This window comes from Mixophyes fleayi, chromosome 1, assembly GCF_038048845.1.
Source record: "Mixophyes fleayi isolate aMixFle1 chromosome 1, aMixFle1.hap1, whole genome shotgun sequence".
In the NCBI taxonomy this organism is placed as follows: domain Eukaryota; kingdom Metazoa; phylum Chordata; class Amphibia; order Anura; family Limnodynastidae; genus Mixophyes; species Mixophyes fleayi.
The window spans coordinates 174,112,212-174,173,159 of NC_134402.1; the positions used below are offsets into that span (position 1 = coordinate 174,112,212).

Below are 60,948 nucleotides of genomic sequence, written 5' to 3' on the forward strand. Positions count from 1 at the left end.
TTAGTAACCAAGCTGCATGTAAGTAATTGTTTCTGCACTGATTTTAGAAAACGAAATGAAGTATCCCATTTTGACACAATCTGATGCCCAGAATTGATGATCTAATGGAAACCTTGGCCAAAAGTCAGTACCCTACCATATTAGATCTGACCAAAAGGTTACTGGCAGATCCTTCCAACGCCATCTGCTAAGGCTAAGACAGCCTTTTCAAACTCGGATGGGTTATTTTAGTATAACGTACTGCCTTTCGGGCTAAACAGGACTTCGACAACTTTCAGAGGGCCATGAATTAGCTCTTGAAGCCGTACCCGGAGTATACAGGTTACTCAGGTTAGAGGGATCCTGAGAGGTGCGCATTGGTCATGCGAGAAGTCAAATACTTTGGGTACATGGTAGGACAAGGTGAAGTCAAACGCCAAGTGGACAAAGTGGAGGCTGTCAGAGACCAACTCACATGATGTGAAAACATTCCTCTGTCTAGAAGGTTACTTTAACTGGTTTATGGTGAATTTTGCCACTAGAGCTGCTCCTCTTAATGAGCTTCTTAAAAAGGTTTGTACAGGGGGCGTGGCTTGGAAGCCGAGCGAGACGGCCGCATCTGCACGGAGCTCCGCACAGAAAGAGTGGAAAACTCACTTTAGTGGCGGATTGAGTGAACCCCAATCACACAGGTAAGCCCCAAATCCTGTGTGGGGAAAAGCGCTCACCTGACAAGCGCTTCAGCGGCTGAGGCGGGACAGCGGAGATTGCCCTGGAGAGCTGAGAGGAGACGCGGCTGAGAGGGACTGACGGCTGAGGGGAGATCTCAGAGGAGAGAGCCTGGTCCCCCATGTGAGGTGCACAGACGCCGGGATTTCTGCCTGGGAGCCATTCATGTGATCTGGGAGCTGCGTGGTGTCGGTGGAGTAGAACCGGAAGTGGCAGAACGCCATTACTGTCTTCTCTTCCGGTGAATCAGACCTCGTGGTGCCTGCTGGGAGCCATCCTGGGACGTTGTGGAGAATAAAGAGGTATGCAGTGGGGGTAGAGGGGAACCTGCCTTTTCCTCTATACCTGAAAAGCCCCAATACATTATCTACACTGCATTAACACCAAACCTGGCTACATGACAGGAGAGAGTGAACATCAATACTGCTAAGTGGCTTATCCAGCAATTCTGGGGAGGATGCACCAACACTGATTCAGCACAGATGATTCACATTGTGGATACTGATAATTCCCATGCGTTTAGCTGCATTGTAACGAAGATTCTATCTTACAGCAGTGCAGAATAGCTGTGGAAATACTAACCAATAACCTGCTGGTGATAATAGCATTGCAGTTCCAATCATTTACCAAAGGGGCCACATGATACATGACAACACCTCAATCCTAATAATTACAGCAGATTTGTCATATCTCTCTGCACGAAAGCTCTATAAAGCAGTTACCTCCTGTAGCAGTCTACAATCAACGAACTCTGCCACCTAGTGGTCATTTATTGTACTGCTTCAAGGATCATCTTTTATTTCATAACAAATCTGTCTCAGTACAAGCTACATCACTACCACTGAAAAGAGTATATACAACAGAGCGGTTCGTTGTGCTTCATCATCTTTCCATGGCTGATGACTACTAAAAGCCTCGAAACTCACCCTGCTTAAATGACTGACTAAATATCTAATAACAGGAACTTCCGGTGGGCGGTACACCTAGCTGACCGCGTTTTAACAAGTCTCTTCATTCTCTCCCCGGAGTTTGGCCACACAAGCGGGCCTGTAGAACACAGATAATCATTGCAGCATTCCTGAAGTTAGATACGTATAATTATATGTGTTTGGTTGCTTAATACTAAATATTGCTTATTAGATCTGAAATACTGAAATAAGTGTCAAAATCGATAATTCATACAAATATCCTTACGCGATGGTATAGTCTTGACACTACAGAGAAAAAAGAAAAAAAAAGTAATTTGAATACTTTTGTTTTTTAACACTTCTTATATTTTTTATTTTTTCCACTAATATGCGATTAGTTTAAAAATAAGAAGAGAGAGTTTACAATATAACCTTAGTCACGTGTTATTGAATTTCTGATATAATAATCTCTGACAGACTCTTAGATTAGTGCCTTATAATTGTACTTGGTTTGTTTAGAAATGGAAAAATATTGTAGCAAAAATTCATCCAAGCGTGCAAACAGCAAGCTGGATCAGAGTAAGACGGGCAGAAACAAATCTGGAGCGAGCAAAGATGCTTCTTCTCCTTCCTCGCCCCTCTCAATGGGGGACGTGGAGGAGGGGAATCAAACTCCTCTTACTCAATGCACAAATACTGCAAGTACAGATATGGCTCAAACTATTCTAAATATCCTCCTTCCTATTATAGACAAAAAATTCGGAGCTATTCAAGATACCTTCGATGCGGCTATTGCCAAAATAACAGAAAACACGGCTAGAATTAACACGCTGGAACAACGTACCAGCGATGTGGAGGATAATGTTCTAGCCTTGCAAAACGGATCTGAACAAGATTCGCGCAGATGGTCACAAATGCAAGAAAAAATTGATGATCTGGAAAACCGTAGTCGAAGAAATAACCTTAGGTTTATTGGTATTCCAGAATCGGTAAAAGGGCCTGACTTATCCTCTTACCTTAGTCAAGACCTAATAGTTGCTCTCAATTTACATGACGAAATAGACAACTTACAAATAGAACGAGCCCACCGTCTGGGTTCAATTAGGGAGGGTAATTCAGCTAGATCTCGACCTGTTTTGGCTAGATTTTTAGACTTCAAAGATAAGGAGAAAATATTGTTAGCATTTAGGAGAAAGAAACAATTGGAGCTCGAGGGTCACAGAATACTAATATTCCAGGACTATTCAGCTAAGTTGTCACAGAAGAGAAAAGAGTTTGCACCAATTTGCAAATTCTTGGCTGGTAATAATAAAAGTTTTGCTCTTCTGTACCCAGCTAAGCTCAGAGTGGTGGAGAATGGTCGTACATTACTTTTTGAAACTCCGGAGATGGCAAAGAGTCATTTTCAAGTGCCTACTCCGCATTCAAGGTCACCAGCTGGAAATCGCTCACCTTCTAATGCACCGACTTGAATGGTATAGCAGTCTAGATTTAGATAACAAGACGTTAAAAGGCTGATAAATCACATAGTGACTGTGATTCTTGCTTATGTTGTTAATGTAAACTCTCTCTATATGTATACACATGTATATGCGTATATATTTAGTTATGTTACAAATGTTTATTGTTGAATATTCTGTGATCTCTGGTAACACTCCCAGGGATCACACGCAAAATTTGGTTAGGAAAATGTTAAGAAAAAGTTTGAGGTATAGAAAATGTAATGCATTATATGTTTTGTTCTCATATTTCACAAAATGGTTAAATATCCAATGTCTCAGTTTACAAATGTGGGGTGGTGAATCCCATGGTCTGGGTCAAGTTTACTTATTGATGGTTTTGGGGGGGTTGGTCTGCAATCTCACCCTGCACACCTTTGGTTTGACTAATTGCCCCACCGTGGGTATTGGTTAGGAATGCAGCCTACACAGCTGGATTCCCATGGGCCTAATATTCAGCAGACCCTCAATTTATCATCTTGGAATGTGGGTGGGCTTAATTCTCCTATTAAGCGTAAAAAAGTCCTTACTCACCTTAAAAGAGCTCATATCGATATAGCGTTTCTTCAAGAAACACACTGGAGAAAGGATGATGGTTATATCCTGCGGGGAAGCTGGATTGGAGATTGCATTTCGGCCTCATATAAAACAAAAACCAGAGGCGTGGCTATAATAATAGCTAGACACCTCCAATACACAGTTCTAGATACAGTCATAGACCCCGAGGGTCGGTATCTACTACTTTCTCTACAAATCAATGATGAAAAATATACCTTCTTGAATATTTATGCCCCCAATGGATCACAGCGTGATTTCTACCAGTCTCTAATTCAATTAGTCCTACAACGTACCACCCCTAACCTTGTGATAGCAGGCGACTTTAACTCCGTTATTGATCCAAAGTACTATAGGTCAAATGCATCTTCTACAACTAGTCCAAGGGACCCTGAGTGTTTTTTTGGCCTGATGTCCAGGTGTGGCATGGTTGATCCGTGGCGCCTCCTAAATCCAACAGATAGATCCTATTCCTTCTACTCTAGTGTACATAGATCTTTTTCAAGAATAGACTACTTGTTAGTCACGGACACCCTAATGCCGTGGGTTCGTAGGGCAGACATTGCTGACATAATTATTTCGGACCATGCAATGATCTCTCTTACGATCCAGAATCCGAGCTTGAGACAGAGACCTAGACATTGGAGATTTCCTACTTACCTATACAATTCAGACCACTTTCAACAATTTCTAAGACACAGATGGGCTGAATACCTAGATGATAACATTGACCAATGGGATGACAAAATTCTTTTCTGGGACGCTTCAAAGGCAGTTATGAGGGGACACATAATTGCGTATGTGTCTAGGCATCGTAAGAAGGCTAGGGAAATTTATGATAATTTGAGCAAATTATCGGCTGAGGCATATGCTAAATTTGCTTCTGATCAGTCGGATGTGTCATGGACGACTTATCGTGAGGCGAGACAACTCTTAGAGAGTTTCTTGACTTCCCAAGCAAAACAACAAATTGATTTTTCAAAAAATAAATTCTTTAGATGGGGAAATAAAGCTGGCAAATTACTTGCAAACATAACCAAACCTCAGAAACGTAAAAGTCATATAGTTGCCCTTAAAGCCCATAATTCTTCTAAGATTCTTACCAAGTCGGAAGAGATATTAGAAACCTTCCAAACCTATTACTCAACCTTATATAAGGGCTCTACACCACATCCCCAACTAATGTCCAAACTTTTGACTGAGGCCAAATTGCCTTCACTAACGCCAGAACAGAGAGAAGCTATGGCAAAAGATATTACTTCCCGAGATGTAGAGATTGTAATCAAACATTTGAAACTTAATAAAACACCAGGCCCAGATGGCTTTACAGCAGAGTATTATAAGGTCCTTGAAGGAGATCTGGCTCATATTTTAGCAGATTTGTTTTCAAAAATACATAGGGAACGTCCTGTATATCCATCGTTCAATGTGGCCCATACAGTCCTTATCCCTAAACCAGGTAAGGATCCTATGATGGAGGGGTCTTATCGCCCTATCACTCTTTTAAACACAGATTACAAACTTTTAGCAAAAATCATGGCAGACCGCTTACAAGGTATCCTTCCTGGGTTGTTAACATCTCATCAGTTGGGATTTGTAGCAGGACGCCACTCGGTCAAAGGTATTAGGACAGCCATTTCAGCGATTGTGGCCTCAGATGTGGGATCCACCTCAAACATGATCCTTAGTCTAGATGCCCAAAAGGCCTTTGATTCTGTTGCATGGCCTTTTTTGAAGGAAATTCTTTCATGCAGGCGTTTTGACACTGATTTTAGAGCACTTGTAGCCTTTCTTTACACCTCTCCTAAAACATCTCTATTGGTCAATGGTATCACAGGTTCCCCACTGGAAATGTATAGAGGCACTCGCCAGGGGTGTCCACTTTCTCCATTACTCTTTAATTTGGTATTGGACCCTATGCTCAGAGTCTTGCAAAATTGGACGCAGTTGGAGGGAATAAGGATTGGAGATCAGGAAGTCAAAATTACAGCTTTTGCTGATGATGTAATGATATATATATATATATCTAATCCTGAAGTCTCTCTTAGATCTCTAATGGACCGAATAGTGGAGTTTGGTTCTGTCTCGGGGTTCTCTGTCAATTTTGAAAAATCTACCGCTATGTATCTGGGAAAGGGTGTCATAGTCCCAACATGTGCACGGGATATCCCCATTACATGGGCAGGGTCAGCCATGCCATACCTGGGCATCCAACTACCAAGAGATATTCACTCTCTATATAACCTTAATATCTCTAAGGTGATAAATGTAGTGGAACGCGAGATGAAAGGTTGGAAACATCTCTGCCTCTCCTATGGAGGTAGAATAAACATAATTAAAATGATCATATTTCCTAAACTATTGTATCCATTACAAGTTTTACCCTTATTATTGACTAGATCAGATGCAATGAAATTGGATACAGAATTTAGACGTTTTATCTGGAATTCCAAAAAACCGCGTATTGGGTTGATCAAATTACAACAGTCAAAAAATAGAGGAGGGCTGAATTTACCAAATGCTACCAAATATAACCAAGCGGCCCAATTGCGACACCTTAAAGACTGGTTGCATAACACGGATACTTATACTAATACTACATTAGATCAGAATTTCATTCCTAACCTTAGCTTATTAGCCTTTATTCATCTACATGAAAAAGATCTTCCAATTCAAACTATAAATAATCCAATCTTGTATACTGTGCGTAAACTTTGGCATAGGCTTTGCCACATATACCATTTAAGCCCTTATATTTCAATGAACCTCCCATTATTAAACAACCCTAACTTTCAGGACGGATCAGCTTCCTTCCCATTTACTAACTGGGCGAAATTAGGAATAACTAAGATAAGATCATTAATTGATGCAAATACGCGAAAACCTATGACCTATACTCAAATAAGCTCTACTTATCCACAACTAGCTCCTTATCATCTAGCAATATTTCAATGCCAACATTACATTAATACAGTACTGAGTAAAATCTCTCCGGAGAATTGGGATAATCCCTTGGAGGCTATGCTTTCGAGACCTCCCCTGACCCGTCAAGCCATCTCACAGCACTATTCCCTATTACGTACCCAATTTGACTATAACCATTCTAAAACTGGCCTTTCATTGTGGCAGGAACAATTTCCTCACCTGACACCAGAGGTTCTTTTAAAGGCACTGACCAATTCCATTAAAATATTACCGGCTATGACCTACACAGAAATGTTCCTAAATATCTATCATAGGGCATATCTGTCTCCATCTCGTCGATTTCAGATAGGTCTATCAGAATCACACTGTTGTCCGAAATGTGGGTCTCCAAGAGCGGATTTGACACACTGTTTTTGGGAGTGTCCCCCAATTAAACGATTCTGGACCCAGATTTGGAGATTCTCTAACACACACCTGGTAAATTATGCACCTCTGTCTCCGGAGTGGGCGATATTTGGAATACTTCCAAGTACTTGTAAAGTTAGTAAAGGATGCAAAAAACTACTATTAGCAGTTTCTGCTGCGGCCAGGAAGAGCATACTCCAGGTCTGGGCCCAGGATTCGCCTCCCATGTTTTCCCTTTTTAAAGAAAAGCTCTATCACATATTCCGAATGGACTGGATAGAAACGTCTTTGCAGAAGGAAGTTAGAGTAAAGCAATTCTTTGACACATGGGAGAGCTTTATAACTCTCTTACCTCATACTATACGAACACAACTTTGGAATAGTTTCCACAATACTGAGTGGTACGGGTTAAGAATGGTTTCAGCAGACCCTCCGATTATTTTATCTCCACCTTCTAATAGTTAGGTCCTGGATAGGATGGGTTATTGGGGAAGAGGAAACAAGGCATGTTGGGGACTTATTTAATTGTATGAGAATTGTGAAAATATGTATTTATTCATAATGCATTCAATTGTATATGTGATATTTTATACCTCAATACAAAATTGAACAAAAAAAAAAAAAAAAGGTTTGTCCAGACAAGTTGGTCTTGTCGGAAGCAGTGGAGGATGCCTGGCAGGATATTTGAGTAGCTCTGTGTTCCGCACCAATACTTCAAGCACCGGACTTCAGCAGGAGATTGTATCTCCAAACGGATGCATCTGAAACGGGTTTGGGTGCTGTGCTCTTGCAGAGGTTTAATGGGCTACAAAAACCCATCTTCTATCTGAGCCACAAACTTCTGCCAAGGGAGAATAAATACTGCAAGGTGGAACAGGAGTGCTTAGCAATCAAATGGGCCACTGAGACTCTTGGATACTAACTCCTGGGTAGAGAATTTAAATTTTTCACTGATCATGCACTATTGAAGTGGATGCATAGGAAAAAGGAAGTGATTGCCCAGGTAACTTGGTGGTTTCTAGTGCACCAGCCCTACCATTTCACAGTGGAGGTTAATCCAGGGAGTCTACATAAAAATGTAGATGTCCTTTCTTGCTGAGATGCACTCTCAGTGCCACCAATGTTGGCCATGATAAAGAGAGGTATGTGACAAAGAGTAATTGCCACAATTCTCCTATATAGGGATAGGTGAAAACCCACAGAGTCTGCAGGAAAAGGCTGCAGATAGGGGTTAAATTCCCTCTGAGTTTGTTTTGTATCACACAAACACCAGTGCACCACATGGGTGTAATTAATAGGGGTTAAATTCAGATAGGGGTTAAATTCCCTCTGAGTTTGTTTTGTATCACACAAACACCAGTGCACCACATGGGTGTAATTAATTTGTTGTTTTCTATGATTGATTTGTAGTGCTTGGGTGGAAAATAAAACACTGTCTGTTGTTGTGGGTGGGGCGACCAATGTCAACTACTGGCCAATGTCTAGGCAGATCAACTGTCTGGCTAGCCCAGTGATGGCTAACCTGTGACACTCCAGGTGATGTGAAACTACAAGTCCCAGCATGCTCTGCAAGCCATCAGCTAGTTATCTACTGGCAAAGAATGCTGCAAGTCATCCTGCCAAAAGTTTGCTGTGTTATTTGCGAAATTAATAATAAAAAGCACGGTTCCTCCAGCAAGTCGTTGTTTGTGTCTGTCATCTGCCAGGTGTTAGTATCACAAATCTGAAAAAATAAATATATATATATATATATATATATATATATATATATATATATATATATATATATATATATATATATATATATAATATATATATATATATATATATATATATATATAACACATACACCCCCCCCCAAACATTTCATATTTATAATGGTTCAATTCCACAGTCATTTATGAGCAGATGATATTTGGTTTATAGTTAAATATATATTATAAGGTTATATGTACACTTCAGTGATATTTAAGGTTCAGGTTACAGGAAATAGGTCATGTTTAGTATCATTTTAATCCCCTATTTATTCGCAGTTGTCCAGTTCATTCGCCGAAGGAATCGCACATTGCATGCTTTAGTTAGCGATGTTAGGGAATAAATGTTTGAAATGATACTGCCTGTATAATCTGAAAAGACTAGTTTAAACTGGATTCTTGGCGGGAAAATCGGAGTGTATCCCCTGGAGAGCTGACCCCCACCTTTGGATATTTTGGTTTGAACTGGCCTATGACCTGTAGTACACTGGACTCTCTTCAAGCCTGCACCAATAGAAACAAGCCACATCATCTGTATTGTTTTCTCTGTAACACGGAGTGCATATAATACAGCTTTGCTGGGACCAGCTGCAGTCATTCTCTGACCACAGTCTTCTGGACTGAAGTACTGTAGCTAGTACCAGTGGAGCGCAGAGGTATGTATGTATTTGGGATCGGCTGTACTGTATTATAATTATGTATTGAACTGCTAAAACTTTTGCTTCTGCTAAATAAATTGTTTGTGCTTTGGACATGAAATCGCTTACACAATGCTTATTGGAAAACGATAAAATTACTTTAATAGGACTTAAGGATCTGCACCCAACAACTTGGTACTAGTTACCACAGGACACCTTCAGCAGTCTTGTGGAGTCCATGTCTTGAGCCATTTTAGCAGCACGAGGGGGACCTACACATTATTAGGCAAGTGGTTTTAATATAGTGGAAGTAGAGAAAACAGTGCTGCTCTGAAATGTGTGAATATGTATAGATGCCAGTATGGGAATGTGGGGGGAAAAGTTCCAGAAACTTCCCTAAAAACATAAAACAATCTTGCTCCCACGGCGCAGTGTCAATCAAAAGAAGTATAAATAGGTATAATGTAAAACAAATAGGAATAAGAGAATTAATAAAGAGGTGGTCATGTGGATATACAAGCTAAAAACATTGGCGCCAAAAGGTATGCATATAGATCTGGAAATTAAATCTTTACTGTAGACAGTAGTGTTTCAAGACAATATTATTTTGAGTCTACATAATTTCAAATATAACAGAGTGCACACAGCAACAAAAATAAAAATGCCCTCAATAATTTAAAGAGAGTGTTTCAGGAATTATATTTCCATAAGACTGTGAAATTTAGGTGCAATTAACATCCAATATCTGAAGGAAACATTGTAAAAAGTATAAAAGGCAGTAAAGATACAAATAAGTGGAAGATGCCATGAAACAGTGTGTTAGATGTAAAGGTTATATGGGTGAGGTGTTTCATTATCAGGTGTTATCAGTTGAACCAGAAATAGGTTGGGACTATGTATATTTACAGTTTATGATGCATATAGTATATTAAATCAGTGTATACATCCCTATAATCGAGTATAGAACAGTTGTCACGGGCACTAGGAGTCTTTACCCAGGGATTACCAGATGATGGACTTACCAGAGCAGTATAGTTGGTAATATGGTACTCTGGTAGCGGGGTGATCACGGAACAGGAGACAGCAGGTGATAAGAGAATGCTCGAGGAAAGTCTATGACTAGCAGCACTGGTAATAGGTAGATAACTGTACACGAGGAACTGGATGGACAAGGAAACGTGAGGGTAGTCAGTGGTCTGCGTATAGCAAGTTGTACCACTGCTATAGTGAGAAGGAATGTCCAGGAGGAACGAGGAGGTGATGAGAGTCAGCGGTCTGCATATAGCAAGTTGTACCGCTGTCTGGGTGAAGGAATGGAATCCAGGTGAAGGTATCCGGGGAGTCAGTGGTCTGCGTTAGCAAGTTGTACCACTGCTATGTGAAAGGATACTGGAAACTGGTGACTCAGAAAACAGGGAATAGTGGTCTGCCTCTAGCAAGTTGTACCACTGAAATATATAAGTGAGGAGGAGCACGGGGAGATAAATGCAATGCAGAGTATACACGGGCACACTGAACTTGATCCCACGATGATATGCACACAATAATAATAACTGAACAGCACTGCACAAATATACAAAGTCACTAGAACTATCCAGGCTAAAAGGTAACACAGTCAAATGATAGCAATAGTCCCAGAGGATAGGAAACTCCGGAGGAGAACAACTCAGTCCAGCTAGATATGCAATACACCAGCACAGTCAATGAGAAGTATGCATACCGTGGTTCAGGAGAGCAGGCTGTCAGAGAGAGATGCAGGGATACCTGAACGGCTGGAGGCCAGCAGGATGCGAAGTCCCAGGAGGGTGGTAGTGGTAACCAAGTAGGTGCAGCGCACGGTAGGTACACCAGCAAGGATGTAAACAATACTCAGGAAGCAGTAGTATATAGAACTGGACACCTGGAGAACACGGGAGAGTTGAGGCGGTCTAGCTGAGATGAAAGCAGCGGAGCGTTGATCCGATGCAGACAGGCGAGTTGACACAAGCAGGAACACTGTAGAAGCACGGAGACAGCGGATCGGCTGGCTGCAGACACGATGAGTACTGGAGGGTTGCGATGAGCAGGACACTGCAGATACACAGAGGCAGCGGATAGGAATCAGCTGGTGCAGTCACGATAAAACACGGGAGAGTTGAAGTGGTTAGGAAACTGTAGAAGCACGGAGGCAGCGGATAGGAATCAGCTGGTGCAGTCACGATGAAACACAGGAGAGTTGAAGTGGTTTAGAAACTGTAGAAGCACAGAGGCAGCGGATAGGAATCAGCTGGTGCAGTCACGATGAAACACAGGAGAGTTGAAGTGGTATGGAAACCACAAACGAACAACAGGAAACAGCAGGAGCTGAATACACGAGGAAACACAGGAACACCTTCAGAGGCTCATGGGGAATGAGACTCCAAGATCAGGCAACGAGGTATTGACCACAGGTGCCTTAAATAGGGAGTGTTGCCTGATCAGCCAATTAACTAAAAGGAACATGTACTGAAGGGTTGAAAGGGCTGCACATGCGCAGACCCTCAGGATGGTGGACGGCCACGGTTCCTAAACACACGAGAAGTAGCACTCACAGTCCGGTGAGTGACAACAGTGATAAGATTCATGGTAAATGTAATTAGTCTGATCATATGAACCATGTTTGAATTATTATGCAGCTCTAACAAAGATGAACACACAGATGTGCAAGAAAACAACCTATTACAGAGGCTTCCGTCATTATGACTGCTCTGCTCTTGAGAAAGTTCTGCGATTAGAACGAAATGCGTTGAGCCAGTTATATTCATTTTTATTGCATGGTAGGCGGTTGTCAGTTCCGTGATAGTACACTGTGCCTCACAAAACCTGATGAGTGACTGTAATTTGTCCTTTCCATCTTTTTTTTAATCATACTCCTAGTCCGCCTACTATATCTCAATGTTTCACAGTGTCCCCAATGGCAAGAAAAAGAAAAAATAATTTATGTTGTTAAGGGGTGTTTTGGCAAACTCCTGTCAGGCTTTCTTAAGTCTCACAGCAATGTGACCCTCTTAACATATAACCCATTTTCCTTGAGTTGGCAACTGATGGTATGAGTTGAAGCTGTTGTACCTCGTATGTTTGGCAGTTGATAGAGGTGCTTTCTCCACATTAATCCACATCTGGGGAGGTTGGTTACAGTGCAATAGGCCTTAATATTTCTAACAACATTACATGCAGTAGAAGCACTATCTCTAGAGATTGGTATATAACCTTAAGTTTGCCCATACTTGGCTACAATATTTTGTCTGACCTATTCAGACAATTCTCTAGCTTTCTTTCTTTTTTCCATGCTCATTGCAAGACAATATTAATATATAATATAATAAATATAACAATATATAATATCCGTGACACAAACCAGTAGAATATGTACTTATCTCTATATAAACTAATTTATAAAGTGATTTTTAAATTGCAGGCACCTGCACCTCACCACAGGTGAGTTCAGCTCCAAACTGAAGGAGAAGTATCAGCACTACTTCTAAAATCACCCATAACTTTGTCCAGCCCATTTATGTGGAATATTTTTTGGCTTTTTGTGTTTTACCCCCACTGCAAACCAAAGAAATGCATATGTGGATACCATAATATTTCTTTAATGAAAGCAATCTTCTGTAAGAAATTGTGCATTATTTGAAAGAAAAAATAACTCCAAGGTTGCCAAAGTTTTTGCTCACATGTTCAGTGGTGTCTCTCTATTTAATAAAGGTTTGGAAAGAGATTTACAAGTTTCATTATCATCTGAACTGCTGTCAGATAATGTGTTTGACTCATGTACAAAGGGAAAGTCATTACTTTTTTGGGGGTACTTTTCTTCATGTAAGTTGTCACTGTTTATAATGTAACGGATAATCAAACATAACTATTGTCTTCCCAATACAAAAGGGGCTTCAGAAGAGGGGTGGAACAGACTGACTAGTGATAGTGACAAGTGCAAAAATAAAAATGCACTGCAGATTAGACAACAAGCACTTAGTTATTTGAATACATATATAGGCAATCAGTTTTGGATTGATTACATTGCTGAATTAAATAAAGGGGGTGGAATACGTTGGAATACGTTAAGATATGAACAATTTGTAGGAAAACAAAAAAGCCCTACAGCAGTCTATTGGATTCTAAAATATTGTCAGTCACTATAAGACTAACGTTACAAAATAAAATACAAAATACATAGTAGCATTGCCTAGTTTGCCTAAGTGTGCACAGAACAAAAGTGAAAATAAAGATTAGAAGTGGAGCCCAGGCCACTGATAAATCACAGCTCTTGTAACGGTCAAAGAAAAGAGTAGCATCCACAGAGGGTTTTTCCCTAGAACAATGCAGGAAGAGCAAGCGCCATAAGCTTCTTTTATAAGGCTATATAAACATGACATGACAGTTATTAACCCTTGCTGGATATGTGCTCCATGCACAGCGATTAATCTGAATATCCTCAAAACAACAAAATAAGCTAACACGAAGAAGCCATGAAAAAGTGAAAACACACCCTCACTATTTCCATATCAATAAGGAAGATAATTAAGCCAGGTGCTGCCAATCAAGCGCACTTCATTAGTTGATCATTAATACGTTTTACCATCCCTATCTATAAGCAGAGCCTTTGCCAATTCAGTCTAAAGCATTCTGATTTGTGTTAACACCATGCCAAAGACCAAAATGCTAATTATCTCACCATTAAATCCTTTTCCTCAAAGTGCTTCATGGCAGCTTTTACTATGGGTTTGCTTCCATTTTGTTTAGGTAGTGAGCAGTCAAACAAAAATGCCCATGAGAACGTATTTAAGCTAGTTCCTCCTAGTTTTTTTTTTTGCGAGTACTTCCTAAGCAATCTTCTGAAATATATAAAAAACAAACCGGTTGGGAATATACTGGGCTGCCATGGAGATAATTTGCAATTTTCCCCTTCACTCCTCTATGGTAAGCCTGTACTATGGGATGTACCCAAGCAATACACACCGAGCGCAACTTAGAATCAGTCAATATATGAACATGTCTGTTAAATTGAAAATTTCCTGATCATATAACATCAAGGTGAAGCCGTAGCCTTCCTTGCCCAATAAGTAGCTGTCGCTCATATTGAATAGGCTGTCAGTACTTCATATAGTTGCTGCCCACTCTTCTTGTATGCCTGTACGATCACTCTCTTATTCATCTGGACGTAGCTTGTTTAGGAGGTATATCCTTTCCAATGTGTACTCTAAAATGTGTGGAATGGTCACTGAAGTTGAAGTAACTTTAGAATGTGGAAACCATTTCTGTTTTGGTGTGAATCTATAGTAAATAATGGAAGAATTATATTCCCTAGCCTGTAGGAGTGTACAGATCAAATTCTGAAACTTCTTTATCTTTGGGAAAATTCTGTTCAATCTCCAAGCCTTCAAAGCTAGGGGCTTTAAATGTGGATGTAAAACTAGATCTTGATTTAGTAAATCCACCCAAAGAGTTAGAGGCCATCGCCTTTCTCTTAACATTTTCCATGCTATTGGGAACCAAGGATGTCTTGGTCAAAATAAAATAGCTATTACTTCTGTTTTCTCCTTGGTTTTCCTCAGATGAGGAAATGGAGGGAAGATGTACCCCAACTGGAACATCCATGGAAGTGCCAAAGCATCTTTTCCTTTTGTTCCTGGAAATCTGTGCAGAAAAAGAAATTTGGGTACTATGACATTCTGGTTTGAAGCCATTATGTCTACATGTGGAAGACTGAACTTGTTTATAAGAAGCTGGAATACTTTCCGATTTAGACTCCACTTCCCTGGATGGATTTATGTGCGAGGTAGCAGCCTTGTATGTTCCGCTTGTCTGCTACATGCAATGCGGATATTGCCTTTACATTATTTTCTTCCCAAAGCATAATAATGGCAGAAATAGCAATTACTTGGCTCCTGGTTCCTCCGTGATAATTTATGAAGATCACCAGAGTTTTGACTCTTCGATGTTTTCCCTGTAATTGATGTTAAATTGCTTTGCAAACTAATCTTGTTTCCAAGAGGTCTATGTGCAATTTCTTTTCGTTTTATATTTACTTGTGATTGCTTTTAAACATGCTACGTTTACCATGTGTGTTACATGATCAGGCTTATTTCAGTTTATATTAAGATCCTATACAGGATCTTTATTAATAAATATTTTATATATACCTTATATTATCTGTCAATTTCTCCTTATGCAACTGAATATGACCCTCTTTTTTGCTTTTTATATGGTACAGATTGTGGAATAGCGCAGACACTTTTTTTCTTGTATTATTGCTTAAGGTATATCCACTACCTTGTGACTGCAGCTTTTTATTATTTATTATATATATTTACAACCTACTAGTGCCATCAGGAAAGTGCATCTCTGTAGAGGTCTGTCCAGATTGTGAGCCTGACTGTTTTGATGCAGAATTAGAAGTGAAAGATTGACCTACCTCACAGTGTGATATTACCCTTTTGAGGTCTGCTAAGGTCGATGTCAATGGACGCAGCCAAGCAGGTTCCTCCGCGGGTGTAGACACAGACTGAATCTGGCTGTGTTCCCAGATCTCCACCTCACAAGCCGTACACAGGGCCTCCGGGCCAGACTGTCCACAAGATAATTTTGATTTACATTTTGTACAATTATAATGCGTCACAGACCTTGCAGCAGTTGCCTTAGAGGTAAGTTTACTTAGAGGTCCCTTTGTCAATCATGGTGACTGACAAAGGGACCTTTAAGAAGGCAACTGGGAAAAATTACACCAAAGTCACACAACCACTAATTATAAATTACTGTTCATCAGAATATATAATAGTAGAATATATGCAGGAATAAATATATTATGGGTTCAAATAGGACTTGATAAAGTATATGTGATACCCCCTCAGCTGTAAACATCCTGTATTATATATCAGCACTGCATATAATTTGACCGACAGTCTCACAAGTACCAACACACACTCTAAAAGACAATCAATTATTGAGAAAGTGTTTAAAAAAGGAAAAGGAAAAAACTGACCCGTTAGGAGGAGCACAGCAGGGTCCGATGACAAAGTGAGGTAAAATGGCGCTGAAAAGTCCGTTGGCTCCAGGAACCAGGGGGAAGGGGGTCTAGAATCTCTACCTTCCCGGGAGTCAGGCACTTAAACTGTTAAATCTGTAAATTTTTTCCTTGATGTCTGTATTGAGGTTTTCACCACATCACCTTAAGGCCCTGGCTACTGAAACTATAGCCACTCCTGACTTTCTTGTGGGTCCAGGTGAAACATGGATCTTTTTGAAATAAATTTTTGCTTTCCTGTCCATATAATCTCTTAAAGGACCACCATTTTCTAGTGGAATGGTTCTTCTAGGCATACTTATTATAGCTGTGTCTAATCTTGGAATCAAGCTCCATTTCTGAGTAAAGTACACCGATTACTTCTGCGAATCTGAACAGGAGAGAGGCCTCCAACAAAATCACTTAAAGATGAGACCATACGATGCTCTGAGAAATTACAAAGAATCCAAAAGCCACATCTAGGTCTGTTAGTTCATGACTATCATGATAAAAAAAACAAACCAAAAAAACAAGTAGTGCTTTCATGGAAGCTTAGCCAGGAGAAAGCCCTTTCTCTCCTTAACCCCCTTTCCTAAGGACAAACAAACCTAACATTGCTAGATTTGCAGGACAAAAATCAATACTTCTAGAACAATGTCCTATGGACAGAAAAGATCAAGGTACATTGTTTAGTCTTAATGCACAATGCCATGTTTGGTAAAAAACCAAAGACAGTATTACCACAAAAGCCTCATACCAGCCAACAAGCTCATTGGTGATGATTTGGGGGTAGTTTGCATCCACAAAACCTGTTTTGTCACATGAGATTCGATGTATCAAATTTGAGGATTTGGTGAGAATTCGATGATTGTTAATTAGATCTTGATTTGTAGATCACAGATTAGAAAGTGGGTGTACTCTCACCTGATGTATACATAATGAAACAAACATACTTATTATTGGGCCATATTCCCAAATTGTCTAATATCAACCCTGCATTAGTATATATAATGCATCAGTGACTTAATACAAGTTCAATATCATGTATTTTAAGCAGTAACATTAGCATTCAATAACATATAAAAGTATTCTTCCCGTAGCCTTGGGAATATCCCTTAAAATACCATTCATATAGCCCAAGTACAGATAGTGTAAAACAAGCAAATATATTTTAACAGCATCACTCGTGTATGTAAAAACAAAAGAGAAACACATAATTAGAGAATAGTATAAATGTTTATTTTTTCTTTGTGATTTTCCTTTGTACAATATAGAAAGTATTATCTTTGTATAGTCCTAGTAAATATAAATTGTCTGTTATTCTACTTTCAGATGTACACAGAATTAGAAAAAGACAAAAGAATCTTCAAATAGAATAAAGGTGAATGCACATGGCCATACATTTTACTCAGCAGTTTTATGCAACAAGATTAAAAAAAAGAAAGGAGAAAAAAAAAGTTCAAAACCAGAAAAGGTCAAACAATTTAAAGTCAAAATCAACCAAGCTGCAGGGCCTAATATCACATAAATCCGTAAAGTTATAGGTAGATCAGTGTGATAAACAGCAATTACAACTTAGTGCACTATTTTTCAAACCATTCTTTAAGACCCCCATTGCATTGTTTGAGAGTCTCCTGAAACTAGAGATTCAATCTGGAACATGTTGCTCCATCTGTGACTCAAACAAGCTACATGTGTCACTGCTTGATCCACTTGTGCTCCCCTATGATCATAAAATACACTGATGGGAGTAGAGAAAGTCCTGAGCACAGACCTAAAGTCAAACTAAACCTGAACAAATATCTTCATACTGTAGAGGAGGATGAACTAAGATCTTGGGGTATATTTACTAAACTACAGGTTTCAAAAAGTGGAGATATTGCCTATAGCAACCAATCAGATTCTAGCTGCCAATTATTTAACACATTCTGCAAAATGACAGCTAGAATCTGATTGGTTGCTATAGGCAACATCTCCACGTTTACAAACTGGCAGTTTAGTAAATAAACCCCCTTGATTTTACTCAAATGTCATAAAAGCTTTTTACTTGGAAGATCATTGCAATGTATAAATGCCACTTATACAGTGTTTAATAAGCGGTTTTCATTTCTAGGTTTAGTTTCACTTTAAGAATACTGGCATACTGAAACTCAGAATCAGATTATGGTTTAAAAAACTAGAAGTATTTGCACCTTAATTTCACAAGCCCATAAAATGTTATTATACATAATCTACAACTGCATTTTAAAATTCACATTTTCCTGCACAAAGTATAAATATACATCACAAAAAAAAGGTGCAATAGGGGGGATCAAGCACAGACTATGTACAACACTAACAGTTCTTGCACTACAAAACACATACACAAAGTGAAATCGGTCTCATAATCTACACACGCTAATATACATTTATACATTGTTGACAATCACAGAATTAATGCTATGCACAAGTAAAGTTATCGCACAAAAAGATGGGAAAGATTTATTGATTTTAACTGCTAAATTCCCTTTTTTTCCCCAGGAGGGTGGTCTTGACTTTAGATCTGCAGATACCTTCTGTAAGTGCTCATATTCCTAAACTACATTCTAAACAAAACAAAACAAAAAAAAACAACAACCATAACCCCCCACCCCCTTTTTATTATCCAAATGACTATACTTCCAAATATATGACTATTTAACTATTTATTATTTCCACACTATTATTGGTAAAAATGTACGACATCTTGTCTTCTTGATTCGGTAGCCAGTTACAAGTTATGCTTCAAAAAGTGGAAAACAGGGTTACATGATAACATTTTGCAGGTCTTTTGTAATATAGTATTAGGAACATTTTCTAATTGAATTGATTTGCTTTTGAATCTTGGAAGTAACAGCATTGATCCTGGCAATGTTGCTTTCCTGCATGGCTCACTGAACTTGTCAAAAACTTATTTGTCAATGTCCAGTTCTCTTTTATAATGGTTTGTTCCCAATTGTAAAATACTACGGAATATTCTGGGACTATATAAAGAAATGTTAATAATAATAATGCTAAATTGCCCTCCCTAGGAGAAAGTAGTGAAAGAGAACAGAATAAATATTACTTCTAACTAACCCTGCCTCACTATATTACAACAACCTATTAAAACTTACGGGTATATCTGTCTGCTTTTCACTCTGGAATACAGTAAATCCTTACAGGTCTACAGACCAAATCTATCTTCACATCTAAAATGCTAAAACAAAGGGTCACATTTGCTAATGAACTGCCTTTAAAATTATACACAATATGAGAGGGCCTCTAACATATCTGCATGATCATGATTTAAACAGACCATCAGAAAAAAAAAAACATTTAAAATATGAAATTGGCAAATGGATAAACCTCACAGACACCCCATTCAGCCTGGCAACACAGGTTTCAATTCCCCAGCATGAATGGTGATGTCAGGGCTAATGGCATGGTGATCATGATAGGGAAACCATTTCAAACTGACGATAGCGGTATATGGACCGACAACCAGAAGGAGAAGCAAACCTTTATACACACTCTCACAGAGAATATGCACAATACCCTACAGGTGGACTTTTCATTTAACGCTGCAGAAAAACTGCTGAGCTTAAAATATTTTCTATCAAGCAGCAAGAAAATAATAAATCTAATTACCAATTTAAAGATAAAAATAATAATGGAGATCCACTTTAAAAGCAAACATGTTTAAAAGGAATACATTTAAAAAAAGGTATTGTTGCCAATCAAACTTTGTGTTTACTAAGAAAACACTAAATTTTAATTTCCAACCTTGGACTACTCAACATGGTAGTCTATGTTCATGCATACAGTAATAACCATAACTTCTGTAAAAACTTGTAAAACATAACCCTCTCCCCAAAGACTAAAATGGTTGATGGTCTTAATTGAAGTTGCGATTAATATATTAGACCAGTCACCTAGTAAGCATTTTTATTTAACTATGCTTAGCATGTGTACTCTTTATTTTTCTTCTGTGTAGGCATAAAACACAGGTGATAAGAGAATATACATATCCTATTTGTGAGAAGCTTTTTGCTTTTGTGGGTGTAGGGAGAAAAGCTAAACTTAATTCCTTTACTATTTAAATTATTATTGCATAGATTGCTCTAAGTGGTGGATAACATTAGACGATACCGGGAAAGTGAAGCAAATTGAACATTATTATGTCCTCATTCTTTATCGGACTTCAAATATATATAATAAGGTTTTTCTTTCCTAATGGCTATTCATAAGAAGACATAACACAGTTATTGTTAGCTTGAAAACAGTTGTGAATACAAAATACATTGGAGCAAAGATCTAACATCAGTTTCTCTGCAATGTGGATAATGTTAGCAACCTATAATATAATATATTATCTACTTCAATTTGCATTTCTCTACCTGCTGTAAGATAACTTTTACATCCTTTCTTCAATGTCTTCTTGTAGATGCAAAGGCCTCATATTTATTACTAAACACGTCTATTAACATGTAGTTACTGTCAGTGTTTACAGGAGCACAACAATCCACACTGCATTTAGAACTTACCATACTAGACCAAACAAAAAAACTTCGGTAATTTTGTCTATTATAGGACACAGTAATTGGAAGAAACGCAACCATGACATGAAACAAAACAAGAATAAAGAATTCACCATTAGGGTGTCGTCATCGTTTTAGAACTTAAGAGTGAGAGATGAGCATGAGTCAACTGCAATATTTAAAAAGTATAATTGTTTTTCATAAAATCTGATTTTTGTTGCAATGTACATTGAAGAATGTCACTTTCAAAACCAGCACATTGGTATTCATGGATGGAGAGCAAAGGCTTAAAGTATTTAGTTGTGGCAGTGATTTCTCTATACATTATATAAAAGCCATCTCCCCCTCGTAGCCACAATAACAGATCACTTGTGCTGATCAGTCTGCCTTATTTAGCAACTCATAGGGTACGGGTCGCTTTTTGCTTTCCCTGCAGAGTTAATCACCCTCATTAAGCAACGCCCAAACTCCTCTAGGATCATACGCTCCGTGGCAGCTTTGGATTTTGAGAGTTTCTCGCCATGCTCCGCCTGAGCCAGGAGACATTCACATGTAGCCTCAGCAACTTCTTTTGTAACAAAAGTAAATGGAAGCCTAAAATGGATGCAGGAAACAGAGTAAGTAATACATGTGAAGATCACAGATAAACTAGAAACCTGTCCCAGGCAACGACTGCGTTTAAACTAATTTATAACATTGATTTTAAACATCTTATTAACTGCTGTGTAACAGGAACACTTCTAGCAGAGATTGGTTAAGAGAATCATCCCCTCAGGTTAGAACGTATGTACAACATTTTGTACAAAATATGTAAACCAAAAAAACTATTTTAAAGCAGCAGGCATATCTGGGTAAGGATAAAGAGGCTAAGCAGCGAAAAATAATAATAATAAAAAAAAAGGCAAAGGGGAATAAAAAAAATAAATAGGAATCTATGAAGAATTTTGTCCTTAAATGTGGTCGCAATAAGTTACAAACAAAACACAGACTCCATCCATGTTTAGGACATAGCAGATGAACAAAAGATGATCAGGCCAATAAAAAACTACAAAAAACGCATTTTGTACAACTTGATTCTGCAAGGTATCAAGAATGAAAAACTACTTACTTTCCTCCTCCACTACTTAGCGATGGCGCTGGTCTTGTGAGCAAGTCAGAGATCTGAGAGGACAGCTTCGTTTTGGCTGCAGTTTGCTGTTGTACTCTCACTTCTGCCGCATCTGCCAGGTGCATTAGTGTCTTACGCTCTGGGCTTTCCTCAAAGTTTTTGCAACCTATGCACTTACATATCGAGGAGCACATGATTTTAGCCTGTAGAACAAACACATAACAAAAATGGATTAAAAGTCCCAAACAATACACAATCATGCTGCACCCTAAAGAGGAGATATATATATATATATATTTTCCTTCACTAAATAACTATTGTCTCTCCTCCTCCACTGTGTCAAGGTGCATGGCTCTTGTCTGAGGGGAAGTGTGAGGCTAGGTACATTTACATATCAAAACAATTGGCCTCCAATCAAATACATCATCCCATCCCACAGAAGTATTGTAATTAACCTTTGTGAAGACTAAAGGCTCTTGAAAACTGGACTTGGAAATAGTGTCCAAATTGGGAGACAGAACTTGTATAGTTGTCTGACAGACACAAGGATTTTGCTACATGTGCCCCTCAGGGCGCCGGTAATGTTTTGAACATGAGAAAATAAACTACTAATATACAGTGTACATTTTACTCATATTTAAGTCTAAGGTTAAAATATATGAAATACTGTAGATGTCTTTACATTATTGTATTATTGTTAAGTGATATTATTGGGAGTTAGTATAGAGGTTATTGTGGCAGAAAATCTGTGTTAGCTTTGTTATGAAGTCACAGACCATGTGATATAGCTTTTATGAAGTGTACATTTGTAAGTGAATATTAAGAGATATTGTTATTTAGGAAGATTATAAGTTTGGGAATACTTACTTGGGAATTATAGTTGCATTGCATTTGACTACATTGTGTGACACTGTATAATATAGCTTGTGAATATCTGCTAGATAAAGATTCATACTGTATTGTGTATCACTGTAAATATATATTGAAGTTCTGGTTGTTGATTTTAATACTGACTGTATTTGGTAGCTTGTCTGGCTGGTGTGTGCACTCATCCCCTCCCCCCTATGTGTGTAATGGCTACTAGTTAAACGGATGTGTGATAACATGGAAATCTTTCTTTGGATATTGCTGGGAAGTCTGTAGATATCTCCTCCCATTAGACAAGAAATATTTGTGGACGTTGTGTGATAACTGCTGAATAGAGAGCTATTTGTGGTGGACTAGCCGATACTGATTGTAATGAGCTAAGGGCCTGTTGCTGACTTTACATTGTTAGTAAGTGAGGCCTTTGAGCCAACATGTGCTTGTAACAAAGCATTGTAAGCAAGCCATTTTGGATGGTGACTTTGTATGCATCTCAGACCATAATGAAACTTCTTACAATGCACACAGTCACATGCACACACAAGATTCTATTTCATACATATATATCTGCGTTGTGGTTATAAATTTATAATGTTTTGATACAGGAGATATTATAAATATAAATCTGTGTGATACAGTAAATTAGGTTTAAAGGTCTGAAGTAGATGTGTCATAAGAGGGAAAGTGTAAAAGCATATGATAATGTAACAAGCGTATCCAGAAATAGAATAAGAAGATAGCGTGTGCAATTATGGCGTAAATACAGGTTCTTTAACACACCCTTACACAAATATGTCATTAATTACTGCACGTGTGAAAAAAAAAAAAAAAGATTGCAATATATGGGGATTTTTTTTTTTTTAAATATACAGAAACCCTTTCCTCCCTTTTGCTTACAGAGAGCCACATTATTTTGTAGCGCCCTTCAAACATTGCATGCTCCAGATATAAATACCTGAATACTTTTAGACTGGTGGGGTGTCCCCCTGTGACTGTGGCACCTGATTAGACATATATACGAAGGTGGACATCCTTCTTTAGGTTTGGCACTTGGTGCCTAGCTCCACTGTCACACATTCAACTCAACAATGACATGACAAACATGTTTGACGTGTGATCTGTAAACTGCACATGTGGAGGGGAAACTCACTTGCAGTATGCAACCGAGTAGAGTGGGAAGCATCCAGAAGACGAACATGAATTCCTGACTGCTGGCACAAGATGAACTTAACAAACAATAAAAAAGCATGACTTGCTAAAAAAACACCTTGCTTCAATTTTTTTTCCATTACCCTGAGCAACTACCCACTTATCCATATCCAGCTAAAAAAAAAAAAAAAAGAAAAAAAGAAAAAGAAAAAAGGAATATGAGATGGGTGGGCTGCATGTATGCTGTAGTACTTAAAACAGATTATACATTAACAGAAGCTAATTTGCACAAGATTGTGTCTAAATTGGCTCACCTCTTTGAACCAGTTCCTTTGTGTTCACCCACAAACTCCAGACAAATAGCTCCACCAGTTAATGAAAAAACAGACTTACCTCATAGCACTCACAGTAGTTTTTTAGGCACCCTGATCGTTTGCAGTTGCAGCCTTTGCTGTGCCGTCTGTCAGATTCTCCTTCCTTCCCTTTTCCAATTTTTGGTTTAAAAGCTTCTGGGTTTCTATCAAGGCATGCCTGAAAAATTGGATCAACATAAAAGTACATGATGGGAACAACAAAAGCAAAACAAACAAATAAAAACCCCACACATTCAAACACACCCCAAAAATGAGCATGGGACGTATTATTTGCGGGGTTGTCAGAGGCAAGTGTAAATAGCTGCAGCTGCTGATTACGTTAATTAAGTCTCCGGGCACTAGCGAACCGCTAGTAACTGGCTGCTTGCTGGAGCACATATTAAACTTTTGTACAAGTGAGCAATATTACATGTTTTTTCCATGAGAATGGGAGTTGTTGCTGCTGTATTAGAGAAGTTTTTGATAATGAATATGTTTGTTGCACAGAACACAAATGAATAAAAACATGGGCACAAGCAGGATGTAATTGTCAGTGACTTGTATCCAGAATAAATCTGGTGCATATGCCACAGCAGAATTGCAACAAATGGGGATAAACATGCTATTTTTATGTCCAGATTTTTTAAATTTAAAAAACCCCCCTTTTGCAGCCAAATCTGCATCAGCCCCTATATATCTAACACTACACTACAATATCTTGAGTGTCTGTGCCATATCTCCCATCTAAAATCTATTGTGCCAGCAGTACTTTTCCCGCAGCTTTTCCATGTTTACATTCACACGTTGAAGATATTGCCATTTCCTCTTCTTTGCATTCAATTTATTTATTCAGTATTTATCATGTGTTAAAACTAGAGGCTTTACTGCAAATACATTATCATAAAAGGCACTAATATAGGTATTGTGCATGATTCAGTCTTGGGAAAAGCTATGAATACCTTTTATACTTTTTGATTACTATAAAAAAAGACAATTAAAGTAAAATAACAGTATTGTACCCACAGTGTCACTTTTAGAGAGTAAAACCAAACATGAAGTAACTGACCAATAATATAATTATGAAATTTAGCACAATGACTTAAATCTGACATTTTGCTATGATCACCAGAGATTTGCATGTGTGGCTTTCCCATTATTGAGAAGCCCAAACATGCTTGCCTGGATTTATAGGTTAAATTGCACTACCACCTAAAGTGGTGAACACTTTCATTTACCACATTGAATTGGCTGCACAAGAGGGGTTTGAACAGAATCATTCAGAAGCCACAATGTCTGACTCTCCCCCACACAGCCCAAATTTATAGCTGGACCTCTGAGACGAACCATGGAGCCCCAAGAAAAAAGCTGCAACAAGAAGGATCTGGGGAGTGGGCAGAGCTACAATTGCTCCAGGTCCTAGTGCTGCGTTAACATAGTAAAACCAAAGGCTGCCTAAGCTAAATCTACAAAAGGAGAATAAAGACTCATTTTCTTAAAGTATAAAATTATGTGCTGAAAAAAAAATAAAAAAAAATGTATGGATTCTCTTCTGCTCACCTTAATTGCTTTCTGTCGTTCATTCTCATGCTCCAGGTTGTTGTAACAGTTTGTACAATTGCAGTTGTTGCAAAATTCTCCATTAGCAAAACAGTCACAATACCTGAAACATTAGAAAAACAAATGAAACAATCAATGTTTCCATGAGAATATACATGCTCATTCACATTCACAAGCAACATTACATAAAACATCTACTTACAATTTTAAGCACAGTGACTTTGTGCAGTTGCACGGCTTTCTTGGACGACTTGTTGATTCTGAAGAAATTATGCTGAAAGCACAGAGATCAAAGTAAATTATATTTATACACAACTAAAAACAAATTAACTTAAAATTGCTGCCCAACTACTAAATCAAAGAGTATTTTACTACACAGATCTAAATTAATAACGGAGGAGCTATTGTTAGAAGGGTATAGAGGGGGAGGATCTAGAGGTCAAACAAGTTTAGTTTTAGTGCCTATCCAGCACAGAACCCTCTATACACCAAGGTTAAGCAGTATCATCCAAATAGGATGAATAATGAAGTATATATTTTTAAATGTAAATGTACACAATACCAAATACCTTTTTTTGCAGAGAACAAGTCAAGTAATGGTTTAACAACTTAAAGCTGATCTGCAGCAATGGAAGTACATGAAGCCTTGAAAGTTGATGCTAACACAATTCCTACAGGTGCCCCAATTTTTGTCGATTACAAATCCAGTCTCTGCATAACAGCAGACCATTATAACACTTAAAAGTGTAGGTTTTTGCTTTACAGAAATTACAAATAAAGCCTAAAAGTGTTAGTTAGTAGTTTACTAAACCATCAAAGGGCACTTGGAAACTGGAGAAAACTGACAGGAAGAGGTCTGGCAGACCGAAAGCCACAACAGAATCAGAAGACAGCTTTCCGAGAGTCAAAAGCTTGGACTATGGTCAGGAGTTCATCGTACAGCAAGATTATGACCCAAAACATACGTTCAGGCTATGTCGAATCTACCTTCAAGGAATAGAACAAGACGGAAGGATTCAAATCATGGAATAGCACAGTCTCCAGACTTAAACCCCATCGAGCTGGTTTGGTATGAACTGGACAGAAAAGCGAAAGCAAAGCAACTTTCAACTGCAAAACATTTGTGGGAACTTCTGCAACAGTGTTGTAAATAACTTCCTGAATAATATTTGACGTCCATTGAAGAAAGAATGCCAAACACATTAAACTGTAAATTTCAATAAAAACTTTTGAGTGTAGTGTATACATGTTCAATGTTTAATCTTTCACCTCCAAAACAACATACTAATGTCAATTAAGCACTTTACAGTCAACCAATTGCATGTGATACATCCAATATATTATAGATCATTCAATTACATTCATTAGTAGCATTTAGGATTTTTTCTGGATTCATATTTGCCTTAAGGGAAGCCTGTGGGTTTAATTTATTAGCGTGCAACACAATTCTGAAGTGTGTGTACTTCCACAAACATCACCTTGTAATACAAGTTTTAATGTTAAGTGTATGATTTGCAAGCTCTTTTGCACATTAATTCTAATTAATTGTGCATTAATTCTAAGCCCCCAAGCTGAAAAGGGTTGACAAAAAGTTACTTTAAGATGAGAGAATGAGAATTTGCACCAATGTCCTGGAACAGGGGTATATTTTTAACTTCGATAGACTAGCCTTGGCATCTATCAATTCACTGCTCTGTTGGAGAATGAAGTTCAAGAATAACGGCTTGCCCCAAATTGCGAAAAATAATGTAGTCACATTTCTAGACATATGAGCAAGCATTGTCATAGAACTATACATTTTACTTACCCATTCAGTGGCACCCTGGGCTGGTTCTGTGAACCCTGATTACTTGATATTCCTGCATTGCTTGCTATGGACACATATGAAGACTGTTGTAGCTGTAAAGAGACAAAAGTAAAACAAAGTATAAGAATTGACATGACAATGCTCTTTTCTTATATGGCAGGTAAAAAGTGTTACAATATAGATTTGTGGATCTGTTACAGACATTGGGCCCAATTCATTAAGGAAAGCAAGGCAAAAAAAAAAAAAAAAGTACATTTTCTCCTGGGCAAACCATGTTACAATGCAAGGGGTGCAAATTAGTTTATTCTTTTGCACATAAGTTAAATACTGGATGTTTTTTTCATATAGCACACAAATACTTGATTGCTTTATTTTTGCAATGAAATTTAAAGTTGATCTAGGACATGCCCCACCCATAGGTGCAAAGCTACTTTTTGTTTTGCTTTACCTTCCTGGATGAATCAGGCCCAATGTGTGCCAAACATTCTGAGAGGAAGACACTTAAATTTAAATAGACTATAATGTCTGCTCACTAAGCCCTCTTCATATAGTTTTGCTGCATGGATTACCCTTATCCACATTGTTTTAATCAGAAACAAAGAAATGTATCACCTGCTGCAACATTAGGATACAAATGGAATACAACATTTCAATGTACCACTGCTCTTTAACAATATAAAAAGACATTTAACCTTTTTTGTCAATAGTAAATCATAAAGTAATACAAATAAAAAACAAACAGATTTTTAAAAGTTTTAACCCCCTTAGACCACAATGCAGCCAGTAATGTTGTTGGAAAGGTCTCTTTAAACTTTGAACACTGACGTAGCAATATTGTTCAAAGCTCATTCGTCCTTGAAACAATGGAGGGTTCAAAAGATGCAAATAATTTATAGTTGGAAGAGGAGAGAACTGTCAAAATACTTCTTTGCCCTCGACCGTTCATCATCTATTACAATACACTTTTATTGTCAATAAAATCTTTCTACTGACATTGTGCTCGTTTCTTTGAGATTGCATCAATATTTGTATTTACAGATGTCAATTAACAAATTGTGTGACTATTCATGTAATGTATCATCATCATACCTATGCAAATTTAAGCTTGGAGCATGAATATTTTTAAGATTCAATCATTTCTGCTTTTCATTTAGTAATTTGTGGAAAGGTTTGAAATATTTGTTTTGATTTGACAATATACAAGGTATGTCTATTAAATAAGGAGACCGATTCCACCTAGTAAACAAAGCAGTCAGAACCGGTTATAATTGCATACGTAGTAACCTTGAACCGGTCTGAACCTGCATGACAAGCTGCAACGCTCTACAACATTCAGTTGATTGTGAGTCATCATTAGTTTGGTTGTGTTTTCTGTAGAGTGCTGAAAAAATGCTAAGTTTAAAAGTTGAACAACGTGTCAATTTGAAATTTTTAGTAAAGTTGCACAAAACACCAACAGAATGTTTTCAAATGCTTACTACGGCCTATGGGAATGACTGCCTGTCTCGTGCGAGTGTGTTTAAGTGGCACAAAAGATTTAGCGAGGGACGTGAGTATGTCTAAGATGATGAACACCCTGGACGACCTTGCACTTCAAGAACCGACGAAAAAAAAAAAAAATCAGTCAGATTGCTCGAAAAGACAGCCGACTCAGTGTTCGAATGATAGCTGAATCCGTGAACATTGACAAAGACACCGTATGGAAAATTTTGTGTGAGGATTTTTAACATGACGAAAGTTTGTGCAAAGATGGTCCCAAGGGTTCTCACATCAGAGCAAAAAGAATGTCTCAAGGAATGTTGTGTTGACATTGTGCAGCAACTTGACACAGATCCAAACCAGTTTCATAAAGTAATCACTTGTGACAAGACCTGGATCTTCCAGTACGATCCTGAAACCAAAAGACAGTCAATGCACTGGAAAACACGGTCATCACCAAGAGTGAAAAAAGCTTATCAAAGCAAGTCCAAATTCAAAGCAATGCTCATTGTTTTTTGTGATATCAAGGGTGTAATTTTGGAAGAATGGGTTCCAGAACGTACAACAGTTAATCAGCATTATTATAAGGAAGTTTTGCAAAAGCTGAGAGAAAGGGTCAGAAAGAAACGGCCGCAACTGTGGAAAAATGGTTTCTTTCTTCACCAAGACAATGCATCTGCTCACACAGCACTTTCTGTGAAGCAGTTTTTGACCGACAAACACATTACTACACTTGAACATCCTCCAAGTTCGCCCGATTTAGCACCTTGCTATTTTGATCTTTTCCCAAAAGTTATATCAGTGCTTAAAGGGACACATTTTGAGTCAGTTGATGCTGTAAAGATGAAAACAGCAGATATGTTGAAACAAGTGACAGAAATTGATTTGCTCCATGCCTTCGACCAGTAGAAAACAAGACTACAGCGATGTATTCGTTCAAATGGGGAGTATATTGAACGGGACAAACATTAAATTTGTAATACCAATAAATAAAGGCAAGTTATTTAATCAGTCTTGTTATTTATTAGACATACCTCGTACTCAATACTCTTTAGGACAACAGTGATGATTTAATGTACAATATACAACATGTCTCACTGGGTAGTGATGGGTGGGGTATAGAATAATGAGGCTGATTATTCCGACAACACTTACCCAGACGTCTTCACAACGAAGGGCTCCTTCCCAACGAGGCTCCAGGACGACTGATGTGCCAACCGACTGAAAGCAATCGCGTTGAATGAAGATGCCGCCGCGACTTGATGACGTCACCGACATCCGCGACGCAGTTATCGGTGCTGTTAAGGGGGTAATGTAAGTATGCAGGCATGGACAATGTAATTTAAATAACGTTGTACATTGTCCATGCCCGCATACTTACATTACCCCCTTAACAGCACAGATAACAGCGTCGCGGATGTCAGTGACGTCATCAAGTCGCGGCGGCTTCATTCACCGCGATTGCTTCCAGTTTGTTGGCACATCAGTCGTCCTGAAGCCTCGTCGGGAAGGAACCCTTCGGTGTGAAGACGTCGGGGTAAGTGTTGTCGGGGAAGTCAGCATCGATATGCTGACTACCACAGAGAGCAACAGTAAATACACTGCATGAGTGCTTTGAGGTGCAAAGGACGGGTGCACAAAGACTACAGGGGCACTGTCTACATGCTGTTGAAAGGTACACGCTCATCATAACCATCACTAACCAGACATTTTGAGCAAACTTTCTTCATTTACTAACCTGGATACCATACTGAGCAGGCAGGACGGCATAACCCACATTTCCAGTCCCTGGAGCAGGTGTCAGCACAGTACCCGGAGGAAGATTAGTGAGGTTGGGCTGAATCTGTGCCAGTGGTGTAGCAGGCATAAGAAGTCGCTGCTGTGGTTGGCTTGTAGTCACTATCTGTGACGATGCACTAATTGGCTTTGGGGCAACCTAAGGGGTAAACACATGCACATAAAAATATATAAATGAATCACAAATGAAATATGCAATGTGGCAATTTAGGCAAACTTTTGACAAATGCATTTAAGATTGCCTTCTCTTAATTTCTATACCACTTGTAGGTGTTGAGCGCACACACAAATACATGCTACAGATTGAGTGTTATTTATGAACAAGCTGCAAAAGTGCAAAATGTTTAATACCCCATCTAGTGCTAATTTGACAATTAAAATAAATGTCTGCATAGAACGATTATACTTGGTGCTTCCTCCTAAGAAAATTGGGGGATACAGGCATATCAGTGCACAGTGCTCATTGAAGATATGGCATTATCACATTAAGAAAAGCATCTCTTCCTCACATTAAACTTCTCACACCACCAACTACTCACTATTCCATATTACATCTGAAGGAGAACAAAAGTAGTAAAGGTAAAGCCTTCACAGACAGCATGGAAGAAAATATGATTTAGTGGCTCTTAAAAATATGCTTCAGCTGATGTTACAACATCTACACTTGAAGCATGCACCAAAAGACAAACCTTACACTAAGACTTACACAGAGCTGCTCCATGGATAATCCATGTTTCAATGCCCATGTGATTTTAAACTAGGAGAAGTTTGTTGGAAATAAAAGCAGTGTACAAGATCATGTACACAGGGTTCTTGGCTTAGTCAAGAGTAATGAAGGATTGGAGAGAGGGGTTACAGCCGATAAGATAAGATAAGGTGCATACAATTAAAAGTGACAGAAACAATATCAAATGTATGAAAAAAAGCAGTAAGTTATAAAAAATAAATAAAAAATAAGTGAACTAGAATAATGTTGAAAGCGAACAGCCAGTGACTACAACAGATACTTGGCTGAATGAAAGTCATGACCAGGCAGTGAAGTTGGAAGGATATAGTAGATTTAGGAGCAGGCGCGGGCTGGGATGCTGCAGGCAGGGGGGGCACACAGGCGGCCGCATCTCATTACAGGGGATGCGGCCACGTCAATGATGACGCGGCCGCATCCCCTGTCATGTGGTGCGGCCACCTGTGCGCTGACGCGGCCGCATCTGATGACATCAGATGCGGCCGCAGAAAAAAAAATCAGAAGAAATTGCATCTGGGGGCGGCCGGCCGGCCTACCCCCCGGCCCTAAAAGCGCAAAATCTGAGCGGCCCGGGGGCCCGATGCCCCCCTGCCCAGCCCGCCCCTGTTTAGGAGGGATATGCAGCCGTAATGAGTACCACTAAAATAATACAATAGATATTGAAGAGAAACTTCTTTGGCGGCACCTAGTAAAAATTGTTTGTGAAGATGAAAATGTGTAACAGAAGTGACGTCAAACACTTTCCTCATGCTTTGTTTGAAGCTTTCAGGCCCACTTACAGTTAAGTGTCAGAATGTATAATAATCTTAAAATGTACTTGAGAAGTGCTCCTAATGGGTCACCAATTCAGATCACTGGCATTTCATGCACTGTGGTAGAGGAATTACCAGCATAGAGCACCAGTTGTAGCAGAGGTGAAGTGGAATAATGGAGGACTTGAGTAAGAGAGGAAAAGTTTGGTGCTCTTGTCCCCACTTCATTATTATCCCCAGGTATTCTGCGAGTTCCCAATATATATATATTGTGGTATACTGTGCTCCCCTCCCGCCTCTTACGGTCATCTCTGGTTCTCATGCCAGAAACTGAGCTGTCCCAGAAGATCCGCTTGTTGCTAGAAGACTAAAAAAAAATGATGACATTAATGCGGGGAATACGGTGCTAACCAACTGAACCAAGATTTTCATCTCTACAACAACTGATCAGAAATCATGAATGAAATTGGGGTAATTGAAAGTATCAACAAGTGCTGCACAAGCGCAGAGTTAAATCGATCTACTAACTCTGAAAAGAGCAGAGAGCATTCATTTAGTAGGATCTGCCAATAAATTGAACAGTATTATTGACAAAATGCTTTCCAGTCTGCCAGTTACTCACTGCATACTTGTTATTGGCAGGTTCAGGTAAATAATGGCAGCAGTGATACGTCCTACTTCTAATTAATCACAGTACATCAAACTCTCCTCATGAGCGTTGTGAGACTAGGTAATTACTATATCACCTATCAATTCCCCACACAAACCAAGAAGAGAGACATAAGCTGCAATTTAACCCCAATCTGTGGATTGGGTTTAAATAGTTACGTTTATAGATCATGATAATTTTTAAACTTATTAAATCACGGGTGGGTACATCCTTTTTTTAAATAAATAAAATAGGATTTTTATGCTTACGTAAAATCAGTTTCTCTTAGTCCATTGGGGGACACCGGGGACATTGGGGTAGGGTAGGGAAAGGGCAATCTGGCACTTTAAAATTTCAGTATACTAAGTGTAACAGGATGGACCGCCTATGCTACCATGTCTGTTGTTGCTGGGAATAGGCTGGGCTTACTTTGCCACCGTCCCCTTTTGTTATTGCGAATACGCCCCTCCTGTCGCAGAAGGAGGAGCCTGCTGCCGCCACTGGACTCCTTTATGGCATCCAGAACCACGTTCCTTCTGGGTAACTGTCGCAGTACACCTGACCGCTTACTATGGATAAGGGTGCTGTGGATGGATCCCCCCTGGCCTATCACACTGGCCAGAACTGCTGGGTAGCGGGCAGAATGGTGGTACTAGGAGCAGAGTCCAAACTTCAGAACAGCCGGAGGACGGATTAGATTTAGGGTCTAATCTGTAGGGCACAGGAATACAGCAAGATTGAGGAAGTTGTCAAGCAGGGTCTTGAAGCAGAATAATGTTTTTTTTAGCTCAAGTGTCCTGACAAGGACAGTTCCACTGATTAAAGGTATCAGTGGTAAGGTCAGATGGAGCGTCAGAATGATACATTTCAGTGTACAAGGACTGTCTTTTTATACAATTTTAGAGACTAGTCTTGGCAGAGGGTAAACCAGCCCCCTGATCAGAGAAGGCTCCGCACAGACTGCAATATTTCATTCAAACATTACCATCAGGATGTACTCTAATGCTGCATCTGACACAATTTAACTTCCACATCAAACTGATTTCCTCAGATTTCTATCAGATCTCAGGATGTTCTTAGATTTTAAATACAATTTATACTTAACACAACTTACATTTATCTGTGATCTTACATCACGTGATGTTTACAATATTCAGACAAGTTCTAACACTCTTAACAAAAGCCACTCAGGAACTCACAGTAACAACCTCCTGTGGTGTGTTCAAGTGTTGGTCACTCACATTAAATAGACTTAATTAGCCTTAATGAGGACATCTTCTAGAAACTACACACACACACACTTCCTCAAATAAATGCTTATCAGAAATCAAACATATACCTCAGACATGTGTATTTCCTCTAGCAAAGTTAAAACAAACGAGTTTCTTCCCTGGTCTCAGAAATAAAATATTTCCCTTACCAGAATATACACAATATCAAAAATAAGTGCATTTGCAATTATATAAATAATATTTCCTTTAAATGACTTCATACCATATGTTACTTATAAGTGATCCAGTCACACTAAGCCCTAGCTCCTCCCTCTTTATATCCCACTTCCTGTTTAGCCAGTTTATGTTTGTTTAACCAAGCCCACAGAAAGTGGAGCAAGAAAGCAGGAACAGAGAAAAAAACCCCAAAACATTCTCTCAAAAACAAGACATGTCAAACAGTAGGAGAAACCAGAGCTTTAAGGGTGGGCACCCGGTGTAAAACCGAGTAAGTGTGTACAGAAGGCCACGTGGCCGCCCGACACAGCAGTTCACTCGAGGCACCATGGCAGGCCACCCAGGAAGCACTCACAGACCTTGTAGAGTGCGGCCAAAGATTATCTGAAACAGTTTGCCCAGTCCCACTATAAGCCTGACAGATTACAGCCGTAATCAATCTTGCAATAGTCACCTAAAAAGTTGGTCAGCCGCTCTTGTGTGCATCATAGAGAATCAAAATATCCTCAGTTCTGCGCACATCCTGAGTCCTACGCACATAAATGCCCAGGGCTCGGACGACATTGAGAGAACAAATAGAAGCTTTATCCTCCGAAGACCTAGACGAAGTCAGGGCAGGAATGACAAGGTCTTGATTTAAATGAAATCTAGACACCATTTTAGGGAGACTAGAAGGCTTGGCTCAAAAAAAAAAGTCCTGTCCTGATTGGAAACAAGAATAGGAGACTTGCAACATAAAACAGCAAGCTCTGAAACTCTTCTTGCCGTAGATATGGCCAAAAGGAAGACCCTCTTCCAGGTCAGAAATTTGATTTCCACCGTATTCATGGGTTCAAAAGGTGGATGCTGTAAAACACTCAACACCACATTTAAATCCCATGGTGCCACTGGACAAACATATGGAGGATGCACATGGAGCACACCCTCAATGAAAGTGTGCATGACAGCGAGTGTCCTCTGAAAGAAGACCGAAAGAGCCAATACCTAACCTTTAAGAGAACTAAGGCGCAGACCTGCGTCCAGCCCATCCTGCAAGAACATAAGTAATCTGGATAAACAAAAAGAGGTAGGATACTCCTTTTCATACCAGGCAATATATGTCCTCCAGACTAAATGATAAATTTTTGCTGAACCCGGTATACGAGCCTGAAACAAGGTTTGCACCACATGTTGGGAAAAACCTTTAGCTTGCAGGATCATGGCTTCAACAGCCACGCTCCAAAGCACATCATGTTGTTTCATTTCATTTGATTTTTAAGCCAGACTAAAAATGTTGTTCAACAATGGAGCAATATCATTCCAATCCTGCAGTGTGTATGAACTCATGACCAGCAGTGTCCATAGATCCCTATGGAATGTGCAGTCACAATCTTTTCAGCCGATGGTTATGACAAATGAAGATCACAGATCTGAAGGTAAATCTTGCAAAAATGTGTATAGCATGTACACATTAATAGTCATGATGGGGATTTTTTTTGTTTATTTCTGTCAATGGTAAAATCGTTAAAGATGTCACATCGGGAGAAATTTTCTGTAGTGTGTACCCAGCCCAAATAAGGCATGACCCACACATATGTTCAATACATTGCTTCTAATAAACAAACTTGGGAAACCGTTGTAAAACAACTGCTAAACAGATACATTTAAAAATACTTTAAAAAAAATAAAATTAAAAAAAATGCTCATTTGTTATCAATGACATTACAAACCTGGATTCTGATACACAAGGCAAACACTGCAGAAAAAAAAGTAACTAATATTTGTATTACTAATCGTGGGAAACACCATTTGCACACATTTTTATGTTAAAGGTAAACAATTCACACAATTCTAGAAAAGTGACCCATCAGCAGTTTCTCTTAAGGTGAACTAATATATACCACCGTACCTGTGTCCTGCCATTGCTATAGGAAAAAAAATTATTTAAACCTGAATGTAATTGTGCATTATCTTTAAGTCTTTAAGTAATATTTAATGTCAATGACAAAGAACAATATTTACTTTTTTTCAGTGCAGTAGAAGACGCACAAGCTTTTTTTGCTGTTTTAGAACTCTGTTAACACAAAAAACAATTAAACAACTAAAAACAGCTAACAATTGATGACATTTAGACTCACTTGTTTGACAGCCGTTGCTGGAATAATGGGAACAGACATCCGTACTTGAGTTGCATTAACCACCATTGGTTTTGCTGAAAAATTGATACAAGAGTGAAAGTATTCCTAGTTATTACTATACACAGATCATTTATTACTATACACAGATCATCACATTGAAACCACAATACAATGCAAAATGCACCACGATAATGTATTTACATAAAAACAAAAATAAGGTGTTTTATAAAATCGCTTATTTGACTGTAGGTCAAATTATATTTTTAAGACAGCATTTGTAATTCAGTTTACAACAACTTGCTATATTTTTAAACTCTTGGGTATATAAAATTGAGCAATTTGGCACTGAATGATGGAAACATTATCATTGGGGAGCTCTGGATATCTAGAAAGTATGGCATCTAGTGGCCATCACTAAAGAGGGCGCAGAGCGTGAGGATGCAGAGAGGGCGCAGAGTGTGGAGATGATGCAGGGGCACAGAGTGAGTTAGCTGTAAATTATTCTTTGACAGAAATATAATTGAAAAAAAAAAATATATAAAAATATTATTTTCCCTTGGATTTATGTGTATTTTTGCATACAAATAAATAAGTATTTCTGTCCTGACCTAAATACTTATTAAGTTTTTTGACCCAGCGACTTATAAAATGGGACTGCTCAGTAATTATTTTGGAGGGGTGCCTTGAAAAAATTATGGAGACTCTAAGGGTGCTGCAAACTGCAAAAATTTGGGAACCACTGGCTTAAAGTATCACTGGTCTGCTACTAAATGTATTTACAACGTATACAATGTATTTAAAGGATATTCGCAAAAAAACAAACGGAAAAATAAAAATAAAAAAATACACACAAGCCCCCTCCCCCCCAATAACAATGAGGTAGGCATCTATTCAGATAATCCTGACAACTCTGAATACTTAGGGTATGTAGAAGCTTCATGCAGATTGATAAAATGGCATGAAAAAGGGAAAACTGTGCAATAAAATCTGGGATCAGCAAGTGATGTCATCCAAATTCAACAGTAAAATAGGATTCAAGAATACTGGGGCTGAAATAATTTTTCAAGACAAATTCCTTGCACACTTCTCAATAGCAAATGTTACAATCCACTTTATGCCGGTCAACATGTCCGACAGAAATCAATGAACCAGCTGTCATTTTCTTAAGAGCAAGAAAAACTGCATACCAATTGAGGTATATACCAGAAGGGGAATAACAATATCCTAGCATTCAAGACACATGCTTGTTGCAGAATAGCATACCTTGCTGGAGAGGTTGTGTGCTGGTGCTGGGGTTGTGACAAGAGGGTGTAGCGCTGCTTGCCGTGGAAGCAGTCACGAGCCGGACGTAATGAAATTTGCTTCCAGGCACCTGGATCTGCTGCACATTTGGAGCGGCTGCAAGGGGTATGATGGTTTTGAACTGAGGTGTGTTGACACCGCTCACTGTTATAGTTTGAACCCCTGGCTTTACAGACTGAAAAAATAAAATAAAAACCAAAAGTAATTAAAAAAAATAATAAAAAAATATATAATGTAAAACAAAAACAGTGAATCCTATTCAGTGTGTCAAGGTACATTTTCCAGAACAGAATAGACTGAATGCATCAAAATTAGTAATGTTGTAGACTTGTTGTCATAACATCAAAAAGGTTGGAAGACTATGTAAAACAACATGTGCATCACTTTTATTACAAGATGCAACATACTTACTTGCTTTGCTATAGTGTGATCCACTCATATCCACTAAAAACAGGTTTTAGTGGGCAAAACATCATCCACTAAAAATATTGGACTAACAATCCAATCAACTTACTTGCAGACCATTATTTACTCTTATTAGCAAATAAAGAATCTGTATGTATAAGCAAGGACTCTGGTATTTACACAGAATCACATTGCATTATACAAGATTTTGACAATCAGGAGGATAAAGCAACTACTGCATTCTATTGTCAGTGCAATTGAGGAAATCATTAAACCAAGTGTAATCCATAAAGACTAAATATTTTAACATTTTCCAGACTGTACTGTTTATCTATATTAATACACCAGAAAAGTCTCAAGGAGACAGGCCTATCACAATTTATCAGCATGATAACATTAGCATTAAGGCCCCTGTCTGGAGAGAAATAGAGATTGAAAGGTCTGAAGTAATCACCACCTCCAAACTGTTGTATCAAAGGAACAAAAAACCCAAATAAAGTATCCTCAATATTTCATCATCATCATTTATTTATAGAGCGCCAGCAAATTCCATAACGCTTTATTTATAACATTCCTTTAGTAATATTTTGGTCCATCTAACTGGAGGGAGTTACTGGACCTCATGCAGATACCTCATCCTAACTAGATATGATAGATGGAGGAATGCTGCCTGCGATCTCTTCCCATTTTTTTTGTTCTTGTTGGAAAATTAAACATTATTTAACCTGGAATGGTGGATAATGAGCTCAACAAATTTAAAGCATCAGAGATAAGCCTTCCAATATTATCCCATCTATGGAGAGAATCCAGGTGTAAAGTCTGAATCAAGAGTCCCCGAGTACTTAAAAATGAGTCTGTCAACTGTTTGATATTCATAACAATGGGCTTATTCAAATCCTAGAAAGAATCTTGTATAGATAAAGTATTTGGGTCCTTTAGAGCCTCAAGACAGAGGATCATAATTTTTTTTTAAAAAGTGCAAAAGCGTAGCAGTAAGCCATCAAGGGGTGTAGAGTAAACAAGTCATAACTACCAGATAGTACCACAACATTTCTCAATCTTTTGGGGTGGCTTCTATAGGCTCTAAAATCTATACATTACCAAAAAAAATTGACAAACTCTTCAAATGAGCCAATCATTGTCCAGAGGAAATTTCAGGGTTACCATGATGAGGGCTGTAAAATCCAGCAATAAAATTGGGAGGTAGAGTCATCTCTGGTTAGTGAAATGCCCCTTTGGTAGCTGTCTACAAAAGGCACATCTGCTCACTGAAACACACTAAAGAAACCCCAGCAGTGGGAATTGGGCATCTAAAATATGAGCGCCCTTCTATGGTCATCTTAACAAGAGCAGTAAAATATACTGTGTGTCTAATAAAAGAGGCTTTTTTTTGTTTGTTTTCCAGCTTCACATGTCAAATCTGAAATCAAATCAACCAGTTGTCTTTCAAGTTCCATTTGGGCAAGCTTGAGGACTAATGCTTCCCTCTCAATCTTAACAAATGAGCACAAAAATGTGAATATCAGCCAGACCATTCACTACATCAGCATCTGTGAGAGACTAACCATGTTTTGTTGGAAATCTCCTTGCAGATGTCATAAAGCTTTTGGCCACACTTTTAGAAGAGTAAATTCTAAAAGTAAAATTGGCAATGCAGAATGCAACATCTATTTTGCATATAATGTTATGTTAAAGCAACAGAGACAGCTGCTTCCATCTCTACTTCAGTGGGCCTAAAAATCAGACTCCGTGTCAGCCCTAGTGAGGGAAAACTGATCAAAACTTGGGCCAAAGCAAAATTAAAGTCTAATATTTTAATTGCATTGTGGATTGAACCATCCAAATCAATGATCATACAAACTAGTGTTAAAAGTTTGTAATAAAATAGTTTAACAGCAGTTTTGACTCTTCTTTGACAGATTTGTAATGTTTATTAAAGTGTGAAAAGCACAAACAAAAGTTGATAAGCTCTCAAGGAAATGGCAACTCTTTCTAGCAGCTCAACAATGAGAATACTAGGCTGCTGTAGGTGGTCCTCAAGAATATCTGTTTCTTTTGCATGTCATCCACTGAAGAAGTCTTGGACCAGAGTATATATTCAACAACACTGCATCAATTTGACCAGCAAGCACACCAACATTCTATAATAGCATTGAACAGATTAGTAATAGATGGTGAAAAATTGTCACAATTTGCTTGTGTCCAGAGGAAGATTATTGACAAAGAATAATAGTTGAGACAAATAAGGCAAGATTTACTTTAAAATAGCACATCAAAAAAAGCAAATGGCCATGGTTAATTATAGGAGCCAATGTTAACATAGAATACAGAAAATGAAAGCAACCATAAGTGGCTACCATAATATACTTTATAACTGTATACATATAGAGCAGACACATCACTGGTAGAATACTATAAGAATGCGTTGTGCATAGTCAATATAGCCTTATTCAGATATCCACTTAAAAAAGCAATAGGAGAGAACAATAATAATGAAAATGTTAACAGTAATATACACACACACATATAAATCTACAAGAAAATAACTGAGGCTGTCTACTACATTCCATCTGGGTTCAGTAGATCGTAGCATCATAATAAAAAAAAAAAAGGGGGGGGGGAATTTGGAAAGTGGCTGTTAGAGAATGGCTGTTACAATAGCAGCTGTGCACGTAATATACTTTGTTAGCACAATGATATCAGACCACAATAAATGTTATGGAGACAAAGACTGTTCAAAAAGTCCTGAAAGTACTTGTGCTTCAGAATTTTAAGGAAGACCCCAAAAATAGATGGAGGTCTTCTGCAGAGGAGCCTCTGTCTCCACAATATCTAGCCTTCACTACTCTACATCAAGGCTGCACATGTAGTAAAGAGGACCAAGCACTCTATGACAAATGTCCTTTAACAATGTCAGTTATTTGGCTGCTCCTATGCTGCACTGCATGAATATGCCAGTGCCAAAAGGAAGCCACAAATTAGGGCCCTCCCAAGATTCGCACAGCAGATAAGATGGATTTGGCACCTGGACATTTAAGGGCTCTTGCAGATTTAAACGTAAGCAAAAAATATGCAAATTTGTACTGCACATGCCCAGAAAAATAAAATAAAAATGTATGCCTATATCCATACATATACGTCTCCTTAAGCTTGGAGAAGCTGAAAGATGGAGGGAGGTTGGTGCTCAATCACCATCCAAGTACAATAAGGGCATGTTGTAATTGTGAGAGGCAGAAGAACTGGATGGATACGCATATACGCTTGTTAGTGGCCATATCACGTACGGGTGCAGGTACAAATACAAACTGATGATGGAGGTTGCCAGCACTAGCTAGCAGCTTTTTATTGTCGGACTCCAGATTCACCTTAAACTTTCTTCATTGATCGAGCCTATATTATAAGATTTTCTTTTTTGCTACTTTGATTCGTACACGAGAAGGAAGATTACCGGTGTTCTTCCCAGACAGTTTTGTCAGCCCGGTGTATTAAGAAGTAGTAGGGTAGGGTAGGGGCAGTTCTAATACTTTGCAATGATAATGAAAAATGTTGGAGGTTATTGCCCATACTTGCCAGGACTGGTCAGACTGCTGGTCAGTGGTCTAACACACACTGCTGGCTTTAGTGCTCACATAGTGCCTGTTAGATGAATGAATGGGTTATTCTATTATAATAGGACTCTGTTGTGCTCCAAGAGCCAAGTGGTAAGTAATAGCAGCCAAGTGGAGCACCTGGGTAATAGGTGCTGGGAAGAACACAGATTACACTTTGTGTACTTTAGAGAAGAAGTTTTTTATTGAAAAGCAAACCAAATAGCAAATGTGTTTTTTGCTACCAAAACAAAAGTTAAAAACGTTTCTTGTGCTTATGACCTGGTTGGGTGCAAGTGGATCTTTGTGTATGTACACAGAAACCTGGCAATATGCTACTGATGCAGAGCTGAAGGCATTTCAAAATGCCTCTGACTCCACATATGGGTGTAAATACACTATTTTAACATGATTCATTTTAGAGCTTATGTGTGTCCAACTCGTGAGCCTTATAAATTGAAACCAGACATCAGAGACTATAAAGAAGGTTACCAGAGCTTTCTCTACATATTTACTACTGCAGTGCCTCCCAGAGTGAAATAAACACTACGAGAAGGACATCATAAACAGGATTCTATCCAGGATTATTAGATGCCTACACAGGAGAATTTTAAAAAGGTGAAAATTAAAGAAAAAAAAATTAGTATGCATAGACTTGAATATTTCGTTTTCAGCATTTACAGATCTTAAAGGGAGAATCACCGCTAATGTCAAAATTAAGGCATTTAAGACAAAGTTATATTGCACGTCTTCCATACGATTTTCCAATATACCCCGAAATGCCAAATAAAAGTAAATTTGCTTCTCTGATGCTTATAAAACAAAACAGTATATTGATTATGCATACAGCATAAGATATATAATTTAACAAGGCCAGAAGTAAAGCAAATAAACTCAACAAGTTTTATGTACAGCTTGAGAGTATTAATTTAAACTATTCCAGTGAGTACATAACTAAAACATATACAAGTTTACAAGCAGAAAGATCAAAGTGAGCTACCTGAACAGCCGTTGTGATTGCCTTGGCAGGAGAGGAGGAACTTGATGACTGCACAGTCAGAAGCTGCTGTCCAAGGGCTACGCTTATGGGAACTCCAACTGTTTTCTGAGGAGAGTTGACAGGCTGAGACCCAACAGACACCACTGTGACCTGAGATGCATAAAGATTGTTACTTTGAATTGAATAAATTTATTTTTAAAATAATAAATTACATAGAAATACATTAAATCTGCATAATTACCTAATCAAATAATACTAGCAAGCCTTTTAAGGGACTACCACGACTAAAATGTATGTGGAGGGGTTGTGAGTGGGGGAACCAATTAGAAGTTGCAACTCTCCCTCCCCTCCCTCCTTGTGCTGGTTTTTAAAACCACCTAATACAGCTGCTTTAAGGTTGATCCGTCACTATAAATTAACATGTTCCAACTGAGGATTTTATCAAAATAGGAATTTACTTGCCAATATTTTTTTTTCCAAAGTTCATGAAGGACAGAGACCCAACTGATGGGTTTAAGGAACCCCCATGGGAAGCAGGGTATGAACACTAAAAGGAATGCTGCCTCATTGACATCTTCTATTGCAACTGAATCATTAGATTACATCTAGCATTATTGACAGAATGTAAGCATCCATCTCATAGAATAGGAAATTACAAGTATGTCAAGTACAATTAGTCATAAAATGAGTCTATAGCGATACTTCTGAATTGAACATTAATGTCTGTCCTGGTTTTAATGGAGATAGCCTTTCTTCATGACTTTTCATGTTCATCTCCCTTTCTTGTTATTCATTAAAAATAGGATGATTTTATGGAACTGTGTCTTTTCCTCTTTACTCAACCAGTACATTTTCTGTCAGGCGTAGTTTGATATTTGGCAGGCTCGCATACTAGTGGAAAAATGGACAAGCAATGGACTGTTACTATTTAAACACTAGTAAAAAATTGTAAGTGCAACTTTCTGTCTATTGAAGTGACAAATTTAAAATGTACAGTTTGAAACTCCCATCCAGTTTGCAATGCAGGCACGGACAACTCTAGTAAACAATACAGTACAAGTAGTATGTTTGCACAAATACCTGTATTAACAATATAATATATAATATATTTTTCCCATACTCAAAATTGAAGGATATTTAGCCACTTAATTATGGTTATATTTTTGGCCCTTTGTTGCTAGACCATTTTTGTGTTTTGGAGATGCATTCTTTTCACTGGGAATAGTTTTTCTAGGTTTTAGGCTATGTAACCAAATGTTAAACTTTTTTTTTCTCCCACGACAGGTGGTTCTTTTTCTTGGTATTTTATGGGAATGAAATATATTTATTTTATATAAAAGGAAAAAACAAACAAATAAAAAGTGGGGAGACGGAAATATTTTTTTGTACATTTGGTAAATCGCAAATATTCTGTGTACTGTAATTTTTATGAGATTGCGCAAACTAGGTAACTTTCACAGAATGGTTGAGATAATATTGGTGGGCTGGGAAGGGATCTGGGGTGAAAGCCTGTATCACATAAGTCTTTTTTCTTGCTTTGTTTAGCCCTTTATATTTTGACATGCCAGCTAGCAATAGATCACCAGGATTAGTGTACTCTTAATGACGAGATGCAGTGAGAGTTGGATTAGTTCTCCCATAACCTGTCATGGTTCCTTGATGTCAACAAAATGAGTGACCAGATATCAGTAGCAACTGCAACCTGCTTCAGGTTACATAGCATTCAATAACAATGCTTTGTAATAAGTGACTTGGTGTTCAGGAACTGAATTAAGTGGCTCCTGGGCACAGCAATGCAAAACTTGCTTCCAGTCACCATCATTGGTAGGAGTGGTTTATAGATGTATCTTTACGTCTCAACCACCTGCTGTATACAAACAGAATGGGTTCATTAAGTATTCATAAAAATGCAACTTATCAATTCTCTAGGAAGCAGTTACATCCCTTAGACCAGGGATTCAAAAATCCAGTTCTCAGGAATTCCCTAGGGTCATTCCACATCAAATAAACACATGGTTTCAAACTGACCTTTTCATATTGTAATGATATTTGGTATAATAAATGCTGCCATAAACCCCCCAAATCTTAGGCTGATACGTGCACTGGTTTTTAAGTTATACGCCTTTAAAATTGCATTTGTAGCTCACCTGAGCTAGAGAGTTGGGCAAGGTCTAATTTTAAAACTCTATTATGGCCTTTCATATGATATATAACACAGCAGTATGTTTCATTAAAAATGTTTTGAAAAACATCTCAAAAATTGTTCATATTGTTAATAAATCCCCAGTTTTATAATAGTCCAAAGTGAAAGCTCCTGTAGCAGATGATCCTGTTTGTTAAAATAATGAAAATGGACTTCCCCCACGACCCTCTGGGAAGCCCATAAGGCAGTAGTGCGGGGCCATCTTATTAGCATGGCCTCGCGCCGGAAGAAGTTGGCCATTTCCAAACGTGCGTCATTAACCATTCAACTCCAGACTCTGGAGAGACAGCATAAACTATCCCCAGGTGAGGAAGTACTGACCAAACTCCTAAAGGCGAGGTCTGATTTGAACCTCCTTCTCTCTGAATCCACTGCCGCGGCCCTCAAACGGCTGAAGCAGACGTTCTACGAAAAGGGAGATAAAGCAGATAGAATACTAGCTACCCGTCTGAGGGCTCAGAGATCTCAAAACAACGTCATGGCCCTAAAGTCTCCTTCAGGCTCACCCATATACCGTCCCGATCAAATAGGGCGTGAGTTCCAAAAATTTTATTCCTCACTGTATAACTTGGATGCACTAAATCCCGGGAGTGCTCCCCCTGCGGACACTATAGCAGCCTTTTTGAGGCAAGCAAATCTCCCTACCCTTTCTAGTAACCTATCTCAACAACTAAATAAGGAGATCACGTCAGAAGAGATACTAGCAGTCATCAAGGCCCAAAAAACCTCTAAGGCCCCGGGGCCTGATGGCTTCTCCGCAGCCTATTACAAAAGATTTTCCCAGACCCTGGTTCCCCACCTCCACACCTTGTTCAACGCTGTCTTACATGGAGATCCCTTTCCTAAATCGATGTTAGAGGCGCGTATTGTAGTCATTCATAAGGAGGGGAAGGACCCCAGCGACTGTGCAAGCTATCGTCCCATCTCCCTCCTTAATGTTGACATTAAGATTTATGCAAAGATCCTGGCCACCCGCTTGAACAGAGTCCTTCCGGGTCTGGTCCACTATGATCAGGTGGGGTTTATCCCGGGTCGCCAGGCTAGGGATAATACTCGTCGCGCAATAGACCTGGTTCAAATCATTAATCAAAGACGTCTCCCGGCCATTATGCTCTCACTGGATGCCGAGAAGGCGTTCGATCGAATTTCTTGGGATTTTATGACCCTAGCTCTGAGGGCGTACGGCTTCTCGGCTGAATTTCTGACTGGGGTATCTGCCCTATATAACTCCCCCTCAGCTAGGGTCTTGGTTAACGGATCTTTATCTAACCCTCTCTCGCTCTCCAACGGGACGAGACAGGGTTGCCCCCTATCGCCCTTAATCTTTGCACTAGTGATAGAACCCTTGGCCGCAATGATCAGACAGTCGACGTCGATCTCAGGTGTGACAGTGGGGCCGCGGGAATTTAAGGTCTCTCTCTTCGCGGACGACATACTTCTCTCTCTGACGAATCCTCAGGAGTCTCTACCCGCCTTATACAAACTTATAGATGAATATGGCCTGCTGTCTGGCTACAAAATCAATTTTGTTAAGTCAGAGGCCATGCTCCTTCATGCTCCCCCATCCCTTAGGACCAGTTTGCAGACTAACTTTGCACTACGCTGGCAGGCGAGTAAGATTAAATATCTTGGAGTTTATATCACCTCGACCTATGATAAATTATATCAGGAAAACTTTCCCCCCCTTCTGTCAAAAATCAAACAGGACTTGGAGACTTGGAAGAGCTATATCATATCGTGGTTGGGGAGGATTATCGCTATTAAGATGAACTTGGTCCCGAAACTTTTATATCTTTTTCAAACCCTTCCGGTGAGGGTTCCTGACTCCGTGTTTAGAGATTTGCATTCCTCTTTCCTAAAGTTTATATGGCGTGCCAAGCCCCCTAGAATCTCAATAGCAGTGCTTAAAAAGCCTAGGGCTCGGGGAGGCAGGGGCTTCCCAGACATTAAATTTTATTATTTGGCATCCCATCTGTCCCAGGTGGCGGTAAGTTATGCCCCTTACCAGTCTATAGCGTGGGTGGACCTGGAGACCCACTATGTGGGGGTCCCCTCTATGGCATCACTCTGGGGCTTGGCCAATATAGATAGGCCACCAGCGGCCTTCTCTCTCCAATCCCTTAAATTCTGCTTATCCCTCTGGGACTCATGTCGGGTTAAATATAAATTGTCCTCCCCTGTCTCACCTCTGACTCCTCTTTGGGGCAACCCACACTTCTCTCCCGGTAATTCAACACAGCAATTTAAATATTGGATGAGGGCAGGAATAAGGGTGGTTTCGGATCTGGTGGTCAATCAAAATTGGGCCTCTATGTCGGAACTTCACCACAGGTTTGAACCGTTTCGTCCGCTTTTTTTTGAGTACTTCCAGGTCCGACACTTTGCCATGTCTATGCCCCCCCAGGAGGTCCTCCGGGCTCCTACCTCCTTTGAATATGTGTGTCTACATTCCCCTCTCACTAAAGGGATGATCTCCCGGATCTATAATTGGCTCATAGACTACACTTTTGATACCCCAGGCAGACACGAGCGGGAATGGGAAAATGACCTGGGACCCCCTCCAGATGACTCATGCTGGGAGGAGATCAGGGAGGGGATTGCCAAGAGCTCGATCTGTACACAAATAAAGGAAACAGCCTACAAAGTGTATTATAGATGGTACTATACTCCTGATAGGCTGTCTCGAATGTTTCCTACGGCCACTCCGAGCTGCTGGCGGGAATGTGGCCAGAGAGGTACGATGCTACACATATGGTGGACCTGCCCTCGCATAGTTCCTTTCTGGAACATGGTCCTTACCCTCATAAACTCTGTGTCAGAACTACAGATAAATAAGGACCCCTGGTCATTCCTTCTCTCTCGCCCTATACCTGATGAGAGCGGACCTTCTAATAAGCTTATCTCCCATATCTTGGCAGCGGCTAAATCTCTAATTGCAAGACACTGGAAAGACCCTAGGGCTCCCTCTATGCAGGAGTTAAGGTCCCAAATAAGGCATGTCGCATGCATGGAGAGTATAACGTGCTACCTTCACAATAAATCAGACAATTTCGATAAAGTATGGGCCCCGTGGTATTTACTAGAAAGCCGTAGCTGCTTATCCAATACGGCTTCCACTTCTGCAGCTGGAATATAGCTCTTGGGCCGCCTCCGGATCTCCCGGGCAGGAGATGGTGCGCAGCTGGTGAGTACTAATTGTATGCCAGTTTCCTTTTTGGTAGTCTATATAAGTGTGTGGCTTAGCTTTTACTAGCAATGTCCCAAGTTTGCTTGCTTAGTTATTTGTTAGCTATATTGTTACTAAAACTTGTGCCTCCCTACCCCCCAACCTTTCTTTTTCTTTCCCCCTCCCCACAGATATAAAAATATAAAACATAGAGGAGACATTTTGAATATTAATGTTTTTATGTCAATCGTGTTGATTGTATCTTTTCCTGTTGTTTCCTCTTTAAATAAAGAGTTAAAAAAAAAAAAAAAAATAATGAAAATGGGAACTATCTAGGTTCATTACTTTTAATTTATCTCCTTAAAACAATTTCTTTGATGTATATTATGTATATTGACACTTATGTTAATACTGAAATACTTATAATATGTGAGACATAAAATTATCACAAATATTTTAAGAAATCTTACTACATATCACTATTATTTATCCAGTTTATATGAAGTTTCACGGGTGTTTATTAAAGAATCGCCACGAAATTTGGACTCCTAAGGTAACTCTTCCGAATCCAAAAATCCAAACCAAAATTACTTTATCATGTTTTGCATTACAGCAAAAACACGTTTTTCAAATAGAATTAAAAATGCTAGGTTCAATAGACATTAGGAACCCCATTTTTTCAGGGGTGTTTAAAAAAAGGTATACATTACTACCACAAAAAAAAATAAAAAATCAGCAGGGTACTCTGTTACCTTAGGGGTCCAAATTTTGTGGCGATTCCTTAATAAAAAACCCATGCTACAAATAAACTGAATAAAGAAGCCGCGATTAGTAAATTTTGTAATAAATTGAAAAATCAATATTTAATCAACTAATTGTCAGGCAGTCGAGATATTTGGCAAAAATAGTTGTTTTGACCTCCTCTCTTAAGTAATAAAAATTCTAACAAATCTGATATGGGTAGTGGATACCCCTGCTTGAACGGACATGGAATGACCCTGAAGTTAACGGATTCACCTTACACAGAACATCAACCATAGTAATCCATAAAACATCCGGCTTCCTTGGGTATGAAAAAGGTGATGATGGACCAGCTGGTTGGAAGAATGTCACTTTCACTTCAATGTTTTTATCTCTCTCCAGAATAAATGCGAGTCACCATTTGTTGTCATCTTGCCTCTTATTAGAAGTACAAGTAGCCTTTTTAAATGGGTTGAAAACAATAAAAGGTACTTTTCACTTTCCTCCATCCTTATTCTTCTTTACTCCTCTAAACCAATTTAAACACCAACCACTGCCCTAAACACTATAGCAGGCTTGGACTGGGATGCTGGGGAAATAATTCCTGAGACTCTGCTGAGGGTTGAGAGGAGCATGCGCTGAGCTCTGATTGGAGGATCCCATCACATGTTCCTCTGACCCATGGGGATCAGCAACAGCCTCATGGGTTGTGCCTTCTCTTCTCTAAAGATATAGAATAATAAAGGGGCGCAGTATCAAATGATAAATATCAATATACACTTAAACATAAATAAAAATAAAATTTATTATGTGACATTAAGTCATACTTATGCTTGTACACATCAAAACAAACTGACCAAACGCCCACCCGGGTGAGAGAAGAAATGACTAACAGTTCAATGTCAGTGATATATTAGTCAAATGACCTTGATTGGTATGTTGCAACAAAATTTGTAATAAACATATACACTGTGGTCCGGACCACATAAATACGGCCATATAATTTCTAAGATATAATGTATCACAACAATGTATAGACAAAGCGAATGGAGGTTCCCAGACTGTATCGAGTAGACTCGATATGATTATACAAGCTCCTCGCTCATGATAAAACTTGCACAGGCTCTTATAGCTCTTAATTAAGGCACAAATAATTGCGCTAGCTTAGCTAGCTATAGTCCCGATCCGGTTAACACACCCATGTGTATAATATGACACCCAATCGTTGGTGTAGTAGGGTAAATCCGTTGAGACACCTTAGTGTCTAGATGATTCTGTAGGTATCAACCAAATTGAATAATATATTATAAAAAAATGAGCCTTATAAATTAGAACCTGGTTCAGCGGTACTCAAATACATATGGACTTCCGTTTCAGGAAGAAGACGTGCGTGTTGGCTCGAGTTCTCTGCCGCGGTGTAAACAGAATTTGCCAATTAAATAGTTAAAAACATGTCACTGTGGACACATATAACTTAGCTTTGTTGACTCGTTCAGACACCACAATCGTTGTATGTTAGTATTCAGGAGATTATTTAAAAAAACAGTCTCTCAGACGTTACCCCGGGGTAGAGAGGGTGGAGTTAGTCAGCTGATGTGAAATGTGGCCAATCCTGACGCGTTTCTCCGTGAACATCACGGTTTCATCAGAGGAATGATGTTCCTACAGTTGCCACAAACTATTTAAAACCAATGAACAGGTCATGTGACGACCTGCAACCAATTAAAATGTGATCCCGATCATCATATTTAATTAGAAACGATATAGCAATAAAATAGAAACTTGAGCTACATAGTCTACTGAAGACAGCCAATAGGGCTGTACAGTACCGCAATCTAAATAACATATTATGATAATATAAATGATATAAATGTATTGATCGCTAGATGAATAAAGAATATATGTAATACTAGCAAATAACGCTATAGTCTATAAATTGCCTCAGCAATTTTTATCCATAAAGAATCAACCAAACCTGACTCTACTCAACTCTGAGAATTATCATTTAGATGCAACTTAAACATAATACTAGATTATTATGATTTTACATATCTAGAATTAGGATTGCAATCACAGTTGCTAATCAACCCCATTACATATACATGCATCTAGGTATGCATAAATAAGCACAGGCAGGGGGTATCATTATAAACAGAATAATGTGTAAAGAAGAAAAGAAGGAGGAGGATAAAACTACCTCCTAAAAAAACAAATTATATGTTGTTTAACTCTATACTGTCATTCAGACATCGGGGAATCATACTATTCAATCTGAATATCCAGAAAGCTTCTCTACGGCATAAAAGATGGAACCTATCTCCCCCTCTGGGGGTAATATCTATTTGCTCAATTGCTCTAATCTGAAGACCTTCTAGAAAACCTCCTCTACAGGTAAATTATATGTGATGATAATGTATGGGTCTTTACATTCTTAAGGACATTTCTACGGTGCTCGGTGAATCTTACACCTACCGAACGTATTGTACGTCCGACATATTGTAACCCACAGAAACAATTAATCAAATACACAACAAATGTAGATTGACAATTCAGAACTTTTTCAATCGGGAATTTTTCCCCAGATATATTAGAGGTGAAGAAAGTACATTTATGATCCGCTAACACACATGTAAGGCATTTTTTCCTTCCGCAACGGGAGAAGCCTTTTGGTCTAGTAGATAACCAATTATGCATAAAGGAATTAGTAGATATCTTCCCATGTGTTTTGGGATTAAAAAAGCTAGGTGCCCTTCTCTTCTCTGCCTGGCTGGGTGACTGAGGCTTCTTCTTGTGAGCACAGTGTTGCTCCGTCTGCTGGGTCACTTCCTTCCAGCACCCCTTCTACAAGTTGTTGTTCTTCCCTGCTCCTAGCACACATTCTCCCAGTCTGATACTCAACTGTAATTAAACACTTTGCTTTTTCGAATGTGACACAAATGGTGAAGGGTCATGTAAGGTATGGGTGGGCCTAAATTAGTGACCAATGGGCTTTTCTTCACTAGTTAAAGCCAACCCAAACCTAACCTGTCCCTGTAAAAGGCAGGCACTTCAACACAATTTTTGAGATGTTTAAAAATATTGCTTTTTGAGAAAATCAAAATTTTGATTTTGAAAACTTTACAATTTAAATTTATATTGAATTATAATGCTGTGTTATATATCACATGAAAGCCCATAAAAAGTGGTTTAAAATGAGACCTTGCCCAACTCTCTAGCTCAATCTGGTGAGCTACAAATGAAATTTAAAAACCGTTACAAGCAACTTTTCTGTTAAAAAAAAATGCAAATTTAAAAGGCGTATAACTTCAAAACCAGTGCATATATCAGCCTAAGATTTGGAGGTTATCTTTACGCACATGGCAGCATTATACCAACTTCAACTGAAATTGGAGAATGTAAGTTAGAATTTTTACTAAAATTCTGTTGATTTGATGTGGATGACCCCCCTAACAGTGCATGTTTTCCAGGTGACCAGTGGTATAATTACACCACCTTTGGATCTGCTACAATGTGTCAGTCAGTAATGAATACACCTGTGTTATAGCAAGGAGACATGAAAAACATGAACTGTTAGAAATCCCCGAGGACTGTATTAAGGAAACCATGCCTTGGGCACTAATTTGATACATTTCTAGATATTAACCATTTGCATTCTCAAAAACAAAAATTTTGGTTGGGCCTTCCTTGTAGAAGACATGTTTTATAGGTGTGCCATTTAAACACTGAAGGCAAAACAACTTTATTTGCTAAAATATGCTAATCCATAATATGTTAAGTATAAACAGGGCAGCAGAACATATTAAGCTGCGTGTGTGGGACGAGCTGTCAATAAAACATTTTACCTTGGTGGGAGGAGACTTTAGAGGGGATATAGCAATTTTATTGGACGTCTGAGTTGTGGACTCTATAGATGTACCAATGACTCCGCCACTTTCAGAGATTGCTATTGCTTTGGGTGTAGTCCCAGAATTAATATGAGAAAGCACCTTGCCTGCAAACAAAATGAAATATATCTTAAAACATTATGATTGTCAGATCATAATGCCAATGGTTTTGTAAATAAATCAGGCAACATTACAAAATTACTCAAATGTCAGTCACACAGTTGATAAAACATTAGTGAGTGGACAATAAACTAAGTTAACAAAGTTGGCTTGTGAGTATTTAGACCTTCCTCTTTCAGTTCTCTGGCATAGACACCAGAATAGTATAAGACTAAAGAGATTACAAACACTTATTGCAATTTGAATACATCATCACACAGACATTGGGGAATAGCTACATGTGATATGCAAGCATACAGTGAACAAATAGAGGAGCCATATAAAAGATAGCATCAGAAGAGTTTACACCGCTCACAAAATAAAAAAAAAAAAAAAAGTGGTAGGTCCAGAAATATTAAATCCATGGTTACCTGCAAATACAGAAGACACTTGGGTAGTCTGTCCGGAACCAAGAGGCTTGCTATTCAATGGTTTTGCAATTATTAATTTGGTAATAACAGCACCAGATGAAGATGCAGGAACTTTCTTAGCTATCTGTAAAATCAATGTGATGTATGTGAAATAACAAGTAAATAATCGACTGTGGCTTCTGCACATAAAAAAAACACTTAAAAATAAGTACTTTGTTAAAGCATACATTGCAGAAAAACAAGAAGGTCAGTGCCTAACTCCTATATACACGCCCTTAACATCTACACATGAAAGTACAGTGGTGCCTAAATCATCAAGGAAGAACCATGATACTAAGCAGCTAAACTGGTAAGGATTATACAGTAACAATGAGACTTGCAGGAGATCCTGACCTTGTGAATATGGAAAAATTACCGTACTTCACCTTCCTCTGTCCCAGGAACTAAAAATGATTGTAAGCTCAACTGACCAGTAAAATTAAACTTGAAAAAGCCTCTCTACAGCATTGTATAAAAACAGTACGCAGGGGGGGGGGGGAGAGAGAACAACAAAACCCAAAAACCTTAATTTATCTATAGAACACGATCAGGAAATATGTCTGGACTCTCATTTGCATGATAGAGTTGGGCATGTAATGCCAGTAGAAAAGGTGGAGGCAGCTTTAAACAAAAGAGAAACCATTTTTTAAACATATAGTATACTAGAGGTATAATTAATTTGTTATATAGTATATCAACACAAAATGTTAATTCATTGTGTACTTTAGTAGCAATAAAGGAGGTCTTCACCTTTGGGTTCAGTCTTAATTTAAATGAGTGCCCTGGACAAAACTGTAGTAGACCAATAATCAGCAGCAGACTGACACAGAATGTCTGCTAAACTCCCAGCCTCATTGTACCAAAGCTTGTGTTGTGGTATTTATCAAGCTCTCATTTAAGGTAAAGCTGGTTCAAACGTGGCCACTGAATAGGGTGAGGGATTCCCTGATTGGGGACCCTTTAAATAAAGTAGAAAATCACTTTGTAGATTCAAAAAGGACCCTGACAGTAACTACAGTTCAGAGTGCTCCTGTTATCTATCAAAGTGCAGACAAGGGACAAGTCAATAAGGCTCAATTAAAAAGGAAATGTACTGCAATTACCTATGCCTGGACCAGAGACAATAACCTACATCAGACTTCAACACGGACACATAGGTATCATTTTAATCTACATTCCCTGCTTTCAGTTTCTGAAAGAATTGAGGCAAGCTAACTAATAGGTGCCAAAAACCTTTCACTGCAAGTGGGTTGAGGAGATTTTGTACCTCAAGTGGTCTAACCATTTTTCAAGTTTTTGATAACAAAAGCCTGGCCTCATTTCAATGAACAATGTTATTCTTGCACCAAAAGTGTAAATATATGTTTTGCAGCAAAAATGCAGCTTTCTACTAGTATTTCACTTAAACTGGTTTGCCAAGTCTAATGGCACAAAGCCAAAACTAAATATAAGTGGGTACAACTGCCTGCCCCCAAACCCATATTATTTTTAAAACCACACATCCTAGAAAAATCAAAAATGATCTTAAAACTTTACTAATTAAAAAAAAATAAAAAAATAATAAAATAAAAACGCATTTGTTGTGGAATGTATCACACAAATAAAATAGACCAAATAGAAAACTATAGATTGTGCCAAATACAGATACCACAAACTTCCGTTTAAAATGGATCTCAACATATAGAGTAGACATCACTGGTAGGAAAGTGATTTTGGTTGTTTTTGTTGTCCATTGTAAGAAATACAATAGACTTGAATGTTAGGCGTGTGTGCAATAATAATAATGGACGATGGGGTGGGAAAGTATTCTCAACAGTTGACCTGTTACAAAACCATTTAAGTGTAATCAGTGTCTAGGGAAAATGAAAACAAACAAGAACTATTTTTTAATTGTATTTACTCATTTTTTTATTCACAGTCCCTCTTCCTCCAATATATACCAGGAGGGGGTCACTTTGATGCACAAAGACAGTGCCGATCAGTCCCGTTATTGCATCTAACATTCCCTCACTGTGTGATAAACTTCACCTGTTAAAATATAGAAAAGGGGCAAGGAGCTTGGGAGGATATCAGATAACGGATTGTGCAGAAAGCTGCACGAGAAAATAACTAATATAATCCACTATCAATTCTACTGGCTTCTAGGAGGGAAAAAAGCAAGTAAACAGAATCTACAGCCATAGAACTGGAAAGGTAACCAATAATTAATGCTCAGTCAAATAAAATGGAGAATTATATAAATGCTAATTTTGGCTGAAGATAAATAATTAAGGAAAAGAAAAGTTTGCTTCATTGAAAGATTAAAAAAACAGATAAACCCGAGCTTGTGCACACATTCAATTGTTAAAAAAATTATTATTGGAGAAATGAAAGCCTTAATGAGGCATATTCAATTCTGCCGTTTGCCCGCCGCGTAAAAACTACTACCGCTATTACGGTAGTAGTTAGCTGGATGTCAGCTCGTGGCTGAGGGAGCTACGAGCTGAAATCCAGCGAGAAAATTACCGTATTAACGGTTTTTACGCGCACTATTACCGTAATAACGGTTATTATGCGCGGACCGCGGAATTTTCTGCGTTTACGCCGACAATTGAATATGCCCCAATGAATGGAAACATCAAAAGTGTCATTTTTGGGGATGTCAGTTTATATGGGAATAAATCTTAATTTCTTAGTTTCTTAATTTCTTAGTTTAACCAAATAAAGATATAGTATATGGACTAAAGTATTCGGACGCTTGACCGTTACACCAACAGGGACTGTAATGACATTGTATTCAAATACATATACATTAATATGTAGTTGGTCCCCTTTTGCAGTGATAACATCTTCCACTCTTCTTGGAAGGCTTTCCACAGGATGTTCGAGTGTTTTTGTGGGAATTTGTGCCCATTCATTCTGTAGAGCATTTATGAGGTCTGGCACTGATGTTGGATGAAAAGACCTGGCTTGCAATCTTCCAGTTCATACCAAAGGTGTTCCATGGGGTTGAGGTCAGGGCTCTGTGCAGGCCAGTCAAGTTCTTCCACACCAAACTTATCAAAACATGTCTTTGTAGACCTTGCTTTGTGCGCAGTCATGTTGGAATAGAAAAGGGCTTTCCCCAAACTGTTGCCACAAAGTCGGAAGCATAGCATTATTCAAAATGACTTAGTATGCTGAAGAATAAAGATTGCCCTTCACTGGAGATAAGAGACCTAGCCCAAACCCTGAAAGACAGCCTCATGTCGTTATCCCCCCTTCACCAAACTTCAGTTTGCATAATGCAGTCAGACAGGTAACGTTCTTCCGGCATCTGCCCAATCCAGACTTGCCCATGTGACTGACAGAGAAGTGTGATTCGTCACTCCCCACAACACATTTCCACTGCTCCACAGCCCAGTGTCGGTGTGCTTTACACCACTCCATCAGACGCTTGGCATTGACCTTGGTGATGCAAGGCTTGCATGCAGCTGTTCGGCCATGTAAACCCATTCCAGTAAGCTCCCGGACGCACAATTTGTGTTTACATTAATGCCAGTGGAAGTTCAGAACCCTTCAGCTATGGAATCAGCAGAGCGTTGGCGACTTTTACGGACCATCAGTCTTAGCAGTTATTGACCAGCTCTGTGATTCTACATGGTTTTCCGCTTCGTGGCTGAGTTTCTGTTGTTCCTAAACACTTCCACTTTCTAATAATAACACTTACAGTTGACAGTGGAATATCAAACAGGCATGAAATTTCACAAACAGTCTTATTGCAAATATGGCATCCTCGCTTGAAGTCACTGAGCTCTTTAGAATGACCCATTTTGTATCACATATGTTTGCAAATGGAGACTCCATGGCTAGGTGCTTGATTTTATACACCGCTGGCAATGGATCCGATTGAAACACCTCAATTCAATAATTAACAAATGTGGCCAGATACTTTTGCAGGTAGAGCCTAAGTGGTGTTGGACTGACTTCCCTGCTCCAGAGTGCTAGGAATGGCAGATTGAAGCGTTGGGAGCCCCCACCATAGCTCTGTGCACGGTTTATTGATTATCTATGACAATATTCAAACAGTGAAATATCTATTATAAAGGTATTATTCACCATAAAAAAGGAGACATGTAACAAGTTAGATATTGATGTATTTTCACATTATATATTTTCAAAATAAACATTTAACGATAATTAGCTTAACAGATTAATCAACTTATTACATGCCTCTTGGCCTTTCATCCCCTTTGTTAAAATATAATAAGGCATTGTGGATTATGTTGGCACTACATAAGTAAAGGATAATAGTATCTGCAGACATTGTATAGTTAGCAACATTATATATATCTCAGTATTTATTTATGTATTTTCTGTAAACACTCTTTACAAAAGGCAATACAGAAAATTATGCTGAATTCAGGAGCCTTTCCAAGAAATTTAGAAAGCAGTTAAACCTCAGAAGGTGGTAAAGAAGGTTCCACCCATTAAATATTAAAAATTAATTCTTAGGAAGATATAAAGTTTTTATATTTACAATAAATAATATGTAAAATGACATTTGATATTTTGTTTTCACTGCCCCTCCTCAAATACACAGGCAAAAGCACAATTACTAAATAGATCCCGATTCGAAACTGGGCAGTGGTCTCGCCAGCAACAATCCTCTTTAATATACAATTACTCCCAATGGTTGCTTTAGGCACTCAAATATTGCAAGCAGCGCAAGCACTAACATATAGGCTAGCTGAGAAGAGAACAAGGTAGTGCCTACTTCAGAGGCAAGTAATTTATATATTAGACATGAACTTTGGTAAAGGCAATGAAGTGAAAACAGTAAGCGGTAGATTCTAAAAATAAAAAATAGTTGTAGTGGTCAAATATTTCCTTTACAACAGTGGAACATCCTACTGGCTTAGACTGGAGAATAAATCTATAATACCATCATGACACCATTCTCAGAATCATGTCACATAAACAAATGCTGGTGCTCCACATTTCAGAATGAATGAGTGCCACACGTATACAGTAGGGAGGGTACTCCATAGTGGTGAACGAAGCATGAACAGATTTAAAATGAAACATTGATCCCTATTGTTAAACTGAGAATGCTTACATACAGACCCTATAGGAAGTAAATGAGGGGATAAAGATGTAGCACACAATGTATTTAGTCTACAAATGTTCTCCAATATTGGGTGGATGGATTAACTGTTTACCAGAGAAATCTACTCAAGCTCTGCTATCAAAATTTGATAAAAGTATAAATATATTATATATTATATATATATATATATATATATATATATATATATATATATATATATATATATATATATAGGAAATCTGTGCACATTTTACCTGTACGTTCTGTATTTGTTGGCCATGGAGAATAGAAGACTTGGTAGCAGGACTAATGATTTGAGCGGATGATAATGAGGACATAGCCAATACAGGTTTAACTTCAGTACGACCTCCAATAGTGACCAGCTTGATCTGCTGCGGTGTCCCTTTGAAATCCACATGCTGAATTTGTGTGGCTTTGTGTGTGCCTGACATCTGGCTCTGCGGAATCAGCACAATGGGATGGCTTGACTTTCCTAGAGTGGTCACAATCAGCTTTTCTTGTTTCACAACACGGTTACCAGAAGTAAGCTCAGAAGCCTTATTAAGGATCATCTGTCCAGACAAAGGTGCTCCCAACTTGTGTATGCCACTCTGCAATACAGTTTTCATGGCCGAAGCTGAAGGTCCAGGACTTGGCTTTGAAGCAACGCTTACTACTGCCAGGTGGCTGGCATGGTTACTTGGGGTTGTAACTTCTTCCTTGCCAGAAGACATAGTAATGCATGTTCCACTACTATTTACTTCCACTATTTCATCCAGCTCTGTCTCCATGGGTACCTCCTCCACCATGGGAGAGGTGATAGTAATAGCTTCAATGCTGTCATCATCTACTATGGACATACCAGTTTCCATTATCTCATCAGGGAGGGCATTATTGACCTCTGCAGACACCACACTCATTCTTGATATGCAATGAGAACTTCTGAGGAGGATAAAAAAAAAATATGAATATAAGCTGATCAAGCTTCATGGCCTACACCAATGTTGGCTAACCTGTGACACTCTTCCACTTTGTTAATTATACCCTTCCAGCAATAAGCTGCTATATAATGGCAAAGCATGCTGGGACTTGTAGTTTCACAACACCTGGAGTGTCACAGGTTAGCCAACACTGGCCTACACCAAGATACATAAGAACACTATAAAATCTGTCCACCACAACAACAAACAACTATAAAGCTGTACATGCAACGTGAAAAAATATATTACAAATTGCACTTGCTGACGTTACAGAAATACAACAGCCACCAAATTTGAAACTGTGCTGTTCCAGATCCTGCCTACATTACCTTCAGGAAGTGAGCAACTTGAATACCAGCACCAGTTTCCCATTAATCGGAAGCAGCATGTACATCTCTCACACAGTTCTGACATGCAACTCCCCAGAGGCCGGTTGCAGGTACAAAGACATGATGGGCGCCGCCGGGCGATAGATTATAAAGGGCGCTCTTTTCCAGCCGGTACTCAACGACACATCTCGGGGATTCAGCAGCCAGCACTGCGCATGCGTCGGAAAATATCGCGTCATCAGTAATTGCAGGCGACGCAAGAGTAGACCGCGCATGCGTGTTGAGTACGGCGGGTTTATATCTGTTGATCAGAGCTACTTTGTGTGCACTAACCAACCCATTAAATATACAGCGGGAAGGGAATAATGCAGAAAGGACAGTTAGGGTGCGAGAAAGGAAGATTTTCTTGTGTGTATAAAGAACAAAGGTAGATATAAGGAAATTAGTTCGGTTAAACGATGTACTTGTCACCTAGCTCTGCGAAATCGCTATAAAGCTTATGAATAGAATGTGGTTGAAGAAAACAGGGGTGAGATGAATAGATAATAAGAACAGAGGCTGAAGACGTAGGACAGGAAAGTTGGAATGTGAGATAACTTACTGTTCAGAAACTCAAGTATAAGAAAGGACATAAAGACAGAGCCATCATCTTAAATTCAGCTATGTAACAAGTGAAAATACTGTAGCAAACATGCCTAATTATACTGGAGTCATTGTTGTATATCATACTTGCTATTTTTGAGGAATGTCTGGGAGAAACCAGAATTTAAGTAGTTTTCCTGCACCACAGGAGAGCAGTCCATTCTCCTGGATCCTGCCCATGGGTTGGGGTCTCGGTGACGTTTTGGCCCAGCTTTGAGATGACGCAGTCATGGCATATCGTGCCGATGTTGGCTGAAATTACACTCCCTGCACCTCAAAAGACGAGTCACATACAC

The 60,948-nt window shown here is 38.7% G+C and overlaps 1 protein-coding gene across 1 annotated transcript; it reads right to left on the reverse strand.

Annotated features, from left to right (window-relative positions):
* Positions 1 to 17,630: 17,630 nt before the first annotated feature.
* On the reverse strand, positions 17,631 to 60,233 carry LIN54 (lin-54 DREAM MuvB core complex component). Its single transcript, XM_075204244.1, has 14 exons — positions 60,011 to 60,233; positions 58,956 to 59,643; positions 53,595 to 53,718; positions 53,023 to 53,171; positions 43,071 to 43,220; positions 38,040 to 38,253; positions 36,777 to 36,850; positions 31,007 to 31,204; positions 27,790 to 27,881; positions 26,185 to 26,256; positions 25,983 to 26,085; positions 24,466 to 24,603; positions 22,060 to 22,262; positions 17,631 to 21,545 (listed from the first exon to the last, which is right to left on the reverse strand). The coding sequence occupies exons 2-14, from the start codon at positions 59,619 to 59,621 to the stop codon at positions 21,344 to 21,346; spliced, it is 2,385 nt and encodes a 794-aa protein (XP_075060345.1). The 5' UTR covers positions 59,622 to 59,643; positions 60,011 to 60,233; the 3' UTR covers positions 17,631 to 21,343.
* Between the last annotated feature and the right edge of the window lie 715 nt (positions 60,234 to 60,948).

Coding starts and splice junctions, on each gene's coding strand:
- LIN54 (XM_075204244.1), bottom strand. CDS start 59,621: ATGAGTGTGGTGTCTGCAGAGGTCAATAATGCCCTCCCTGATGAGATA. Junction 53,719..58,955: donor AACAAATACAGAACGTACAG/GTAAAATGTGCA, acceptor TTGATTTTACAG/ATAGCTAAGAAAGTTCCTGC. Junction 38,254..43,070: donor CAATCACAACGGCTGTTCAG/GTAGCTCACTTT, acceptor TTATTTTTTCAG/TCTGTAAAGCCAGGGGTTCA.